At 37.7% G+C, this 72,089-nt stretch overlaps 2 protein-coding genes and 1 non-coding gene across 3 annotated transcripts in view; 2 read left to right on the forward strand and 1 right to left on the reverse strand.

Moving 5' to 3' along the window:
• The first annotated feature begins 3,172 nt into the window (after positions 1-3,172).
• On the forward strand, positions 3,173-31,371 carry LOC148718650 (uncharacterized). The gene is made up of 23 exons (XM_088740905.1): positions 3,173-3,986; positions 6,812-7,147; positions 7,867-8,267; positions 8,370-8,429; positions 8,851-9,052; positions 9,326-9,433; positions 9,571-9,640; positions 11,474-11,564; positions 11,687-11,736; positions 12,294-12,426; positions 12,520-12,623; positions 12,721-12,823; positions 12,908-13,058; positions 13,183-13,264; positions 13,722-13,788; positions 13,920-14,002; positions 15,013-15,133; positions 16,924-16,965; positions 17,165-18,149; positions 25,264-25,312; positions 27,783-27,848; positions 30,356-30,470; positions 31,065-31,371. The coding sequence occupies exons 1-19, from the start codon at positions 3,926-3,928 to the stop codon at positions 17,363-17,365; spliced, it is 2,466 nt and encodes an 821-aa protein (XP_088597031.1). The 5' UTR covers positions 3,173-3,925; the 3' UTR covers positions 17,366-18,149; positions 25,264-25,312; positions 27,783-27,848; positions 30,356-30,470; positions 31,065-31,371.
• On the reverse strand, positions 19,248-32,645 carry LOC111345200 (uncharacterized). The gene is made up of 19 exons (XM_088740906.1): positions 32,337-32,645; positions 31,367-31,518; positions 30,344-30,763; positions 30,100-30,183; positions 29,594-29,629; positions 29,249-29,305; positions 28,542-28,660; positions 28,080-28,162; positions 27,131-27,213; positions 26,355-26,441; positions 25,720-25,807; positions 25,339-25,414; positions 24,792-24,938; positions 24,535-24,660; positions 24,083-24,118; positions 23,567-23,630; positions 23,044-23,090; positions 21,629-21,671; positions 19,248-21,182 (listed from the first exon to the last, which is right to left on the reverse strand). Exons 1-19 carry the CDS (start codon positions 32,585-32,587, stop codon positions 20,938-20,940), a joined length of 2,244 nt encoding a protein of 747 aa, XP_088597032.1. The 5' UTR covers positions 32,588-32,645; the 3' UTR covers positions 19,248-20,937.
• Positions 32,646-63,841: 31,196 nt separating this feature from the next.
• LOC111320121 (adhesion G protein-coupled receptor L4) overlaps positions 63,842-72,089 on the forward strand; it is a 14,312-nt gene continuing 6,064 nt past the window's right edge. The window contains exons 1-8 of the transcript XR_015993750.1: positions 63,842-64,060; positions 65,265-65,665; positions 65,769-65,828; positions 66,270-66,474; positions 66,748-66,855; positions 66,993-67,062; positions 70,726-70,816; positions 70,933-70,982. This is a non-coding gene — a transcript (adhesion G protein-coupled receptor L4). The remainder of the gene's footprint in view (positions 64,061-65,264; positions 65,666-65,768; positions 65,829-66,269; positions 66,475-66,747; positions 66,856-66,992; positions 67,063-70,725; positions 70,817-70,932; positions 70,983-72,089) is intronic.

Below are 72,089 nucleotides of genomic sequence, written 5' to 3' on the forward strand. Positions count from 1 at the left end.
TTTGATTCTGTTCACCCTTCCTATTCCGTTTGATTACTTTTCCACTCTTCTTTCCTAAGCTGCGCTACTGCAATTAAGATAGGTATATTTTCTACGCCAGAGCTGTGAATTCTCACCTAAGTTTCCTATTTTTAATGGCCTCGAGTTTATTGCATCCGTCCTTTTAATTGGAAATTCTTTCCGTCGTAGAGACAGTTTGGAATATTTAAGTAGTTTTAACTTCAAAGAGATCTTACCGCTTTTTTTGTTTTGATGTTTAAATGTGGTAGATTTGGATAACAGTAGCACTTCACATCAGTTAGCTTATAAGCAGCTACCTTGTACAGTTTTGATGATTACATCCATGATTATAAACTTGGGTTCGCTAGAGGTCACGTCGCTTGTTTACCTGACCTAGAATAAAGTTTACTGTGGAACCAAACGCTGTCTCATACTTGACGTCCATATAAGCTCGCTCGAAGTAGTCTCCGTGTACTAGGAAATCTTGACGAGTTTCCGTTCTCGCTGCCAAGTGGTCTCTACCGAGTTAATTTCCCCCAGTTATCTCTCAGTTGTTTTACTTAGGCTGAATAGTAAGGGAATGGGAATTTTAACAATATTGTTTCAGTCTGGGAAATTGTGTCATGCATGCTTATGTAAACAACAGAATTTGATAAGAGGGAGAAATTTTTAGTCTCATGGAACGGGTTACTTAACGGGTTACTTGACTTGTTACTTAACTCTTTCAGGGAAAGCCATGCATACATCAGTGTAATTACACAGACTACTGTGGTTATTTGTTTCTTGTTTAAATTAAGAGACAATATTATGTAAGTGTGTACATTGCAAGGCTGTTTGATGTGACACCTATTGCAGCCTAAAACAGCCACAGTGATTCCCGATTTCCATTGCAGTGAACCGTTCATATAACAACACTGAAATCCCAAAAATCCAGCATTCTACTCCAAGAGCAACACTGACAAAGTGTCGATCTTTTAATATCAAAACTTGCTCAAGAAATCAAAAGTTTGCATTCAAAACACACCGCTGAGCCAGATCTTGCTGTTTGACTGCAAAGTGCTTTCTCACTTTATCCGCTAGCCCTTGTTCCTCCATTTGACGAAAGCTAGTGTCGCAAACACAACCTTTGCCTCGTTTATGACCGAAAAGAGCTCTGGGAAATTCCACCACAACTCGAGAAGGGAACACTTCACATCTCCATTTTAACAAATTATTAGAATCGTGTCGGGCCACCCAGTCCTACCAGCAAAATATCACCTCCATCGAGACTTTTGCCACACAAAACTGGCCCAAAAAGCCTTGGTAGGTCCTGGTAGTCATCCACAGATGGGCCAGAGACACGACTTCACTTGTGAACTCGCTAAGGTTGTATGAAAGAATTTTGGCGGTCCAGTCTACTTGAAACCACCTCTCACCTATGTTTTCTTTCAGGGGCTTGCCTATACCCACATTCCAGCTTAATGATGCTGTCCTGAGGGCTTCTGTAGAGGGAAAATGGCTCGAAAAACACTTATAAACAAATTTTTTAAGGGATAACTCATATAACGACAAACCAAGTGAGCTTAAGTTTTGTATGGCCATATTATGAGGTTTTTTGTCTGCTGGCAGGGGGTTAACGGAGGTTAGTTTTATAAACAATTCACTAAGAATATAACGATGTTTATAACTAGGATTAAAGTCTATTAACTTAGGCCTAATCACGCGATCCAAAAATAGACTTGCAATATTAAACACTGGCATCCATCTGTTCTTTTTAGAAACTTATGGTTAAACACTATTGGTTAACAGTCACATGAAAATTCTTCCGCCTGACGAAATTTCGTGGGCCTTCCTTTTTCCTCTGTTTTTTTTTTCAAATTACTACTGATAACTCAGCGCTCGGGCAGGATACAAATCTTGAGAACTCCTCTGAAATCTTCGCTCGACTATAACTTACTACAGCACTACTTTGCTCAATTTCTTTCTACATTTTATTTTCATCGAAGTTTTGATATTGCTTTCTTATCATGAGCTCGCCACTCAGCATCTGGTACAGGCTTGAGGGAAAAATTTGCTATTCAGACGTAAACTGATGCTTATAATAATAATATAGATTTTTAGATTTAATAATAATAAATTATTTATTCATTATAGTCAAATAAGAGTGAATCATAAGTTTCTGAAAAGAACAGATGGATGCAATATTTACTTCCGAATTTGCATCGCAAAGCTATCGTTTAGAAAACTAGTCACCTAAACCTTATTTATACCACCAACAAAATAGCTAGCTACATAGAAAATTGTCCTTTTGCAAAGCCTTGGCTTCAAATGCTACACATTTTTTTTCCATGTTTCTTTTAATGAAGAAATGTCTTATTCGAAATTGTTGCCCAACTTTTTTTTCAGTCGTGAACCCGTAGCAGAACGAAAGATGTATCATTGGAAGAAACTAAAATAACAGCCAAAACTTAGGTTTGAGTTCATGGTGCACGAAAATAATCGTAATGCTTAGATCAATTCTTTTATTATCCAACTACATTCCGTAGAGTGTAAATAACGCCATAGACAAGTACAAATATCACGCAGCATTTGTAAACCAGAGAACCGCTTAGAAAGGTTTTCTCGCGTCGTGTAAGCGAATAATAATTTAGCATATTGGATACTAAATAACGTTTTGTTGTGTAGTATCGCTGAGTATTTTTACTCGTTATTTGTATTTTGACCCGCCCTACGGGCTCGTCAAAATACGGCACAACTCGTAAAAATACTCAGCGATACTACACAACAAAACGTCTAATAAGATATCTATGTTTGCATGTTTACATACATGCCCAGGACACTAACCCATAGTCTCGATGCGTGTACATCGAAGAGGAGGGGCGGAGCGGAGGGATGGACTAGCTCTAACAAAAACGCCTGGGCATCAAACTCGTGGCGAAAAGTGTTTTTAAAGTTAATAACAGCTGTTGATTTTATTGCTGAGAGGCGCGCTTGATAGCTTTCTTCTATAATACTGGAAGTTCAGAGGTAAAATAATATAATACGCATGAACACAGCACGGTGTTCGATCAAGATGATGTTGAGATCTTGTCAGGACTCCCTGCATTCTATATGGAAGTTCATGTTTTCCACCCTTAATATTTTGTTGGTTTGCTTATTTGATTATTAATGCTGGTGCTATCTCAGAACCGGTTCAAAAGCCCTAAAGCATGTATGCATCTGACTACGTCTCAGCAGCCAATTTGTCCCTCAAACCTCATGCTCCAGGCGCAGAGTTGTTAGTTTTAATGATGCAACACTCTGGAAAATGGTAGTCTAACGGTGCGAGTAGCTGAATTTTCAAAACTTAAAGAGATTGTTGCCGATTGCTGAGTAAACAGAAGTCATCTAGAAAACTAAAGCTGAAGAAAGATTACAAAAACTTAACGTCAGGCAAGGGGCTTTTTGTAATGTGTGTTAACCAATAGCCTTTAACCAGAGGTTTCGGAAAAGAAACAGATGGCATGGGAAATTTTTTAATTATTTAAGAGTTTGCATGGCACAATTTACGTTTAGAGAAACAGTCGCTGAAATAAATGTTTTTTAGTTTAAAATAATAAAATTAAAGTTATCTTATTTCTACATGCACACAAGTATTTGCTGCTTGTGAAACTTGAAAACATTGGAAATTTTCACGCCGAAAATGTTACCTTTTTATTCATCAAGACAATGGCTAACACCTGGCGATGGGAGTCTTCGCTCTGACTGGTCCGTTATAAATAACATTTTTCCGAGTTTAGTTGGCACGGTGACAATCGTCTACCCAGAGATTTGCATCGCTCTGAACCATTTAAGAAATAGTTTGGAATTCCTTGGGAAGGAAACTGCTTAGAAGCATACGCATTTCTATCATCGACGACAAAAGATACTTAATAACAGACTGTAACCTGGAGTTAAGTTGGTCACGATGCTAACTGGAAATGTATACCCTAAAATTTGTATATCCCTGTTAACAATTTTTGCGCTGAGTAAGTACAACGTATTGTTTTTGGTTATTTCCTATTTTTCTTTTCTTTTTTCTTTTTTTACTTTTTAACGATTCTCGAAAGAAAAACGTAAAGACGAATTCCATAGATTTAACTTTCGTTTCTCTAGATCTAAGAATCTATTTTTGGTGGTATCATTTCTTGAAGCCCGTAACCAAATGAAACCGTAAAGAAAAGTCATCCAGTGCCCAGTTGTTCAAAGTGCGGACCTGACAAAGTTATGATAATGTGTTATCGCAGTAGATACAATAGGCTGCTTGCTCTTTGGGCATAAAGGGTGAAAACCACAAGCTGCTAACCGAACATGAACACTAGCGCTCGCCTTGTAAAATACGATGAATATAGAAAGTCAAAGAGCCGTGGAAAGAATATAATTTCAATTATCTGTAAAACTGAATATGTAAACGGAGGATGGCGGACATCGGACGACAGACAGTGCACAATGAAAATATAGTGTGAATAAATACATAGATAAATAGATAAAGAACAATTAATTGACGTCGTAATTTGTCAGAACATCTTCGGTCTCCTGCTAGAAACTCGTTGGAAATTTTTAAAAAAGTTTCTAAAATTGCAAAAAAGTTTCACTTTCATATTACTGAGAGGTATAAACTTCAAACGGTTTACTTGGTACCTCAAGCTGTTGACAGGCCGGTGTTGATTGAATAAACCAGGGCATGTAATACCGCACAGTGAAAGGTAACTGTTAAGCTCAGAAGCTCGAACTACTGGCATGAAATTACAGATTACCTTGCTAACTCTTCTCCTACCCTCGGAACTGAAATCTAAACACTATGCAAGAGGCTAACACCGCATCACGAAAGGAAGCGGGGTGAATGAATGAAAAACTTTATATAAGTGTTTATGTTTTTAGCTATAAGCTAATGGGGGACACTAAAAAATTTAAAAGTCAAATACATTTACATATGTAGATGATAGTTATTTACAGTAGATAATTATAAAGATTATAAAGTTATTTAGTTAAGTTTTAAATTTCAACGAGAGTTGAAAGGTCCACTTTCTTATGTTCTTGAACGAATTTAGAGTTTCTATCGTTCTTAGGTGTCTTGGTAACTTAGACCAGATGAGAGGTCCCATATATTTAATAGAATTCCTACCAAATCTTACAGTTTCGAATCTTGGCAGTTCGAAGCCACTGTTCCGTAAATTATATTGAGTGTCCTTTATATTAAATAAGTCAGAAATATTCTCAGGTACGAGACTGTACGTGCTTAACTTTAAACATCAAAGTGGCAATGTCTTGTAGGCGCCGATTGTTCAACGTCGGTAGTTTGGCGCGACTTAGCAGTTCTCGATAGGACGCTGATCTAGTTTTGTACACCGCCCTGAGTGCTCGCCCCTGAATCCGCTCAAGCTTTCTCCGATCCGATGCATTACAAAAGTACCATACTAGATGACAGTAGGTTAGATGGGGCAGAATTGAAGACCTGTAAAGTGATAGTTTAGCATTACAGGGTATCAAATTGCGTAGCCGCACTAGGACCCCTACTTTTTGACTGGCCTTAGAGCATAGATCACTGATATGACTAGTAAAACTCAATTTTTCATCGATTTGAACTCCTAAAAGCCATATTTCCCCCATTCTCTTAATAGTATGGCCATCAACAGAAAAATCTTGATCATCGTTGTCTTTGTCAACATTTCTCGGGTTGATCGTTAATAGCTGGAACTTTTCTGGGATAGTTGAGAGATAGTTGTTCTTGTACCAGGATAGAGCTTTCTCTCCATGTATCTTGATACTTTGCGCGACAACGTCATGCTTCTTCCCCGTGACATACATCTGATGGTCGTCGGCATACATGCTCAAATTAGCATTATTTATATGAAATGACCTATCATATATATATAAATTCATTTTTCTCCATACATATTATTTTTATTGAGCACCGTCTGCAGTCTTCCGCCCTCATTTTACAAAGTCCCATAATTACTCTGGGTATTGCATTATAATTTTAGCTCATACTGTGACAACATCACTTGCTTTTAGGGAATTAATTTTTTAAATTAGATTTTGTTTGATTCGTGCATTTAATTGCATCTTTTTATTCCATAAGTCCATGTTCCCAATTTCTAAATAACATCAAATACTTTTGTTCTTTACCTCGATGGCTGTTATATTTTCGTCATATTTTTTTGGCTGAGTATTTTAGGTACTTAGTAATACCATATAATCCTTTATTACCACAAGGCTTCACTGTAAGCCTGAAATTTTCCAACTTGAACTGTCACATTAATTTATACGCGCCCAAAGGACAAGGGAATGGTTTAAGCCAACCTAGTGCAACGCGCCTCGTTAGTGTGGGATTAGCCCTTAATCCTCTTACCTAGCAACCGCGCTCGACTTATAAATATCCTGATGTGATTATACAACAGTTCAGTTGACCTCAGGCCTTGCTCTTGTAAGCTACTCTTCCCATTAAATGTATAGCTTTAAATATATATTTGGCCTCCACTCTTCCTTTCGCCTCCGATAATCGCACAGTTAGCTATTCGCCATCTTCATGTTATGGGAGTGATTTCTTTTGTGTTGTTCGTGTGTGTATGTGCGTGTGTGCGTGTGCGTGTGTGCGTGTGCGTGCGTGTGTGTGTGTGTGTGTGTGTGTGTGTGTATTGGTGTGTGTATTGGTGTGTATTGGTGTGTGTGTGTGTGTGTGTGTGTGTGTGTGTGTGTGCGTGTGTGTTTGTGTGTATGTTGTTCTTGTCTGTCGGTCTGTCTGTTTAAATTGTTTTGTCTTTTTTGAAGTGATTCATGATTGTGTTTTCAGCTCATTCCAATTCCTTTTCAGAGGCGTCCTCAGCAGTTAAAATGACTACCCCACCGATCTCGAGAAGATTATGGATAGAATGCACACCAGGAAGATGTCCACCGGGTAGTACTGACCTTTTTGAATGTGCTGATAATCAGTATAACAACGACCAGGATTGCACGTCGAATCATGGCACCGACCAAACCTGGAATGTGAAATGTAAAAGATCCTCACAACCTACATGTGAACTAATGTGCCAGAAATGTGATCTGGAAAGCAAGAAAAAAACAATCTATTGTGTCGGTGACATCGATACATCAAATGTTAAACATACGTTTACATGCAAAAAGAGGTGTCAAGAAAGAACAACAACTGGTAGGTTTCACAACAAAGAAAACAAGAAACCTAAATCTAAACAGTGCACAAATTTCCGCATGTTTATTAGGTTAGAAAATGATTACATCAAACTTTTGTAAGTTCCCAAGCCACGAATAACATTCTGAGAATCTAAAACCCAATTTGCCTTTGTTGGGGTCCGGAACTTAGACCAACCCTCCACCTGCTAGGTTATATAAAGCACTTTGAGAGATGCTGAAGCTTGAAAAAACTTAAAGCAAATATGGGCTGGAAACGGCATGTTCACTGAACTGTGCTAACAACTAATAGTGGCTAGAAATTGTTTTAGGTGTGTTACATTAAACGTAACTTTTATCTTGAAAATAGCGTTTAACTTAATTGTTAAAATAAATAGTAAATTTCAAAGTGATCTCGGACCAAGGAAAAAGTTATCTTGGGAAACTTTCTTTACAGTCTGAAATGCACCCAGACACAAGGACCAAACACCGTTTGTTGGCCTAATTCAAGTAGTTAGGGAATCGTTTTATCATCATACAGCTATGGCTTATAATAACTATAAATAAACAAAATAGTACGGATATATAGTTTAGCTAAATCTTTTAAGGCTGAGAAATATATGTACACTTTTTCTCATAAGTATTTCTTCTAAATACTTATCTGTCTTGAGCTTGTCTACAGACGCAGTTTAATACAACTAAGCTTTACATGATGATCTTGATTTTTTACTTTACCATCAGCATCATCGTCATCATCGTCATCTTCCATATCAGTGGCATCAGGAGTAGCAACACTTATAACAACATCATCGTCACTAGCATTATCATCGGCAGCAGTAAAACTTTCTCCAACATCATCGTCATTAATATTATCATCAGAAACAGTATTAGCACTGACAACCTCGTCGTCAATAGTTTCACCAGCTCCAACGCTGTCACTTAAAACCCCGTCGTCAATAGCATCGGTGGCCGCAGCGTTAACGTCAACATCAGTACCATTACCATCTTCAAAAATTTCATCTGGAAAATCGTTGTCACTAATACCATACTCGTCAGTGACATCATCGACAGTGTCATCACTCCTTATGCCTCAACCATCATCAACATCATCGTCATCACTGTCAAAGAAAATTCAGAAGCTGGTAATTTTTTCTTATCTTTGTATTGTACATGTAATTAAACTTTTTCCGTTTTTCAAGGATTTTTGTGGTTCATGAACCTCGCTGCAACTTTCTTCATCTTAGGCAAATGATACTATTTCAGAGTTCGACAGCCTAAATATTACCAGCAACAATTCCTTGCAGGTATGTGGTTTCAACGATTAAATTTAAAATCCATCTTTTAATCTAAATGTATAACGAAAGAGCAGCTACAATCTTCGTGTCAATTCGTGGCAAAAAATATCCATGCCAAGACGATATCTCTTCTACCTATGGTTTCAAAGTAATTAGTACCCAGACTATTTTTGTCAGTGATCTTTTCCTTTTTTTCTTTTAATGGTAAAAGCCTTACAGGACCATTTGAAACTTATATATAGACGAAGATTTGATCAAACGAGAATGTCATATGCGGTATGATTGTTTTTTCAAAAGTTGTTGCTGTTAAATCGCACGCGCACGTAAATGCTGCCCTTGCCAAGTGTCACAGTGAATTAATTTACATCTTAATATGATTAACCTGGGTAACGTTAAAAACCTGAATAATGTGTATTATATGGACCAACAGGAAGCTGCTAATTTGTTTGAAAACTTCACCACTAATTATCAAAACATGACACTTGGAGGACAGCCTGGAGTAGAAAAGCTCAGAACGGAGTCCATTTTTAAGGTGGCAGTTGCCTTCGAGAAAATTGTTCTTAGTTATGGCAAATATCACTTACGTGGAACAAACCGTTCAAAAAGGATCAGTTACTCTTACCGCAACATGTGTGAGTACATACATGGTTGTATTTTCAGATTTGTGATAATGACCATTTATCCAGTAACTGATTGAGCGATTGAGAGAGTGAATAACTGGGTAACTTACTAGTCGACTGACTGACTGGCTGGCTGACAAAGTCACTAATCGTCTCTCTGATTTGCTGAGGGATTGAACAACCAACTGATTTGTTGGCGCAAATATAACTGAATGAATTTTGTTAATTTCGCAAATCTGTCTAATACTGTTATATTAACATAATTTTTTTCCGTTCTTTCGATAGTACTTGTTATTAAAAAAGATTACAAACAAACTGCAAGTGACTTCCACTCAGGGAATCACGAATGGCAAGCCTATATTAATATTTCCTCTGGAAATTTTGTGGACAACGGTTTGTATACACCGACGATATATTTTATCGTAAGTAATTCGTCGCTTTTACATACCATCCTTAATAAAACACAATCTTTTGAAATTTCCATTTGCCGACATCTAAGCTACGCATAAGCTCGCTTTGCTCTCTTTTAGGATCAGTAATATTTGTGTGTGTATACAAGAATCTACATGATTTAATCCAAACAAATTCTGAGAAAACAAGGTATGTGAATGGCTTATATAATTTATATAATGTAATCTAACCTTATCTAGTTAGTACATTTGAGAATATTCAAGGATTCGTTTCAGTTTTTTCCTGAAAAGAGAAGAATTTTTTAAGCCTCACAAAAATAGTTTCAAAGGGTAATTAGTGTCTAGTCGTACACCCCTCTGTCCGTGTTATCAAAAAACCCCATCGATGAAAAATTGAAAAGGTAGAAACGTTCAATGGTCAGTGGACCCCACCATTAAAGCTTACTCAGCCTTACGGATTTCTCCCGTCCTTAAGCGAGGGACAACCAAGAGTGAACGAGGTAAGGAAAACTGCATACTCACTTAACGTCAGAATCGAGGTAAGTTCAGTGAAAAGAACCAATATGGGCGTTGAGATCTTACCAAAGTATCAGCATCCTAGTTAGAATTTCCCAAATTTGGGAAGTTTTAACTGAGATATATATCGCCTCCCGGTTAGCTCAATGGATAGAGCGCTGGACTGATGTGCGGGAGGTCGAGGGTTCGAGCTCCGCCCGGACCAACACTCAAGGTCTTAAAATAATTGAGAAGAATATGCTACCTTTCTATAACATCAAGAATTGGTTAGATATTCTAGTCTTCTCGGATAAGGACGAATAAATGGAGGTCCCGTCTCCTGCAGGGTTAGGGGTAGGAGACGTTAATTTCCCACGCACTAGATTACTGTGTGATGGATGTCCTCCTCTGGGGTGGGATGGGTGGGTTGTTGTCTTGCGTTTCATACATGAGTCTCTGGCTTCGGTAATATTGGTAATCATGCCCCACGTAAAGACATTAAACTTAGATTACTATTACTTACTTTGATATCTAGAATATTTCATGGATCTTAAGAGCGTGTCTCTGTAATTTCCGACTGCTCGAAATTAGTTAAAAAATAAATCTTCCCTTAAACTTTGCATGTGGATAAGGAAACCATTGCCTATCATCGGAACAAAAGTGGTTTCCCTCAGATTTCAAAAGTTTTTTATTTTTAACAATTTTCCGCACGTAGTTCAAATCGTGAAATTGACATCATTTGTGTACACAAAATGAGCAATCTTTATTAGGATCTCACGCTGTCAAAAATGATTTAATACGCGACATATTCTGGAATACAACAGTTTAATACATCAACTTTCCAAGTGTTATCGTAAAGGTAGAGTATCTGGATAAATGTATACACTGTCGTTACGTCAAATATGCCACTACTTGACTAGGCCGAAAAGTGGTACTTTTTAAATTGCGATTTCTCCGTACTGGAACAAGAGTAGGTATCAGGAGTTACACACACTCAACAACCGTACACGGGAACACTATATTCTGTAAAAAAATATCCATGGCTATTATAATAGGACAATAAAACCTGACTTACAGACGTTCTACAGTATTAGTAGGTACACAGAGCTGTTCATTTGCGATTATTTTGTGATTCATTGTGGATAATTACGAATGCAAATTACCGAAAGCAGCGCCGTACAGGTCTGTGAAAATAATATATTTCTACTTCACTTTATTTTTTCCTGCGATAATAGCCATGGATATTGTTACAGAATATAGTGTTCTCATGCACGATTGCTGAGTGTGTGTAACTCCTGCTCATTTTGGGGACACAAATGATGTCAATTTCACAATTTGACCTATGTGCGGAAAATTGTTAAAAAATGAAAAAACTTTTGAAATCTGAGGGAAACCACTTTTGTTCCGATGATAGGCAATGGTTTCCTTATCCACATGCAAATTTTAAGGGAAGATTCATTTAAAAGTGAGCGTTTTTCTTCACTTTTCAAGCAATATCTCAGATGCTTTTGTTTTTCTGGTTACTTAGGCGTGTGTTAACGAGGATTATAATGGCAGCTATGGATCCCAAACCAGCAAAGTTACAAGAGAATGTAATCTTGAAGTTTAGGAACTTGAAGGTGACAAAAAAGCAAAGTCCTATTCATTCGAATCAGTTCAGATCAGTTTCAGTTTCAGTTACTTTATCATCAGTCTCACTTGAACGAGATACATCTTAGTTCTGCTTCTTTCTTCCTTTCAGATAGACACTAGAGAGAAGCATTGCGTGTCCTGGAGGGGCCTCAGGAATAGGTAAAACGGGACAACAACTAACTTCAACACTACCAACAACAATATCACCCAAAAAGCCTTCCAATTGTTGCTTGCTTTTTTTCTGAATTTAATTGATTTAGAATTGAAAGGAGGACTGAATACCATTGATCACTCCTTTGTGTTACATTCCAACTGGTAATAGAAGTCTTGATAAGAAGTATGGTCTAACGTCTCGACGACCTGGGCAGAAGTCTGACCGATAAGTGTTTACAAGATATCAATGAAGAGATTGTGTTATAAAAATTTGCTCTCGTTTTCCTTCGCTTATAGCTTCAAAATACCTATGACTCTGAGTGATAGAAACAAAACCCATCGAAGTCAAAAGCCAAACGCGACACGAAAAAGATGCACTGGGCTCTGTCGTGAGCAAGCAAATTGATGATGCTTACCGCCTCTGACTTCAGTCTAAGATATTCAACCAGCTTAATTAATTTAATAATCCCAGTAAGGGAAATAAAAAAACTATTAAAGCTTTCATTATATAGACTGTGTATTACATGACTATTATCGGTTCAAAATTCTCGTTCTTTTTTCAGTCAAGATGGATTTTCGAAAGATGGTTGTCATTTAATTACATCACAAAGCAACTCAGAAGAAACAGTCTGCAACTGCAGTCATTTGACTCATTTTGCTGTCCTAGTAGACTACAGTGGTGGCAGTGTGCACGAGGTATTACGTTGTTCAATATTGCTTCTAGCATTGCTCATAAGCGCATTAAATTGATAAACATCCTATTCCGTCTGTTTCTGATTTGTTCTGCAGCTTTCCCAGAAGGAAGAAGATATTCTTGAGATTATCACTTACGTAGGATTGAGCCTTTCAATCATCGGAATGATTTTAACCATAATCATGTATTCCTTTTTCACGTGAGTAAACATCGTCTAGTTTCTTAGGCCTTTGATTGGTTGAAACTAACAAAGAGATATAGATAAATCACTTCAAGTATTTTATTTCTTAAACCAGAGATATTCATCAGCCTCTGACTCAAATAAGACTGAGTCTTGCCGCGTCGCTCGGAGCTGGTCAAATAAGCTTTCTCGCCGGAATGCACGCCATGGGTAACCCTGTGAGTATGGTTTTTGTGTTTGTTTCTGGTCTCGAAATTTCTATAAAGAAAATAGAAGAAAAACTCTTTTTACCTTTTCTGCAGGTCGTTTGCATAACAGCAGCAGTTCTTACGCAGTATTTCTTGATGGCTGCTTTCTGCTGGATGCTGGTGGAAGGAATCTACTTTTACTTGTTTATTGTAAAAGTTTACAACATCAGCAATAAGATGATCGTATATCACGTCGTGGCATGGGGTATTTTTCTTCAATCAATAATTACTACCTATTGTTTTCAGTAATGATCTGCCCTATTTCGAATCAGTTTATTAATAATATGATTTCATGCGAAGTTTGACCTCCTCCGTTTCTTTGTGTGCAGGTTTCCCCATCACCATGGTCAGCATTTCTCTTCGCGTCGCAATCGGAAAAGGAGAGATTCAAAGCTATACCAGCGATAAATAGTAAGAAACACAGTTTACGTTCATTGATTCCTCCCCTTTTGCTCCCTCTACATGTTTTGGTTTTTCTCTGATTTGGGTTTACTTTACTTTATATTTCCCTCATATCTTTTCTTCGTCTTGCCCACATCTTCCTTTTTTCTTATGTTTGCAATCTAGTTCATTTCTTATTTCATCCTTTCTCTTACACTCCTTTTCAGTCTTCATATATATCTATTTAAATACATTACCCTTTTTATAGCCAGCGTAGCAAACTACTTGTTTACTTTCCTCTAAACATGTTTTTGTCTTTCCCTTTTATTTTAAGCCTGTTTTACCGCCGACCTTCTATTTTTAATTTTTTTTTTAATTTTCAATTGTGAGCTGTGATTTGACCTTGATTTGACTTGCTTTTAAGATATGATGCAAGCTTTATTTCTGGATCCTTTAGCTTTGTCTTTCCTCTTTCCGTCTTCTTTAGTTGTTGGTTGTCATCAACTTATGACTTGATTTGGATATTTGTTGCATTTCTGACAGCAACTGCAGTGGTAAGTTTACTATCAAATTTTTGCAATGAAATATTAAATTTTAACTTTTCCATAAGATACTTGACCTATAACACATGCACATTGCTCTATTACGGTTTTTATCTTCTTTAATTTTTTGGTTTGGTTTTCAGCTCAGCAGTTTTATACTCGCACTTGCTATACGGGAGTTGACCATATTTCCACAAACAAGAACCACCAAGATTCAGCGAGTCCGGTACAGTCGCATTAAAATCAAGAAGAGAGAAAATCCCTTTATTTGATTCATTCTCTTGCAATCTGAGTAGTAGTGATGAGCATTGTTTGTGAGCCCTAACCCGCGGACTTACAAGGGGTTCAAAGAGAAGGGTGAAGGAGGGGGGAAGAGTTGAAGGAAGGGGGAGAGGTGAAGGAGGAAGGAGGGGTAAAGGAGAGGGAGGGGTGAAGGAGGAGGGAGGGGTAAAGGAGAGGAAGGGGTGAAGGATGGGGGAGGGGTGAGGGTGAGGGAGAGGGAGGGGTGAAGGAGGGGGAGGCGTGAAGGAGGGGGGAAGGGGTGAAGTAGGGGAAGGGGTGAAGGAGGTGGGTGAAGGAGGGGGAGGGGTGAAGGAGGCGGAGGGGTTAAGGAGGGGGAGGGGTGAAAGTGAGGGGAGGGGTGAAGGAGGGGGTAGGGGTTAAGGAGGGGGAGGGAGTGGTGGATACGATTCTGCCCTCTGGTTTTTTTCCTTTCACAAAAATATATCGAGAAGATTTTATCTGGGCAACTTTCCACTTCAGTAGCTAGTAGTTTACCTTAGAAAATGACAAAGAGATGTTGGCTACGGGTTCTAGGTTAAAAGGGAGTTACGGTAAACCAATTATCTACTTTCTGATTCTTATTTTCTATTTTCGTGTCAAGCTTGACTGTAACTGTTCCCATGACAAGCCAAGAACAGTGGAAAAAGTGAAAAATCTAACGCAAAACTCCTCCATGTTAGAGGAGGTCACCCTCCTCTCCCCCCCCCCCCCCACCCCCTCATGCATGTTGCGCCATTTGCAGTTGACATAACCTATGTTCAATTCAAGGTAAAAAATTTTCAAAATAAGGCAACGTAAGTTTTACAATCACCTCCTCCACCCCATCCCCCTTGTACAGTTGGGTATTCGCTTGAATGTATGTGCGAGGGTTAAGAAGGTATCTATTTGCTTGATTTCCTGTAAGAGCCAAAGTTATCTGACATCTAGAATTAACTATCATTTGTCTTCCTTTAGACATGGAATCAGAATATGCGTGGTGATGATTCCCCTTCTGGGTATCACTTGGTCGTTTGGTCTTCTATCGCCACTACACAAGACTTTTACCTACATTTTCACCATTCTCAACTCTACGCAGGTTTGTTGTGCATTTCTTCGATAAATTAGGGTGGCATTGCAACTAAAAATTGACAGGCTTAAAAAGAGACAAAAATCAATAAATCCATTTATCAATCAATCCTACTATCAAGATAATTTGGATATATCAACAAAGTTGAAATGGTAAATTGGCCACCGTAACGATTACAAAAGCTGACGTTTCGAGCCCCTCGTCGGAACGAATAGAGGAATTGTGGGTTGTATGTGCTTTTAAAGGCAGAAAATGGAGCTTCGTTATTGGTGAGAACATGGCAACGAGAAAAAAACGAATAAATTAGTGGAATGAAAAGCGGTCGCTGATCCCTGCAGGATTTAGACTGCCAGTTTGAAAGATTTTTTGTTCAAGAGTTTTACGGCTTTCCGTGCTGCCTAAGTGTAAGGAAAGACCGCAGATTGCCATATGTTGCTTAGAATGATTAGGTAAATTAAAATGTCTAGCGACTGGTTTCGATGTGTCCTTGTCATTCCTTTCCACGCCACGAAGGTGTTCTCGGAATCGGTCACCTAATCTTCTGCCTGTTTCGCCGATGTATATCTTTTTGCAATAAGTGCAAGTTATGCAATAGATTACAGTGGCGGAGGTGCACGTGAAGTGATCGGTGATCTTAATGGATCGTTTGGGTCCCGATATTTTATCAGTGTTGTGAATGAAAGGACACGTTTTGCATCGTGCACGAGTGCATTTAAAAGTGCCTGGTTGCTCATTAATCTGAAAAGAACTTCTACCCAAAAAATTGCTTATGTTTTTGTCGCGTTTGAATGAAATGAACGGAGGCTGCGAAAAGATAGTGCTTGTCTCTGTATCGTTTTGAAGTAATTTAGAGTTTTTAAGAATGATAGATTTAACTGAGTGGTTGTGAGGGTTAAACGTGAGAGTGAATGGAATGCGGTCGGAATCTTCCTTTTGTGACGTTTGTAGTGCTGAATGTCGATCAATAAGTTGGGCGCGGTGGTAACCCGCTTGAACGACAGAAACAGGGTAACCACGTTTATCGAAAAACTGGCACATTGACTCTGATTTGTGGTGGAAATCAGAGTCATCACTACATAAACGACGAGGTCTTAGAAACTTAGAAAAAGGAATGGAATTCTTAACGTGGGATGGATGCGAAGACGAATATAACAAGTAATTACGCGAGTCTGTAGGTTTGTAACACACACTAATGCCGAAACAGTTGCCTTCAATTGAAACTTTGATTTCTAAAAAGGATAAAGAATTGTCAGAAATTTCCCAGGTATATTTCAGAGCCGGGTGAAAAGAATTGACTGCGGTTATGAATTGAGTCAGCTCCTCTCTGGTAGAGGAGGTAGCGCCGATACAGTCGTCGATGTAGCGACCGTAGAGTTCAGGTTTGGAGCCGTTGTAGTGGCTGAAAGTTTGGTGTTCGACAAAACCTACAAAAAGATTGGCATAGCTATGTCCCGTTTTGGTCAGATATCTTCTATCAAGATATCTGACCGTCAATTATTTAGTCAGTCCATGGTTATCTCCAACCATCAATCAACCATTCAGTCATTTGGTCAATTTGATAGCAATTCAGCAGTTCAGCTAATGGGTTATTCCTTGGATTCCTTAATCCATGAAAGAAAATTTTCTCTACTTCGTCATATCATTTTGTTCCTTTACAAGCCTGATTAATTTTTCTAAGACTCAGGACAGTCTGATATGTTAAGATCATTTGAGTTAATTAGAGCTCCGTTAAGCTAAGATCTCTCTACGTAGCTTTATTTATACATGACTTGCTATCCATAATTACACTTTTATTAAAGGGTGTCCTGATTTTCATCCTGCACTGTGTGCGAAGTAGTCAGGTAAGAGCAATAATTGAAAGTAATAATAATGATAATAATGATGATGATAATGATGATGATGATGATCATCATCGTCATCATCATAATAACAATAATTATAATAATAAATAGTGTAAATCATGAATTCTACACAATTGGATGACGATTTTAAAGAGAGAAACTGACTCATGTCACGTTATGTTTACTTGTTAATTCACAGATTATGAAGCGCCTAAAAGGAAAAATGATCCCGAAGCAAATTGGTCAGATCAGAGCTCGTTTGAGAGGGAGAATGAACGTTGTTTCCCCATCTCCGAACAACAAAAACTCAGCCAGAAAGAATGCAAAGATCCCTGCGTTTGCCGGTGATGAAGTGTTGGCAATTAAATTGCACTCTCCCACAAAATATGAGTTGAAATAGGAATATATATATATAAGTAAATAGATTCGATAGGCGGCGGGTGATAGCTAAGCGACGATAATTCCTCAGTCGCAATTGATCCGTTTCAATTCGTCTTTCTGCTCGGTTAGTGGACAGTTCGTTAATTCAGAAATTAGGTTGTTCGTGGAGCGGTGGAGGCCGTTGACGTTTTTTAAGAATAATCTAATGAATCAGCCCTCCGCAGTCTTACTCAAATTGAGTTAGAGGATTCAGTTCGAGTCAATAGAGCAGTTCATATCTCGATAAGTCTTACAGTTTATGAAACCGTAGCAAAATTCATCAATCATTTATTTCGTTTAATGAAAGATAAAATTTTAGGATCATTCACGGTTTCCGGGAAACGAGCCCAAAAGCACCTGATCAAAAACGACCACGATTCCTCGTTTTGCCAAGCTTCGACATACGAGCCTCGATTATCCAATCGAGCCTCGATTTTGCAATCGTGCCTCGATTTTGCAATCGTGCCTCGATTTTCCAATCGAGCCTCGATTTTCCAATCGAGCCTCGATTTTCCAATCGAGCCTCGATTTTCCAATCGTGCCTCGATTTTCCAATCGAGCCTCGATTTTCTAATCGAGGCTCAATACGGGAGGGAGCCTGGGGTGAGCGAGAGTGGTCATGTTCTAGCAAACTTGTCGTCGCAAACTCAGGACTTTTTTGAAATTTTAAAAAGAACGCGAGAGAATATTTTTACACTTTTTAAAGAATATTTTTACACTTTACAAAGAATATTTTTTACAGAGATGGAGGAAATGGTCCTAAGGTAAGCATTGGTTTCTTCTGGTACATTGTTTTACCGGAGGGTGTTTGTTCCTACTTGCTGCTTCATAGTTTTCGGTTACGTAAGCTCGATAGATTTTCGCGTTCCTATTTTAATTGGTCATTTTTAGCCTAAAAAGGAACATAACTCTTAGGAAATGTTAAAATGGTTTGGACAAAAAAGACTGAGTAGAGGATGAGTAAAACTAACATTCCGGCACCAGAATTCAAGACAGTCACGCGTATGCATAGCTACCAGCTGACATTCATATTAGTGGGAATGGAAAAAAACAAAAGCAAAATTTTCTCATCTTGCAAACAAATGGTAAGAAGAATAATGTTAACTATACTTATGTCCATTTTCCAAGACCATAATAGCTCAGCAGCATTTCATGGAACATGTGAAAGTGTGGTGGGATACTATAATTTTTTTGAAGCTAAATTTGTTATCCAATTTTGTGTTTCACTCATTCTATTCAGATAATTTTGTGAAACACAATCATACTGTGATATTTTTTATAGCAGAGGAATCTATTTTAAATCAAAATTGACTAAATGTTCACAAATGAATGAACGTTGGAGGTTTTTAAAGAAACTGTGGTGCTGTGTCAGTGGGGGTAGATTAATTAAGATGAAATTGTAAACTGGCCACCCTGAAGATTCAAAAAGCTGACGTTTTGAGCATTAACCCTTTGTCAGAGTTAAGGGCCAATACTTGAAACTTCAGCTTTTTGACTCTCTACAGTACAGTGGCTAATTTATAATTTCAACTTAGTTGATATAACCAAATTAAATGTTGACTAGTAAGATTAACATGGACTTGACAATTAAGTTAAAAGAAATTAATTCTTATGAATTAATTTGATAGTTCAGAACAAATAAGATTCCTAAAATGTTAAATATTAACTTTGTAATAGATCCACCAAACTAATCAACTGTAAAAGCTATGACACAACTGCAACAGTTCACTTTTAACAAAATAATCAAGTGCTTGTTGAGCTGACCTTAATTTTCATATAGCCTGACCTAGCGCACTTTATTGACTGAAAAAAAAAACCTTAATCCTTATCTGCGATCATGACTAAAAAAAAAAAGCAAGACATTTTTGATATTAGTAACTGAATTGAATATTTTAATACCTATTAATTTAATAAATACAAGTTGATTTTACCATAGTAAATAATAAACTTAACATCAAATCTGCCATGTTTGTTGTTTAAGTTGAACCTGCTCTACATGAAATAAAATATCAAAATATCCACGGGTAAATTAAAATAAAGGTGTGACTAACTAGGGACATTTTTTTGGTTTGCATGCTTATGGATCATCTTCAAAATATGAACGAGTTTTAACTTCTTGCCACAATTTTTTATATATACATATATATGTATGTACTGTATAATGTAATTTTAACTTTGCCTACTCTTCAGTGCAAGGCAAGAATTAAGCCAAGGGGTCCCTACTCTAGATATTAAATCACTGTGCTCTCACCCAAGGAAGCCAATTTCACACCTTTCAGTAAAGTAAACATGGTTGTGGTTAAGGTTTATAGTTTCATAGAAGCCTAAATTTTTGCACTCTTTTAGAAGTCTTCTATATTGCATGTGCAACATCAACTATTAAATTCAAATCATAACTAGTTCCAGTATTCGATCTAGTTCATGTTTTTGTTTCATTTATTTGGAATATTCTATTCTGACACTAAATGAAATGGTTGTGGACTCCTACTGATGTAAAAACAGACTAAAAAACAAAGAAACAAACAAAAAGCAAGTTACCTCATACAGGTATATATTAAGTACTTCCAAAGCAGCTGGCAATAATTAAAGAAAACCAAAAAAAAAAAAAAACATGTGCTTACTATCCTTAGATGAGGGCACAATATTAAGATGACTAGCATTTCAGATTACGTGGGTATGAGTACAATTTTAGTATGAGCCTACTTAGACATTTTGCATATGTTGATTTACTGATCGTTTGATGCTTCATTTGTTGTCTTTGTTCTTGTGTTTATGTTTTGTTATGAAACAAGGACAAAAGCTTAGTGTTTTTCAAGCAAAAGAGAATGGCAGTTGAACCCGGAAACATGATTTGAAGTTCAATCAGTTACTTGGGGTCAGAAAGCATGAAATGAAAAATATATTTTGCTGTTTTTTGACATCGTATATTCAAGATTGGTCTGTAATTTTTTAAAATAAGGATTCCACTTTATGATGAATTGTTTACCACAATAAACAACTAAAACCTTGAAAAGCATAAAGACTCTGACATACTGGTGATGGTTTGAATGATGTCAGTTCTTGGAAGTTTGAAGATCATAGTTTGACCCAGACCATTTGTTTTTCAAATGACCCAATATAAAATGTCATGCAATACATATGACCCACTTTGACTAAATTCTAAACTGAACACTTTTAGTTCCTTATAACACCAACCATATTTACATTAGGCACTGAAGTTTTGGGCTCTACACTTGTTGTTTATCATCAAAACAAAGAACATTTTTAACTTGTTGCTTTATAGCAGCCTCTATTGAAGAAATTTTGAAGGACTCTAGCCAGCCTCTACCATTTTTGATGACCATGAAAATATGTGAAATATATGGGAAAGTGAAATTTTATTGCATTGTCCCAAGTTGTGTTTCTGGAAGTCTTTTAAATTACCCTAAGCAGTTTGATTGTGCATTTTTATATTTGGATCTGCTCTACATGAAATAAAATATGAAAACATCCACAGGTAAACAGAAAGAAAGGTGTGGCTGACAAGGGTCCTTTTAAAGTCTTTTTAAACTTTTAACATTCTGGGTGATTTTCCACCATTGGCTTTTTTCTTTTTGAGGTTGTTCTCCTGTCCTTCTTTTTCCTTTTCCTTTCATGTTTAACATGTTCCTTCCCCTCTTCATCTTTATGTTCCCTCTTTTTCTCTTCTTCTGTGTGCTCCCTCACTTCGTCTTCTTTCTTTTGCTCCTTTTTCTCTTCTACTTTCTTCTCCTCCTTGTTGATGTCTACACAACTTTCCTCTATTTCTTGTCCTTCTTCTGGGGAAAAAGTTATAATTTTAGACATTGTAGGCTGACCAGTAATTTTCTTTTTCTTGCTGTTGACTCACAATCATATATTTCTCTGATAATTATATTGTCCCAGTTTGGAGGGAAATGCTTTATAGATTGCCAGGTTAAGTAGGGGCCTTAGTTAAAAGGGTCAGTAGGAAATTTCCATAATCCATGGTCTCCAGGTCAAGAATATACATTTCCATGTTCTTTCAATATCTTCTAATAGAGTCTAATCATTTTGTTCAACCTTCTGATTAAATTCTTTTGTAGCTCTAATGACATCCTTATGCCATGTTATCCTCTAAAATGCAGTAGGATGCCAGTGGATCAACTATCATCAGAGATGGCCACTTTTACCAACATTAAAATCAGTATCCTTACTGGTTGGTAAAATACTGGTTATTTTACTTATTAGATAATATGCTTCTCACCTGCTTGTGCAAAAATAATTCCAGATGTACCTGGTAGTGGTTCCTGAAACAAGATAAAAAGTAAAGGGAAGTATGCCATCCACAAGAGTCACGTGTAACTTACTTTTAACAACAAGGGACAATGGCAAAAACCAAGATGCCACTGCCTCAATCTCTTACTTTCCTTTATAACCATGACTATTATAACGTAGATATAGTATTATAAAATTAAATAGTCACTAATGAAATGTACATGAACTAATCTAATTACATGACCTCATATTTCAATGGCAAATTAAAAAAGGGCATTCAATACCTTTACTAAACACACTTGGAAAATGATGTTACTAACATGATCTCTATTTACTTAGTTATTTAGGTTGATAAGTTGTTTAGATTATAGCATGACCCTTATTTAAAACTATAGTGATAATAGATACTGTCAGTTGTTCCACCTTGCTGTTGTTAATATTATTTGGTCAGGTGTTGATGTTAGTGTTATGCAGGAGGAAGCCATGACAGTTCATTTTGTTCAGTTGTATGTATATTGACATATCTTAAATTATTTTGGTTAAAATGAGAACTAGATCACATGAAGATCATTAAGTAAGTCTGCACAAAATAATGCTTCTCGCAAAGAACCTTGTCCCAAGGGACCCGTCAGTCTGCCCCAAGTGTTGCGGCTCACGAAGAACCTCGTCCCAAGGGACCTTTAAGTCTGCCCCAAGTGTCGCGGCTCACGAAGAACCTCGTCCCAAGGGAACTTTCAGTCTGCCCCAAGTGTCGCGGCTCACGGAGAACCTCGTCCCAAGGGACCAGTCAGTCTGCCCCAAGTGTCGCGGCTCACGAAGAACCTCGTCCCAAGGGACCTTTCAGTCTGCCCCAAGTGTCGCGGCTCACGAAGAACCTCGTCCCAAGGGACCCGTCAGTCTGCCCCAAGTGTCGCGGCTCACGAAGAACCTCGTCCCAAGGGACCCGTCAGTCTGCCCCAAGTGTCGCGGCTCACGAAGAACCTCGTCCCAAGGGACCCGTCAGTCTGCCCCAAGTGTCGCGGCTCACGAAGAACCTCGTCCCAAGGGACCTTTCAGTCTGCCCCAAGTGTCGCGGCTCACGAAGAACCTCGTCCCAAGAGACCTGTCAGTCTGCCCCAAGTGTCGCGGCTCACGAAGAACCTCGTCCCAAGGGACCTTTCAGTCTGCCCCTAGTGTCGCGGCTCACGAAGAACCTTGTCCCAAGGGACCCGTCAGTCTGCCTAAGTGTCACGGCCCACAAAGAACCTCGTCCCAAGGGACATGCGAGTTTTTTAAGTTTAAGTCAACTTTTTTTGGTCAATGATCTATGGAACATACAATGCAATATGTTATGGTAGGGTTTTCATAATGTAGCATACTACCAATAATTTTACGTGACATTTTAATGTGCACTACTTCCCTTACCTCATTTGTTTTGCTTGTGTTCGAATCTTCATCTGTCAGGAGGAGAACTAGTCTCAGTATGTAAAAATACACAATTTAATATACCTATATTTTACTATAATTGCTCAAGCAATACAGGTGATGATGATTTATCCAGTAAATTACAGAATTGTATGGCGACTCTCATTGTTTATCAGGTAACAAATATGAAATTAATAAGCCCTCAACACATAACTTAACATATGACCAGTGTTGATTTTTGGCATTAAGGCAATTTCTTCTGAAATTTTTTAAAGAAAGATGTTATCTCTGTTTTTAGGAACATCATGTAGTCCTAATGTTTGTCCTTATTTTCTGCTTATTATCACTGAGCAAGGCAGATTGCCTGTAATTTTCTTGTTGGGTTGCATTACCTTTGCTAAGACTGGGTCTGCTTTTCATGCATGTTCAGTATCATTTGAAGGTACTTCATTTTTATTCTTTACATTGTTTTTTTCATTTTTTGGTAATTACTAGTTTAATACATAATATTTGTATTCCTCACCTAGTATTGTGGATGAAGGGTCACCCTCCAACTGCAAATCGGGAATATTTCCTTGGAATGTCACCTGCAGGCAAAATGAGGAAAGCCATCATGTGACCCAGAATTAACATTTCTTATTTCCTTACCATTAACAATTTCAAAATTTATGCTTAACTCTATGAATAAAGCTCAGGTCATAACCCAAACTTTCAACCTGGGTATACAAAATGAATAGTCAAAAAAGATGATTTTGTCTTTTAATAATAATCAAACTGAAAAATTAGGCTGTGTGGAGAAAGAAACGGTTTATACTAAAGACTGGCTATGGTGATAAGAGCTTTCCAGTTTACTTCTTCAATAATACACATTCTTTTTTTCTGTTTTGATCACTTGTGCCATTTTGCTTCATGTCACACACTCATAGGCAGATAATTTGCAGCAAATTGACCAGTCCGAGCATACACTTTACTTAATATGTGGTGTTGTATCATACATTCAAAGATAAGTTGTTACTATGTGTATTCACTTTTTTCTAACCTCTGATCCCAGAAGGGATTTAATCTCTGCCTCATCCTGGATTAAAAAAAAAAAAACAAGTTAACAGAATCAAAGATAAGGTTTAATACATAAATTCCACAGTATTTACCAGGGTAGCTGTTTGAACACTTTACAACTGTGACTTTCAAACCTCATGCAGGCACATTGGTGAATATGCAAGCAAAAATCCCCTCAAAATTCGTAATTGTATTATGTATCTCATAATGATTAATTTTGTGTGCTAAGAAATACCAGGAGATAGCATATCATTTGCCATATTTTTTCCACCACCTCTAAAAATCAGGATTAAAAGGGTATTTTGAACAAATTTGAATTCACCAAAGGCATTCCATTTGCCTTCTTGAAATAACACAAGTATATTTTAGACTCCAACTCCAGATTTCTAGTACTGTAGTTGTTATTTGTTTTATGCAATATTATTATTTACTTACTCTCTCATGAATATGAAGCACCTCTGGTCTCTCCAAGAGGTCTCCATGTTTTACCACTTCCCTACCTCTTTGGATAGAGAAGTGTAATGGGAGAGCATTGTTGGAGCCTGCCCAGTCATATACTTCCTATATCATTTAAACAGGAAAAAGGTTAGATTTCTTTTTATAAAAAGCTATCTGCCAATCACTGTATGTCTACATAATTTTACCAAAGTGCTATTTACAGTTTAATAATTTGTATCATTGTTCATATGTACCTGGAAGAAGGCACCTTTGATGAACTGGCGCTCTTCCTTGCCGTTTGAGTGGCGGAGGATGATTTTCACTTTCTCTTTTTTTTCTTCCCGACTGACATCTGTAACTCTGGCTTGTCGGGCTTTCCTTATCTTGCTTGATTCTTTAATCTTACAGAATAAATACATGACAACCTCAGTAATATTTCATTGATAATGTAGAAAAAAGATCTTGAAATTTCTGCTGCTAAGTCTTAAAAGAGAAAGTGGTAATTATAGCAGTTTTTTTGGTAACAAGTATTATTTATGTTGAATCACTTCATTTCACTCATTTCCTTTCCTGTTTGGGGATATGTCTCTGAAACTTGGGCCATACTTTGATGGCTGGTGCTTGTTTTGGCTCCTGAAGTCTTAAAGGAAGCCTTCTAAAAATAATCCTCATTTCATTGCCTGACTTTCTCCTAATGTGTTCTTTATTTTTGTTTATTTCCAACAGGTAATCATGCGACGATTGACATAATTGATATTGGCATTATTTGTGCTATGTAAGTATTTGGGAAAAGCTATTTACCTTGTCATCCTCTATTGCCTTTTGCAATGCACTCTCCTGCTCCTTCTTAGGTGAACGATCCTGCTCTAACCTCTCCCTATTGGAAACAATGAATAACTTATGGTGAATCTCACCAGTGTTCACTTTGATTTGCTGCATCTGTCTGGATAATCAAAACATATTAACCACATAATTTGCATACACCTAGGGTTTTTTAATGTTTGTTAATTGCGAACAAGACATTGTTTGAAACAGCTTAGTATCTGATGTATGAATAACACATCAGACTTGAGCTATATGAGTTTATGAAAATTTTCTGTAAGATCATAAGGTTGTCAATGGGTAACAAGCTGGAAATAATTATTTCTACCTTTATCTTATCGAATATTAAAGATCTCTTACCATTCCCTTGTGAATGCATCCACAGCATCTGCTGCCCTTTTTACTGCATCCACCACATCTTCCTTTGTTGCCAATTTTAGGTTGTCTCCTTGTTATAAGAATCCAAAATACAACAATTTTGTTTCCAGCCATCTTTAAGTCAAATCAGATCAATATTAACCTATGATGTTCAATTTTTAAAAAGGGGCCAAAAAGACATATTAAAACAATTTACCAAAAAGTGGCAACATTTATGCAAGGTCAAACTGGTATGTAGGTAGTATACTGGTGCCTGATGATGGCTTGGGATATTGTACATGACTGCAAGTCAACCTTAAAATTAAAGAGTACATTATCTTTAAATTAATATAAGACTTAAGGTAAGGGAAGCGCTTTTAAAGCAATGGGAGTTTTTCCTCAATCTTCCTTATGTTTATTGTCTGTTTTGACTTGTGCCTACACATAGTGATGACATTAAAATTGAATGAGTACAGACTGACTTGCAGGCATGGGATCCTTTTCAAACATTCCAAACTGAACGTTATTTGTCAAGAAAAGCTTATTACTATTATCAATATAAAATTCCTTTCATTAACATTTACCAACCTTTTCAACAAATTGTATTTTGAGGCTATTTACATTCTTAAAATGCTCACCACAAAAACGCTCTATGAGGATAGGCTGAGAAGTTGTGGGTGCCATTATGAGTAAATCGGACCCAGCACTTCCAAATTTTCTTTTCAATGTCATAAAAAATAACATAAAATGGTAAGAAGAGTTTGAGAACATTGAAAATTATGGGCATTATTGCATCTATTATTGGTGCGTAGAGGTTGTTATGGGGCACTAAATATAGCATAAGGAAACACAACATAGACTAGAAGATAACAGGATATTTTGATATGCTCAGTACTACAGAAAGTAAAACACCCTATTATAAGTACATCCTGGAAGGGAACAGGAGATGTCAACATCCCTTAATAATGAAGAAACATATCTATGCACACACTCTTTACAGTACACAATATCAGTACTTCAGATGTATCCATTTTTAAATATTAGTAAAGTGTGAGAATTACATTACAATCTTGATGTTTAGCCATTAAGACTTAGGAAACTTTTTTAACTTTGACCTTTTTGTCTCGGATCTTATACCCCATTCACACCAGAAAACTTGTTTAGTTAAACCAGGTTTAACTGAATAAAAATCAGAAGCAGAGAACTGAAAAACTAAATTTTCCACAAGATTCAAGCAATTGCTAAATTGTATTTTTAATGTGCCACATTTGAAGTCAACCAAATATTGATTTGAGCAGCTTCTATGGAGCTGTTGTGTTAAACCATGTTTAACAAAACAGCTTTAAAGCATGTTTAGGCTTTGGTGTGAATGGGGTATTAGTAAACATCCAAAACACGGATAGTAATTCAATACCTTCTCTCCCAGATCTGGATTTTTCTTTAGTTATCCAAAAGTATAAGTTTCCATGATTGACTCCATGTAGAATATTCAGAATCCTGATGATTTAAGAGAGAGATAAACATATTTGATTACTAATTAAAATTATTTACTACTTAATGTGAAATATAGCATGCATGCATCATACAGTGGATATTAAAAATCTTGAATACCCTTTGTGATGTTTGTGAGTGATGTTTAAGCGTGATGTTTGTATTTCAAATTATAATGTAATTTACGTGTGATGTGCGATCCTCGCAGTAGATAGTGCTATTTATGCAATAGCGAAAATCAGACCTGAAAAAAATCAAGCCTGTACGGGACTCGAACCACTGACCTCTGCGATACTAGTGCAGCGCTCTACCAATTGAGCTAACAAGCCAACTGGGAGCAGGCTGTTAAGTTGATTCGTAATAAACCCGTGAAAGTGATAAATGAGATGCAATGAATATATAAAGTTCATATATTTTTGAACTGCAGTATTAGATACGTGTGATGTGCGATCCTTGCAGTAGCGCTATCTACTGCGAGGATCGCACATCACACGTATCTAATACCGCAGTTCAAAAATATATGAACTTTATATATTCATTGCATCTTATAATGTAATTTATGTTTGAAAACACAGAAACCAGTCAGTTGGAGTAACCTTCTATGTACAAAAAAATTGTCATGTGGGTACACATTGCACCAGGTAAGCATGGTCACTTTTGATGTCTCCATGTGTTTTTAAGTTATATACACAGAAAAGTTTAAAGGCACAGTTCATGCATATGTCTCTCAATAAGAAAAATTAACTATTATGAACTATGATATTAACCTATTTATTTTGTCACTGTGACTTAGTGTAATCGGAAGCTGTTTCTGCAGAGTGCAGCCTGCTTTTAGAGATAAAAATAACCTTTTATTAACTATTGATAGTCACCTTATCACATCAGGTATGTTGTCACCTTCTTGTAGGATCACTGTAACCATGCTTCTCTGGTCAGACCTGGCCTGGTGACACATCTAGATACACAAATTTATAAATTAAAGTAGAGTTAGATTTAATGTTATTTCTTTTGGTGTTATGATGCAACACAGTGCATTGTTGCAATGCATGCATTAGGACTATATGTCACCTAGAGAAATTAAAGTTGACAGACAGTAACTGTAGTATACTTTTCCAAATGGGTCTGTTCCTCAGCAAGTGAAATTGACATATGACAAATGTGGCTTCACAAAAGTTTACAGGCTATTTTTATTTCAAATGTGACTGCTAATATATTTTACTTCTCATTAACTCAACACATTGACACCTAGGCATGCTAACTGTATTTATTTACAACAGTTTCCTTGAAAATTGCAAGCCATCCGGGCAAACATAACATCGCTATTTAACACAAACCTCCTCATATGTTAAGTTCAAAAAGATTGGTAGGAGAATATCCTCATGGGCTGATGCCACCTCCATCAGCACTTGTTCACAGTAAAGCACATCCCATGCTCTGTCCACACTCCATTGCACTACAAAATTATTATATTGTGGTCTACAAATAGTAGTGGTATTCAATCAAACTGTCATCCTTTAAGGACATCTGTGTCAAAATCTTCTAAGGGTTGGGTTTTTTCCAAACTCTTCTTCCATTTTCCTTCTTGAAATAACAAGTATATTTTAGACTCCAATTCCAGATTTCTAGCCCTTTTGTTATTTGTTTTATGCAATATTATTATTTACAAATAGTAACAATGTTCAATTGAACTGTCACCATTAAGGACCTGTGCCAAAATCTTCTAAGGGTTGTTGTTTTTTTTTTGTTTTGTTTCCATTCCCCAACTCTTGCTGTAGTTTGAAATATGAATCAGACAACTACATAGGGTATAAGCAAGGTTAAGCTTTCTATTTTAGGTTCAAATGCTACTTTTGGCATGAATATTGTTTTGTATCTGGTGGAAATTTATCTAATGTCATCATCCAGGGAGAGCCCTGCATGTAATTGCATTAAATTATTGACAATAATTCCAACATACCTTGATTATTCAGATCCAGAACTCCTAAGGAACTCATAAATTATTGAAAATATTATTGAATTATTGACAATATTTCCAACATACCTCGAGTATTCAGATCCAGAACTCCTAAGGAACTCATATCTTCTTCTACAACCCCAGCTTAAATGTAATGGCACAAAATTGAATGAATTTCAAGAACATTACTTATTGTGCATTACTTCATGCTACAAAACTGCACGAGTCAGTCAGTCTATCTGTCTATATCACACTGTACTCTACTCTACTATAATACTGAAGATTATCCTATTCTTCATCAACAGGAGACCCAATTGTTCATCTCTCTTATTTTTCAATTAAATTACTGAGTAAATAAAATTATGTTCAAGCTAATCCCACTTTGGCTTTTTTAAGTGTATCTGTTTTTTAATCCATTTTATAGAAACATACCTGTTTCCCACTGTTCTGTGCCAGTTAAATGACATGCTATAATAAATGTAGAAAAATATATGGTGTAAAAATTTCCTCCTTTTTGATTTAATTTCTTGATCAGTCTCACATAAATATTGTTGATTTACATCATACCTAATGTGTAAATCTGACTTGGCTTACTTTGTTAGGGCACTTTCTCAGTGTTAAGACTTAAAACACTGGCTTTTAATAGTGCTCTGTAAATTTGCCTTATAAATGGTATTACATGATACAATTTGAAATCATCTATGTAAACTATCTGCAGTTTTAAACTTGATTTCTAGTGTAATGTGCATGCTTTTTTCAGAAAATATCCTTACCCACCCCGGAGATAACTATTAGATATTCCAATCAGGATTGGGTTTTTGGTCTGCAATAGCCAAAGATCATGATTTTTTTTTTTTTGGGGGGGGGGGGGGGGGTCATAGAGGAAAAATAATAAAACCAGCATTTTGATGCTCTTTAATCATTCACCATGGTATTACCTGAGTCAACATTTACTGGGTTACTAGCTAAATAGCTCCTGTCGAGGTCACTGGTAGCCATGTCATCAAAAGCAGAAACACCATCTGTTCAAAAAAAAAAACACAACACAGTTTTGAATTGTGTCACATCATAATCATATACAGGCAGATGGGTCACCTGCTTCCAGTCAAGATGCAAATGGAAGATTGAATAAAAAACATTAACTAAGTTTATAACTAGTGTGCAAATCAATCAAACACTTGCATTCACCTGTAGGCAATGTCAAGTCCACTTGATTAACAACACCACTTGCCACCCTTGCTTCATCACTGGAAGTCCCTGGCTGGATGACTGAGTTTCTCACACTTGTTTGAGATGAGCTGGGATTTGGGTGAGTGGTTGATTGTTGAGAAAGCGAGGAAGGGTTGGAATTGAGCAGAGCAGAGGAAAGGGAGGTTTGGGATTGGTTTGTGGAGGGTGGGTTAGAATTAGGCTGAGCTAGGAAAATGGAGGGCTGGAATTGGTTGGTGGATGGTGGGTCTGAATTGGGCTGCTCAGGGTGATGGGAGGGATGGGATTGGTTTGTGGAGGGTGGGTTGGAATTGGGCTGAACAGAGGGAAGGGAAGGATGGTTGGGATTGGTAACTCCTGGTGTTGGTATGGACTCAGGGTTAGGGTTAGATCCTGAGATGAGAAATAAAACAAAGACTTTAAATCAGCCATTTGAATTACCATTAAAATAGTGGAAAGATGCAAGAATTACTAGTTTTTTATTGATAAATCTATGACAAACAAATATTGAAAATTTTTAAGAGGCAAAGATCCTTATTGCCAGTCGGCCAATCAATGGTAATGAACATTAAAAGGGTAAATATTGAAAAGTCAGAATTTAAATATCAAAGTTTTTATTTCTCAGCAGATTAATTGGGTTATGTTGTTGCTTTTGTCTTTCAAAGACCACTGGTGATTTTCTTTTTAATTGCAGCAAAAATGTATTTCCACTTCAAGGAGGCTGTTATTTCCAGAACGCTGTTATTGCAATTCTAACAGGCATTTGTGGGTACTGCAGCCATATATTTTACTCCACTACAGTTATATTCATGTCAACATGCAAATTTGCTAAAGACCAGCCTTTGCAGCACAGTTATCTTGTGGCTTTGCCAAAATTGGCTTTTACTATCTTTACTTATGGGTCACATGACACAGATGTGTATGCACTCAATGCGATCTTTTGGTGCTGACTGCAATGACACAAACCCTTGATTGATTATTAAAGTTTACACTAACCTCCATTTCTCGGGTGTTGCAAAACCATGTATATGCGCCTGGAATTGGAACTCCCCTTGCCATAAATTCTAAATATTTCCTTGGCGTCTGGTATGCCTCTGTAAACTTTTTCCATTTTGCTCCCACGGCTCGTAGACTTGTATAGACGAATTCTATGGAAAGGAAAGTTCAACATCGACTCTACGTACAGTTTACAGTGGCTATATGAAATAACATTTGAATTCACTAAATAGTAAATAAAGTATGGGGCAAATCTAAATAGAGATGATCAATAATAAGTTTCTAGACTTGTTTGGCATGTAATATTCCAGTCCATATTCCCCTCTACTCCTTTACCCACTCCCCCTGCCTCAATGATTAGCCTCCTGTCAATCTGGAAATTCTAGTTGAGATTCCTGCTTTCCTTAATTAAATAATTTTACCAATTGCCTGTTTTCACTGTGTAACCATTGCACAGGTAAAGTCAAGAATAGAAGAGATAAAAAAAGTTAAATATCGAAATTGTCTCGGTAAGATTGAGATCTGTGCGTAGTTTAGAGCGATAAGTATTCTGATCAAACTGAAAATCCGTTTAAATGTAAGTCTTCGAGTAACGACTGATGATTCCTTTCTTTTTTAATTTTGATGACGTTGCGTGAAATGACTCTAAATGGGGTGGATCAGGCTAAATTTCGGCCCAACCTTACACGTGTTATAAAAGGTGCTGTTTTTATATATTACGTGCACATTTAACTCCATTGCAGGCCTTACATTCGTAGCAAGTTCACTGCTCATACTTTGGTTTTAATGAATGATCCGAAGCAAATAGCTAAAGGATAAGTGGTAAATTTTGAATCCTTTGTCGCGTGGCTAAAATTTGAATTGTTTTGCTCTACCTGGGTTTTACGTGACCACACACTTCTGAGTTTACATTCAGTATTCAATGCAAACAACCTGCATGCGGGATAAAGTGCTTTTGTACTTAACCTACCTATCCAAGTCAACAGCCGCAAGTCCAGCAAAATTTTCCTTGACCAGCTCTTTTATCTTTGCACTCGAATAGTTGCCTCCAATTTGAATGTCTTTCACTCTACCCTCGCGATTCAGCAGTACCCACGGATTTCCACGCGGTGTACACTTCGCCTTTCCCTTCAGCCATACGAACACTTTACTCGTTGACTTTCCTATCGGCTGAGGTGACCCGCAATCGCTTCCAGAGCTGGAATCGCCTGAATCTCCCATGTTCGAATATCCTTGGTCAATTCAGTCAAGTGATTTATTGGTGAAATCCAAACGAACAGGCCCTTTTTTGTTCTGCCTTAAAAGCACGAGTTCGGCACGTGAATAAGAAAACCGAAACCAATCAACTTCATTGTTGGGGGGGGCCCCAGTGGAGTAATATACCAAAAGACTATTTCCGCTATCACACATTACTTTTGTGTAAAGTAAAGGTTTTGAGCGTTCCCGAACCACTCAAGAAGTGGCGTTAGTTAGGGGTTTAGGCACAGCTCTTTATTCCTTAATTTTCGATTACGCAAAAGAAGAAAAAACCGCTGGCAGTGGTTTGGAAAAGGAAGAAGGTGGGAGGTGGAAAAATCAACCAGCCATCGCTCAATAAAATGATTAAGAAAGCTGATACCAATCAACTTCATTGTCGGAAGGGAGTCAATGAGACAGGCGTTACAAAAAAAAATGAAAATTAAAAAATTAATCACACACTCGCGATTCACGAGCTAGCCTGCTATCACAACAAATTTCAAGGAGTTTGAGTTTGGTGATTATAATTTATTAGGTAGTATAATTTTCTGAAAGTAGTTTCTGAGGCATTTGTATATTCCCCGATCCTTCAAATTCTCGAGCCTCCCGATAACTTTACCGAAAGTGGTTTCTTTACCCCAAGACGAACTGCACTGAATTCTTTGTCCGATTTTTTCGCAGCCTCTGATGACTTTGATTGATTTAACTTGCTCTTATGTTTATTAGAAGTTTAAGAAATCGGAATTCCACTGTACTCTTTATCGCCTTGTTCCTGGCCTCAAAAACTAAATTAACCTAAATTACGTAGTTACTATATTGCGAGGCTAAAACAGGCAAAAAATTACCAATCACATTATCTAGACCTCGCCATTGCCTCCACATCCTATCATCAAGGTACGACTGAAGGTCATCACGTGCTATGCCACGCCGTGCCTTAATTGGAGCCTTCAAATTGGCCCGCGCGGATTCTGCTTCTTGGGTGTGTACCCCTGCCAGAGAAAACCTAATTTTGAAAACAATTGTTTAAGTTAAAAAGGCACTGGGGACACAATACTAAAACGATGAATTGAAAAAGAATTGTCTTTATAATCGTAGATCTGCAAACACAACAAGTAATAATAAAGCTTTTAATTAAAATATGCTGCTTTGAAAAGATAACAATTACAATAGGCGCTTTAGCGGCAAGCTTTTAAATAAAAAAGAAAGGATTCTGCTAGTGCTTAGAGACTCGAGCAAAAAAAAGATGCTGATAAATATAAGGTCAGTCTTCAGTTTTCCTAAAGAAACGGAGTCCTCAAACTGAAGAGGGAAATGGGAGACTAAAATGGCACTGTAGTGACAGGATGCTAAAAAAATGAATTGAAACAGACATGTCTTTATTAACATAAGTCTCCAAACACACAAAGTAATAACAACAAAGCTTTTAATTAATTAACAATGAAAAGATAAATATTACAAAAGGCACTTTAGCGGCAAACAGAATTGAAAGTATGCCGCCAAAGTGCGAATTGATAAAGGGTTCTGGAAGAGCCTTAGGACTCAAGCCCCAAAAAAAGAAATGATGCTAAAACAAAGATTCGTTTATTTGAAGAATACTGTCTTCCAAAATAAAAGCTACAAAAGGCCCTTTAGAGGCAAAATCAATAAATTGAAAAAGGAGTCTAAAAGAGCCTTAATTAAGACTCAAGGAAAAAGAACTCAAGTGAGAAAACACACTAGGTGATAGTAACAAAGGCTTTGTGTATTAAAAAATACTGTTTTCCAACACAAATTTATCTTACAAAAGGCACTTTAGCGGCACGCTGCAAGATCAATAAATTGAAAAGGATTTTGCTACAGCCTAAATACTCAAGGGAAAAGAACAGAAGTGTGGAAACACACGAGTTGATAGTAACAAAGGCTTTTTGTTTTAAAAACTACTGTTTTCAAAAACAAATCTTACAAAAGGAACTTAGCGACACGCTGCAAAATCAATAACTCGGAAAAGGATGCTGCTATAACCTAAGGAAGTTCGCAGATCGACCTATTTCAAAGATTTGTTTATTTAAAATTACTGTCTTCTTTAGTGGCAAAATCAATAAATTGAAAAAGAATTCTGCCAGAGCCTAAAGACTCGAGGAAAAAGAACTTAAGTGAGAAAACACAATGGGTCATAGTAACAAAGGCTTTGTGCATTCAAAATACTGTTTTCCAACAAAAATTAATCATACAAAAGGCACTTTAGCGGCACGCTGCAAGATCAATACATTGAAACTGAAGGATTCTGCTAGAGCCTAAAGACTCAAGGAAAAGGAACTCAAGTGAGAAAAAACATTAGGTGATAGTGACAAAAACTTTGTGTATAAAATACTGTTTTGCGAAACAAATCTTACAAAAGGCAATTTAGCGGCATGCTGCAAGATCAATAAATTGAAAAAGGATTCTTCTAGAGCCTTAATACTCAAGAGACGAGAACACAAGTGTGAAAACACAATAGTTGATACATACCTACATACATACATAGATAATTTATTTGGTAACGCAGGTTGGTTACTGGCAGCATTAAGCTGATGTGGACCTGCGACAAATCTAGCTTCTATTTAAGTAAAGTAATTACAAAAAAAAGTAGAAAAATCCTAGCATAAATTATAATGTGAGTAGTGATTCAAACTGGTTTATAATCCTAGCATAAATTTCAATAGAGGTAGTAAGATAAAATTCCTAAAAATATTTACAATTTACCAAATCCTTGTTGCCAACTAGAGCAGTTTGATTAAAAGATATCTTTTCAATAATTGTTGAAAGAGAACGGAGTTTGTTCTTAAATCTCTTATTATCCTCTACGTTCTTAACTGAACGAGGCAAAGAATTCCACGCTATTGCAGACCTATGTCTAAAAGACAGTCTTCCAACAGAGTTTGGTAGCTCCAGAGTTAGTTTTAAATTGTCCCTCATATTTCGTATATTTGGACTTTTCCTAATAATTGTTACAACCTGCTCAGGATTGATCCCATAAAAAGCTTTGTGTGTCAGAGAAAGGAGCCTCATCTTATAGAAATAACTTATGGATTTCTAAGAAGACGGTATCACTGATTGGGAATTAGTACCTCCGTGTTGTTTGAAGATAACCTTGGCAGCCCTCAGGTGAATTTTCTCTAAAACACATAACTTTGCTTACCCCATACAAAAAATTCCATAAGTGATGCTTGGTAAAATTCCCTTAAAATATATGGACTCCAAGATATGAGAGAGAGGGCTTTTGAACTTGCGCAGTTGCTTTACCTTCTTGACCATAGATATTGATAGATCTTTGATGTGGGGTCCAAGCTTAACTTCTTGTAAATCGTAAACCCAAGATAGTATGACCTGTTGACAAAGTTAATGGCATGACAAACCAGTTTGACTGGTCTTAAAGGACCAATGAAAGCATTACGGGTAAGAAGCATAACCTCAGTTTTATCGGGATGAATTGTTAAACGTTCCTGTTACACCACTTAGCTATATCAGTTAAATAAGTTTGGATCTTAAGGCTGACATCATCAATGGAATTGCCTATACAATATAGAGTTGTGTCATCAGCAAACATTTCCATCTTTCCACAACTAGGCACTTCAGGCAGATCATCGACGTAAATACTAAAAAGCCTGGGGCCAAGTACTGTCCCTGGGGTACGCCAAACTTGACGGTCACTTCATTAGATCTTTGCCCCTTAACCTCAACAAACTGTTTTCTCTCAGATAAGTAATTTTCAATCAGATTGTTTTGGTTCCCTGATAATCTAAAGGCTTGGAGTTTGAGGGCCATCGTGTTATGACAAATGTAATCAAATGCCTTTTTAAAGTCTATAAACAGTACCCCACAGTTTTGTTTTTATCCAGTTCGTGTCTCCAAACTTCAGTCAGGTGCAGCATTAAGAGTTCTGTTGACCTGCCAGTTTTAAAAATCTACTGGCTTTTGTTGGACTTGTTAAAATGGCAGTCAATGGAATCTCCTGTTATGCCCTCGTACACTTTGCTAGGAATAAACAATAGAGAAATAGGCCTAAAGTCACCTCTTTAAGAGCTATGTAACTTTTTGGGTACAGCTTTCCCTTTACTCAGCTTCCATCGAGGAGGGTAAATTGGGAATTTTAAACTTACTTCCATCACATAAGACAGGCCAACTGCTACAGCATCTCCTTCAAGTTTGAGTCCCCTTGAGGTAATGTTGTAAGGGCCACATTCTTTTCCAGGCTTAACTCTTTTATCGATCACCCTTTTAATCTTGTGGACGTTAAGTTGTACTGGCTCAATACTAGGTGTAATTTGGTAAATGTGCTGATGTTCATTACCACTGGTATCTGTTAGAATATCATTTGCAAGCCTCTCACCAACTTTAGAGAAGAAGTCATTGAAACTGTCAGCCTTGTGTTTAAAATTTATTGTAATAATTCCATCCTCATTTTTAATTGCACTCACATTGCCTTTTGATTTGCCATGCATTTCACCGGCGTACCAACCTCCAAAAGTCACCTGAGCTCTTTGCACTTTAAAATTTAACTTTCCAATATTCAGCTTCAGCTTCTCTCGTGATCTTAGTTACAAGATTACGTTTTTTGCTATACCGTTTCCATGCATCTGTATCACTTGGGTTCCTTTGAACTTTTCTTAACAAGACATATCTCCTATTCATCTCCTTGATGATATTGCTATTCATCCACTTCAGTCCATTGGTGCGAACCTTTACTTTACAGGATTTTAAACGCTCATTCATTATGTATTTATACAAATACTCACAGGCCCAAGCAACATAACCCTCATCATCAAAAGTTCCACAAATACTCCAGGGTGATGTATCGAGGTCCTGTCTGAGATGGTCAGAGTTAAGGCTCTTAAAAGAAGTCACTTATTTAATCACAGGACTTGACTTTTGCCTTCGCAAATTCACCAAAGCATATTCAAGATGGAGATCAGAAATCCCTGGGTCATGACCGCTTGCAAGTTTCACCTTGGATTTGTTGGATGTAAAGATCAGGTCTATGGTTGTGTTTGAAGATTCCGTAATCCCACTCGGTTCTTCAATCACATTCTCTAAACCAAAATGTTTAGCCACTTTTAACAAGCGCTTCCCCATACTTGTTTTGATATTGGAGTCAAAGTCATCCATGATCATAATGTTGAATATTTTCAACCAAAGATCGTCCAAGATTGCTTGGAGCTTGTAGAAGAACTTACCGTGGGTTGGAGGACTGTAGAAGGTTCTTGTAGAAGGCACTTTAGCGACACGCGATCGGAAAAGGATGCTGCTATAACCTAAAGATTTAGGAGAAAAGAAAACAGATCTGCAAACACATTACGTTATACTAACTAATGCTATTAAAGCTAAACCCCAACGTTGTTTTTAATCTGTGCCACGAAAGAAATAATAATAATGATAGCATGAAATAGAGCTTCACGACTTCTTTTAGTTGTTAAACTATAAAATGAAACGTACTGTGTTAATGATAAACGAAGGAAAGAAAGATGAACGAAAACTGAAAGAAAGCTGAATCACTCAAATATACCTAAACTGTGGAAAAAAGAAAAAAAAAGGCGAAGTGTTAGTGACCACCCAAAAATCCAGTTTCGATGCCAGGCTATTTCTCGTTCGCATTCTTTTCGCTTTTTTTTTTTTTTTAAAAAAAGATGGAATGTCTACGAAAGGCAGACTATAATTTTTTCTTTAACTGATAAGAACTCTCATTGATCTTGTTATTTTCTTGTTTTTTTCTTTCTTGTCTTTTTCGTATGGCGCGAACCACATAATCTCTGGAATTTTAGGAAATTTGCAGTTCGACCAGAATATGGTGTTTCATTCTTTTTCTCTTTCTTACTCTCCTTCTTTCTTTCTCCCTTTTTTCTTTATTTCTTTCCTCGAAAACTTCCCCAGTTCACAAATTAAACTCGACAATTTTTCCAGAACATGACCGCTCTCGCTCACCCCAGGCTCCCTCCCAAATCGAGGCACGATTGCAAAATCGAGGCTCGATTGGAAAATCGAGGCTCGATTGGAAAATCGAGGCTCGATTGGAAAATCGAGGCTCGATTGGAAAATCGAGGCACGATTGCAAAATCGAGGCTCGATTGCAAAATCGAGGCACGATTGAAAAATCGAGGCTCGATTGGAAAAACGAGGCTCGTATGTCGAAGCTTGGCAAAACGAGGAATCGTGGTCGTTTTTGATCAGGTGCTTTTGGGCTCGTTTCCCGGAAACCGTGAATGATCCAAATTTTATTTACATCGCAGGCAGACGATTAATCTCGTGTATCCATAATATAAACCAGTTTCATGTATACAGAACGACTGTGAAAAGCTCTCTGAGACTCGATTAAAATGTTACTTAGACAGAAAGAAAACTAACGACTATCTTCAATAAACGTTTACCAGAAGCCATTTATGATACATTAAAATCATTTCTAGTCAAATGTTCTGGCATGCCTAAAGATATATTGGGAGACCTTGCAAGGAGGTATCAAATGATCGAAGCTGATTCCTCTAAAATATAATGAAAAAGAGACAGGGATAGGCGCAGTGTCTCGTGGTCGAAAGTATAGCTAGAGGTGTTCGGGTGAGGCAAGGCGGTTCTTAGGAAGAAAAAAGGCCATCTTTCTCATGCAGTGATGACAGCTGTTTAAGGACATTAGTAGGTAGCCCTTCGGATACATGCTTCATTCAAGAAAGGTGGCTAGCAGTGTCTCAAAGGAACAAACAGCTTCTAGGTTATGGCCTTCTTCAATCACGGGAATAAGTTAAACTTTGTTCTTAGTGAAATGTTTTTGTAATTCCTTGCCTTTGTCAAGCCTAAGCTGAGTCTTTTTTCTCCTAAGACCAGTTCTTTATGGGAAACCTCTGATACCTTTGCGTTTTTTATATATTTCCAGGAGAAAGCATTACGAGAAGCCATATCGTTGAACATCCGCCAAAGCCTTAGTTTGGTAACCTGAGGGAAGCCTAAATGGGGGAAGGGTCCTATGATATGCGACAAAAAGCCCCCTGCCACGTGCTTAACTATGTAGAAACTGTCAGACAGATTATATAGTATCCAGCTACTAGTAATACCTTGCATTTCTAGTGGTCTTAGCTTGCGAACTATAATGGTATGGTTCGCACAGCAAATCACATTCAAGAAAGTTTACAATTGCCTTAAAACCATCGTTGTGGGACGCCGTGGGACGGGGTCCAGGTTTCCATTTCGAGGAATGGCCATCGCATCTGTTGTCATTTGCTTGTTCCATGATAAAATTTATCGCTAGGAGGCGATTGTGTTAAATTCTGTGAAAATCGTGTCGGTCGAAATATCTCTTAGCGTTGCAAGTGTATTATAGGACCAATAAAAAATCCAGCAGTCCTGTCAAGTGCATGCATATTAGGAACACTTTAATAATGATAAACAGGAGAAATGTACGGCTTCAGTTCTTCAAATTCAGCCTCTATTTAGAACTTTCAGAGTGAATTGCTATTATTCTTGACGCTAAATATTTCAGGAGGGAGATATACAGTTTCAGGTTTTTTCCAACACTTCCCCATTACGCCAAAATGGATAAATGGTCAAGACATGGTATTTGCACATCATAATCAAGAGTACCAAGAAGTATTTTGAACGCAAAGAGGAGACGAAAATTATAAATATATCTTGTTAGACGTTTTGTTGTGTAGTATCGCCAAGTATTTTTACGAGTTGTGCCGTATTTTGACGAGCCCGTATGGTGAGTCAAACTACAAACAACGAGTAAAAATACTCAGCAATTCTACACAACAAAACGTCCAGTAAGAGATTTATTATCAAACAACCCAAATTGTTATTTCAGTGCGGGCGAATTTCGCGAATATTTCTAGAGTACAAATATCGCCGACCGTGAGAGGGGCTAAAATATTTCAACAGTCGAGGTATGGTATGAAAAAAAGTCCTCAGCTACTTTTAATTAGATACTACCAAACAGTAGTCCGTCGAGCAGGGATGGCACTTTGTTTCGGGGTGTTCATCTCTCACAGGTCTGGTCTTAGCTTGATTACCTGACCAGGTGTCAAAGTTTGCTTCAGTTACTCCCTGCTTCTTTAAGGTAGTTCAAACGATTTCATTATTTTTAAGTGATTTTCCTAATCCACCATCTCCCTGACAAATATCGTGCAAAAACTAATTCCTGGGTTTTGAGCTATTTGACATGTTACGGTTGCACAAACAATAGTCCATACTACTTTAAAGAAAGTGTGTCTTCGGATATCCTCACATTTGCGATTAAAGATATTTATTATGCAATGACACTGTAAACCCTAAATTGTGCTTCTGATTATCAAATTTATCTTTTATTATTATTGGCTTCTTTTTTTAAATGAATAAAGGCTGATAGTTTCGAAAGAAACTGTTTGGGGCTGCGTAGGTGGGAGTAACGAAATAATTTGGATATATCAACAAAGTTGAAATGGTAAATTGGCCACCGTAATGATTACAAAAGCTGACGTTTCGAGCGTTAGCCCTTCGTCGCAGCGAATAGAGGAATTGTGGGTTGTGTGTGCTTTTAAAGGCAGAAAATGGAGCTACGTTATTGGTGGGTGCATGGCAACGAGAAAAACATGAATAAATTAGTGGAATGAAAAGCGTTCATTGATCCCTGTGGGATTTAGACTGCCGGTTTGAAAGATGAGCTTTTGTTCAAGATTTTTACGGCTATCTGTGCCACCTAAGTGCAAGGAAAGACCGCAGATTGCCATATGTTGCTTAGAATGATTGGGTAAATTAAAATGTCTAGCGACTGGTTTCGATGTGTCCTTGTCATTCCTTTCCACGTCTCGAAGGTGTTCGCGGAATCGGTCACCTAGTCTTCTGCCTGTTTCGCCGATGTATATCTTTTTGCAATATTATTATTATTATTATTACAATTTAATGACACATATAACTTACTTACTTACTTACTTACTTACTTACTTACATTAATAGATAATAATACAAAAGAGTAAAAAGAAAGGTGCCATAAGGATGGTCCACAAAAGAGATAAATCCCCATGCACGGCAGACCACCTTTAACAAAAAAACAAATCCAAACTAAAATCAATCAAATCTTGCAGTCAAATAGTCCCTTACACCCCTTTTAAAACAAGAAACACTTGGAGCCTGACGGACCGATAGTGGCAGCCCATTCCACATGTGGACAATCCTATTAAAATAGCAAAACCTAAAAGTATCAGTCCTCGCGTAGTTCTTTTTTAATTTAAGTTCGTCCTTACCCCTCAACGAGTATCTTTCCGAATGTGAATAAAATTGGATATAGGAGGATATATCTATATTAATATACCCATTAAGAACTCTATAAAAAAATAGTACATCAAAAAAGAAGCGTCTGTCCTCTAGAGATAACAGGTTCAGTTTTTCTTTACGAGTGTTGTAATCATCATCAGTTTTTAGAATAAACTTGGTGGCTCTTCGCTGAATCCTTTCCAATTTATCAATGTTTCTAGCCGTGAAGGGTGACCAGACAATAGTACAGTATTCCAATTGAGACCTTACCAAGGCACAGTACAGCCTTCTTAACATGTTAACATCTTTCAGACCCTTGCATGTCCTTTTGATAAGGCCAAGAATCTTGTTAGCCTTGCTTGATATCTTGTCAACATGAGCATTCCAGGACAACTTGTTACTAGTAACTAATCCAAGATCACAGAATTCAGATGTTTCTTCCAGAGAGCTCTCATTCAGCTTAAGGTCAGAACGAAAAGGCATACTTTTTTTCGTGATGCGCATCAATTTGCATTTCTTTAAATTAAAATCCATTAGATTTCGCTGACTCCAGATGTGTAGATTATTCAGGTCAGATTGAAAATCATGTTGGTCTGATGTACAGTTTATCAGTCTTGATGTTTTACAATCATCTGCGTACAGTGCGATTGTGTTTCCAGGCATAACCACATCAGGCAAATCACTAATAAATATTACAAAAAATAATGGCCCTAGTAGGGAGCCCTGTGATACACCAGATGGGATAACAGACCAGGTAGAACTCTGTCCTTCAATAACAACCCTTTGCTCTCTGTGGGTCAAGTAATCCTCGCACCATCTTAGTAGGCTACCAGAGATGCCGAAATTACACAACTTCAGAAGAAGTATATCATGTGATACTCTGTCAAATGCCTTAGAAAAATCTAAGAACACGACATCCACCTGTAGTCCATCATCCAAGGCCTTTGTCCACTGATGGTGTGTTAATACCAACTGGGTAGCACACGAGCGACCCCTTATGAAACCATGTTGCCAATCTGTCAGGTAAGGGGCCACATGAGAATATATGGCATTATATACAATCTTCTCTTGGCATTTACTTGGAATCGATAACAGGGATATAGATCGATAATTCTCTACCACATCTTTAGCATCTGATTTAAACACAGGAGTGACATTAGCTCTTTTCCATGAAGAAGGAACTCTCCCACACCTGAACGACAAGTTAAACAGTAGAACCAATGGGTAAGATAGCTCCTCTGCACATTCCCTCAATATCCTCGCAGGAATGCCGTCTACTCCAGTTGCTTTATTAATGTCCAAGTTGCAGAGGATATTCTTAACTTCACTGTACGAGGTGAAAACATCCATCAATAAGTTAGGATTAATCACATCAACATGAGAGCTGCCAGAGTTTGATGTTTTTGTAGAGAAAACGGAGCTGAAGAATTCATTGAACAGGGAAGCTTTTTCCACAGGATCTTTGGCAGACCTGGCTTTGCCAGAGTAAGTTATTACTTCTGGTAGTCTCTTGCTCTTGGACTTAAGAGAATGAAAAGACCAAAACTTCCTTGGATTAGTCTTCAGCTTATCCGATAGAGACTTTAAGTACTGGAAATACTTAAAGGAGATAAGACGTTTGGTCTGTTTCCTAAGAAGTTTAAACTTTGTTGTCACCTCAAGAGAAGCATTGGCCCTTAAACGCTTCCACAAGACTTTCTTTTTCCTCACTAACTTTAAGACCTCTTTATCTATCCATGGAGGTCTTGGCTTGCGTCTAAGCTTCATCTTTGGTACATGTTGATTGACTGCCGCGAGAACAAGATCTTGGAAATTCGCCGTACCTGAGTCAATATCCTCACAGGATATGTAGGAATCCCATAAAATGTGAGAGAATGTATTTCTTAGACCATCAATGTCAGCTTTATCATATCGGTAAACTAATCTTTGACTGTTTTTCGGCCTGTTGAACTTTTTCTTGATCGCGAAACAGACTGGGAAATGATCTGAATCAAATCCATTTGGGTGCACAGTAGTTCCTTCGATGAGTGATTCATGATTCGTCAACACAAGGTCTAAGATGTTACCAGATGATAAGGTATTAGTGGCACTGGGACGAGTGAAATATGGGTTTGTTTGGGTGAGAAAATGGTCATCCAGGATTTCACAAAAAGTTTCAGTCAAATTGTCTAAAATAGTTGGTGATCCAGTAGACCAATCGACACAGGGAAAGTTAAAATCGACACAGGGAAAGTTAAAATAAGTGCAAGTTATGCAATAGATTACATTAGCGGAGGTGCACGTGAAGTGGTCGGTATTTATTTATTTAATCACTTTCACCAGAGTGTGGTGAGGGTCGCACAACAGAGCGAGGCTCCAAATTAAGTGCGCCCTATATCCCACCCATCCCACCCCAGGGGAGGACATCCATCACACAGTAATCTCGTGTGTGGGAAATTAACGTCTCCTACCCCAACCCTGCAGGAGACGGGACCTCCATTTATTCGTCCCTATCCGAGAAGACTAGAATATCTAACCATTTCTTGATGTTATAGAAAGGTAGCAAATTCTTCTCAATTATTTTAAGACCCTGAGTGTTGGTCCGGCCGGGGCTCGAACCCTCGACCTCCCGCACAACAGTCCAGCGCTCTATCCATTGAGCTAACCGGGAGGCGGTTCTTAATGGATCGTTTAGGTCCCGATATTTTATCAGTGTTGTGAATGAAAGGACACGTTTTGCATCGTGCACGAGCGCATTTAAAAGTGCCTGGTTGCTCATTAGTCTGAAAAGAACTTCTGACCAAAAAATTGCCTAAGTTTTTGTCGCGTTTGAATGAAATGAGCGGAGGCTGCGAAAAGATAGTGCCTGTCTCTGGATCGTTTTGAAGTAATTTAAAGTTTTTAAGAATGATGGATTTAACTGAGTGGTTGTTAGGGTGAAACGTGAGAGCGAATGGAATGCGGTCGGAATCTTCTTTATGCGACGTTTGTAGTGCTGAATGTCGATCAATAAGTTGAGTGCGGTGGTAACCCGCTTGAACGACGGAAACAGGGTAACCACGTTCATCGAAGAACTGGCACATTGACTCTGATTTGTGGTGAAAATCAGAGTCATTACTACATAAATGACGAAGTCTTAGAAACTGAGAAAAAGGAATGGAATTCTTAACGTGAGATGGATGAGAAGACGAATATAACAAGTAATTATGAGAGTCTGTAGGTTTGTAATACACACTAGTGCATAAACCGTTACCTTCAATTGAAACTTTGACGTCTAAGAAGGATAAAGAATTGTCAGAAATTTCCCAAGTATATTTCAGAGCCGGGTGAAAAGAATTGACTGCAGTTATGAATTGAGTGAGCTCCTCTCTGGTAGAGGAGGTAGCGCCGATACAGTCGTCGATGTAGCGACCGTAGAGTTCAGGTTTGGAGCCGTTGTATTGGCTGAAAAATTGGTGTTCGACAAAACCTACAAAAAGATTCGCATAGCTAGGTCCCATTTTGGTGCCCATGGCTACACCATTGGTTTGTTTGAAGAAGTTGTTTCCGAATGAAAAACAATTGAGTGTGAGCACTAGTTCGGCTAAGCGTAGTAGTGTTGCAGATTTAGGTTCCTTAACAGTACGTTGATCAAAAAAATGTTTAAGGGCCAGAAGGCCTTCGCCATTAGGAATGACAGTGTAAAGAGACGTAATGTCTTAAACGTGCAAAAATAATCTGCGGTCTTTCCTTGCACTTAGGTGGCACAGAAAGTCGTAAAAATCTTGAACAAAAGCTCATCTTTCAAACCGGCAGTCTAAATCCCACAGGGATCAATGAACGCTTTTCATTCCACTAATTTATTCATGTTTTTCTCGTTGCCATGCACCCACCAATAACGTAGCTCCATTTTCTGCCTTTAAAAGCACACACAACCCACAATTCCTCTATTCGCTCCGACGAAGGGCTAACGCTCGAAACGTCAGCTTTTCTAATCATTGCGGTGGCCAATTTACCATTTCAACTTTGTTGATATATCCAAATTCTTTTTTTAAAACAGATCTATAAGCATCGTTTGAACTCGATGACTGATACAAAACTTCAAAATGGAAATCCAAATATCTTAAAAGTATGATATGATAGATGTGCTAGATTAACATTTTTAGACATTAGCTCGCCGTAAAAAAAAAGAAAAGAAAAGAAAACGAAACCAAAACAAACCAAAAAAAGGAAAAACAAATAAATAAGAAATGATGAATATCTTATTAGACGTTTTGTTGTGTAGTATCGCTGAGTATTTTTAGTCGTTATTTGTATTTTGACGAGCCCTACGGGCTCGTCAAAATACGGCACAACTCGTAAAAATACTCAGCGATACTACACAACAAAACGTCTAATAAGTTATTTATCATCCAACACGCCAAATTGTTATTTCAGTGCGGGCGAATTTCGCGGATGTTCGTTTACGAGGAGTGCGTGACAGAAGTATGCGAAGCGAAACGGAATTGGCGCGTTGTCGTGTTAATGTTTCTATTTTCTTCAATAAATAAGGAAATTTCCTGGTTGTCTAACTGTTTTTCTTCGTTTGATTCATCTGATAAACTTGGATCTATATTTGCCAGCCATTCCGACTCTTTGTCGTCAGAAATATGATTCAAATTGTCCAGGCTTCAATTTAATTCTTCGCTTGCGCGATGCGAGAAAACCTGTCTAACCGGTTCTATGGAGTACAAATACCGCGTGATATTTGTACTCGTCTATGGCGTTATTTATACTCTACGGACTGTAGTTGGATAATAAAGTAACATATTTTATACGTGTCAATTTGGTTACAAACACAAGCAATAAAGAAAAAAAGTGATTCACTCACTTGTGTGCTTAGCCGGAGGTGGCGTTCCTTTTCATTTCAAATGTTATGACCCCTTCCGAAAAAACGAATGGTCCTTTAATTCTATTTCAGTATCGAAGTCATTTACCTGTATGGTCTTGTAAGAGGACATTATTTCATCGCGACAATACATAACACTCCACGTAAGTCCTCAGCTTATGAGTAATAATTAAGGAATTTTGGATATCCACCGGCATTTTAGTTATATTTGACGCTTAGCCTGTTCGTGGTCTTCTTCCTTGCTTTGCTAAAACATGATGATAACCACGTAATACTTTCAACTTTATTCCATCCCCTTGAAGATCGTGATTTCTTCCTGCCCATTGATTTACTCACTTGTCAACTTTCTCAGCGATCACTGCAACATTAAGTACACTGTTTCTCAAATTTTAGTGATGACGATCCTTCATTTGAGAATAATCGTAGTAATGATCATAAGATGAAAAAGAGATGGACAATTTCAAGGCCCGGGTCTTTGGGGGAAGACGTACGTTTGCACAAAAAACCAGAAATAGTATCTTTGAATGTTGCGTATTCACTGGTCACCCCTCACTTTTGCTATGAAAGACATTTCTTAGACATGCACTGTACAACCAAGGACCCTACATTCCCTTAATTGTGAAGCTAATGATCAAATTTGTCATTCATTATTATTGGATCCTTTCATTTCCACAGATTTATAAGGACCGTCCAAACTCGAAGATTGTCAGGAAACTTCAATCTTGGAAGTCTTTTTCCGTTGTAAAGCGCAGTATTTTGATTAAGTATGATATGTGACTAAAAAGGGAATACAAGTGTAATGAGCATAATAGAAATCGTGGATGAACTCCTCAGACAACCAAATTTAGAAACACTCGATTGATGATAACAGAAAAAGTGAAGTACACTACAATACAGTCACTCTTCAATGGCGAGGCACGGAAAGCGAGTTTTCTCCATTACACTTTTTGTTGTTTTAATTCTTAGTTTCAACACTCACGTAGCTCTTATGCGATTTATTTCCGTAAATGTTGACTTCACCGCCAATGAAAGTCCATGTCAGTTATCGGAATTTATCTCCGCAATATAATGAAGAGTTTCAAGAAGTTTTTGACGGAAGGGTCGAACGTCTGAGAGTATGAATATCATTATCCATTTTGGACGTGACATAATGACGGGATCTTCTGTAAGCAGATTAAATCGATATGAAAAGTCAATTCATTATCATAACAGGAAATGCTTTCATTTTATCTGCTATAGTTGTTTTATAAGTACGAGTGTGATAATATCTATAAACAGTAAAATCGTTATTATAAGAGTAGAGTAGACATCTATATTTATAAAGGATAGCCCCTTCAGTGTAGTAAGCACTGGTATCAACGGGGGTCCTGTTACCCACCCATCCCATACCCACCCATTCCACCCCAGGGGAGGACATCCATCACACAGTAATCTCGTGCGTGGGAAATTAACGTCTCCTGCCCCTAACCCTGCAGGAGACGGGACCTCCATTCATACGTCCTTATCTCGAGAAGACTAGAATATCTAACCATTTCTTGATGTTATAGAAAGGTAGCATATTCTTCTGAATTATTTTAAGACCCTAAGTGTTGGTCCGGCCGGGGCTCGAACCCTTGACCCACCGCAGAACAGTCCAGCGCTCTATCCATTGAGCTAAATATTATTTAAAATTTATTTTAGGTTTTAAATGCATTGTTTGGCTGACCTACAACTCACTAGAGGTTCATAACTATAATGTTGTCATGATGAAGCCTCAAAAGCCAGAGCATTGAGGCCAGCAGGAGCCGGCGAGGAAATATTCATCAAAAATCACTTCTTTTTCCCTTTTTTTTTTTTTTTTTTTTTTTTTCTGGAAAGAAAATGTTGTGTTTCTAGAAGCTACCTCGTTGTGTGATTTAAAAAAGAATTTAATGAAACTATTGTAAGGAAATTTAATTCAATTTTCTTCCCAATTGTATGTAAATCTTTAGATTAGCTACTTATTATATTCTAGTTTTATGCTCATGTCCATTTTACTATTATTGTAAGTAATTTATTTAACATTGTGGCTAAAAAGCCCCTATCGGGGAGCTTCAATAAATGTATGTATGTATGTATGTATGTATGTATGTATGTATGTATGTATGTATGTATGTATGTAAGCCATTGAGTGATGTCACCCACTGGTTATTTTTGGTTATTTTTGCGGGTGAATAGACATGAAGTCTAAACACTGCAGTATTGGGTTCTTTAGTGTATTGTTGGCCTAGCTCTTGTGCACAGTGACAGTGGGGGGGGGGGGGGGGAGGGGAAGGGTCTCGTCTCTCTTCGTTCCCTTTTGCGACTCTTTTATTCAATAAATACAATAAACCTAGTATCCAATTTAGCCGCTAAACGCCTAGTATATTAATTAAAGCCAGCGGAAGTTCAAGAGGTTCCCTTTAGAGGTTTATTTTGAGCTGAAAGAAACACATTATTTTTTAAGAAAAGAATACAAAACACTTCTATTTTCGATTGTTATATTTTCATTTTAATGCAGGATTGTTTTCAAATCTTTTCAAATCTGTGACGTCAATGTTTTATGTCGAGAAAGTTTTGCTTATGCTCAACATGTGCAGCTCAAATATCAGAAAATACTAGGGTTTTAATTAGTAATTTGACACACAGAAGACGTTAGCATCAACGTTGAACTAGCGCATTTTTAAATTGCTGAAAACCTATGAAAGATTCCAATCAAACTGTATACCGGCCAAGCCCTGAATGTGCGCAAAAATCGATCTAAGGAATAACATAAATGTTTCGACAGAAAATGTAATTAAGTATCATTTTGTGGTCTTAAATACTTCCTGTTTAGCGCGCTTTTGAAGAATTTTCTACGATGTTGATTCGGCTGCAAAAGATCTGTATTCTGTTTCAGTTCGACGTCATATCAATGTCACTGTAAACATTTCAAGAAAATCTAATCTCAACGCTTGCATCCGTTCTTGTGTCACACAGTTAAAGAAATTTCGACAGTGTGGCTTATTAAATAAAATGTTGTGTTCTAACAGTTTCCCGTAACGCCAAAATGAACAAATGGTGAAGACATTAGATTTGTGCATCATAATCAAGAGTACCAAGAAGTGTTTTGAACGCCTCAGGGCACACAGAGGAGACAACAATTATAAATAACAGTGAAAAATCTAGATACGTAGATCTATCGGTAAAATTAGATCATGCGCGAGCTTGCATAAACGACTGAATCTGATAAAAGAAAGAAAAAAACGCTTCGCATGCATGCGTCAATGAAGGAAATAAATATTTCTTCATGGAAAGTGTTGACGTACTATATTTACGCACGAGTTTATTTTCAAACCAAACGAGTGCGTAAATATCGTACCAAAACACTTCCCATTATGAAGTTTGTCTACTATATACAAATTAAGATTTGCTTACAGTTTTCTTCATCGCAGACCAAAATGCAGTAAATTGAAGAGCCAAGGTGTGTTTTTCAATGCATCTCTGTTTGAAAAATACAAGAAGCTTTTTTTCGAAGAGGAAACTCATCTCATCATCGCTTTGGGCTTTTGCTGCATTAGGTCTATTACCTTTGCCTCCTTTAAAGTTGCTTTTTTTTTGCGCGTTCAAAAGCAACGTCTTTGATGACACTGACGGAATGTTTGCATTCTTTCAAAGCTCGATTAAAATTAAAAAGCAGACCTCTAATACCTAAAGGGTCATCAAAGGCTACCGAGTAATTTCTGGATCTTTTTCGCACCAGAAGTAGTTTTTGGTTTAATATCTCTTCGCTGTCGGTTACCTCAGGTTACACTAAAATGTCTGACTTACATAACAAATTTAGATATTGATGAAAAATAACTCTCTATTCCTTGATAAAGTAGTCTCAGAACACGATCACGCAATATGGAAATCAATCACTCATAAAAGGGTACAAAATGCATCGTGCGCCAAAGCGCATGGGTCAGAGCGATAGGAAGACTTTGTCATGAGCTAGTTTCTCTTTATTGTTATGTATGGATCGACTCTTGCTATAGCCTTAGCATTTATCTTTACTGATTATGAAGATGAGAAGAACATAGCAGTCTCGAAAGAATCTAGGCGCGATATTGACCCGGAATTTGAAAATGTTTCAAGGTACTTAATTTAAAAGAAAAGTTCCCTCTAAAACTCGATTCTTTAATCGCCACCAGATAAGAACAGTGGTAAAAGAGAGATAAAATTCAATTTAAACATCTTAAAACAGGCAAAACCCTTTCTGCCCGATCGATTTGACATCAGCCGGAGTGAAAAAAGGAGTTCTGAGAAGCTACACAATAACTTGGGAATTAAAATAATTTAACTTCATCAACAACTTAGCCATACTCAGGATCTTAAATAGAAAAAAAAAAAAATAGTTTATATACTAAAAAGGAGCAATTCATGCTTGTCTTCAATCCATACAATCATTTTGAGAATTAGACAACTATATAAACCGCACAGAGAGGAAGGTTAGTACCGTTGCGGGTTACTTTTCTCACAAGCTCTGTCTTTTCTCTTTTTCATCATCAGTAAACAGCTGGCTTCGCTACTTTTCGAGTTCGCAACTTTCGAATGCGATACACTTTGATAATTTTATCTATGGACTAAACTAAGCTTTTACTTTTTAAAACATATACAGTCTCCCATTACTTTTGTCGGTAATATTTGAATTCATATAAATCTCGTTTATTCTTTAAGTTAACATTTCAGTCTAGAACGCAAGAATAATAGTTAATTAAACGAAGCTCCACTGACATTGTTTACGTTCTAGAGGCTAGGTGTCAATAGATTGTAATTTTGCATTAGTTCTATCTTTAAGGAAAGTTTTGAAATAGTCTTCCCTATAATTTGTCATTCTTTGTGTGGTAAAAAAATTGGTTATAGCGAGCTCGGATATGTGAACTCCGTCGAAGATTCCTCTCATGCAGTACGCCCCTATCCTTTACGCAGAAGAAACCAAGGCACCTCAAGCAGATGATACCCATAAGTTAGGTACGAATAAAGTCCTCATTTCTCAGCTGCATGTACAAAATTGTAGTCAAATGAACAGGGGCGGCGCAAGGTGCTCCCTTTTCACAGTTTTAGTCTGGGTTTGATAACCTTACCTGCTCTCACATCTTGTTGCAGTTTGTACTCCAAAGGATTTCATACTGGCTTAACGGTAAGTGATGCTCTGCTTTAAGTGATCCGTTGAAAATTGTTTATATCAGATATGTAACCAAAATAGGAATACAATCGTAATGGGTATAAATACATATCGTGGACGATCCGCTGAGATAACCAAATTTAGAAAGATTCTGATGATAATAGAAAAAGAGAAGTACACTGCGGTCACTCTCTAATGCTGGGGCACTATGAACACATTTGAGAATCGAGTTTTCACCAGAACAGTCTAGTAGATTTTAATTTTTTGTTCCAACGCTCACGTAGCTCTTATGCCATGTATGTTCGTAGATGTCGAGTTCAGGTCAATGAAATACCATGTCAATTAAAGTTTATCTTCCTTACGCTAAGATAAAAGAAGAGTTGAAAGAAATTTATCTCCGCGATGTAATCAAGAGTTTCGAGAAGTGGTTTGATCGATGGAACGAACGCCTGAGAGTATGAATAACATCATCCATTTTGGAAGTGACGTAATGATGGGATCTTCTGTAAGCAGATTAAATCCCGCTATGAAAAGTTAATTCATTATCGTGCTAAGAGTTGTTTTTTCTTAAAATCATCGCCGGCTTACATTTTATCTGCTATCATTGTGATCATAAGTATGACTATTATAATTTCTATAGACAGTAACATCGTTATTATAGCTATTAAAATTTGTTTAGGTTCAAAATGTATTGTTTGGCTGACCAATAGTTTACTAAAGGGCTTAACAACCAGAACATTAATAATAATAATAATAATTTACATTTCTAAAGCGCTAAAATTATAAAATATTCTAAAGCGCTTTACAACATTATTAACTACAAATATTAAAATGATAAACGACAAAATATCAAAACAAACTGTAAGCCAGCTTGAATAGATGTGTCTTAAGCTTTGACTTAAAAATCGTTACACTTGGACTGTTTCGAATTTCAAGCGGCAGTTCGTTCCACAAAAAAGGTCCAGAACGGGCAAAGGCACGATCACCAAAGGTCTTAAAGTTAGTTCTTGGGACCTTAAGGAGACCCTGATCGCAGGAACGTAGCTGATGACCCTTGACACTGTGTGGCTGCAGATATTCTTTTATGTATAGTGGGCCTTGGTTATTTAAAGCTTTATAAATTAAAAGTAACAACTTAAAATGGACGCGATAAGCCATAGGAAGCCAGTGAAGATTATATAAGGCGGACGAGATGTGGTGAAACTTGGGAATCCTAAAAATTAGTCGAGCAGCGGCGTTAAGCACCTTCTGAAGACGCTCTGTCTGGTACTTGGGTACGGCAAATAAAAGGGAGTTGCAATAGTCTAAATGCGAAGTCACAAATGCGTGAACAAGAGTCTTCGTGGACTCAGGACTGAGGAATTTCCTAATTTGGCGAATTTTATACAATCCATGAAAAGCTTTGCTGCAGATCTTACCAATGTGAATGGACATGGACATATTGGAGTCAAACCAGGAACCCAGGTTTCGAACACTGTTGAGAGGCTGAATGGTAGAATTACCGACTGCGATGGAATCAATTGCGATTTTTGATAATTGATGGCGGGAACCAACAACTAAGAATTCGGTTTTAGAATCGTTAATTAACAGGCGATTATAAATCAACCATGAGCGGACATCCGAAATGCAGGCTTCAAGAGCAGCTATGGCGTGGTCTTGCGAAGATATGTCATTGGGTCTAAACGACAGATAAAGTTGTGTATCATCGGCATATCCGTGAGCAGAGGGGAGATGGTTAGCGATCACGTGATATAGTCGAGATATGTATAATATGAATAAAATAGGACCCATACAGCTGCCTTGTGGGACACCGCAGTTCAAATGAAAATCATCTGATGTTCGATCGTTTATGAGAACACGTTGTTTTCGGCCAGACAGATAAGACGCAAACCATTTATGGGCAGAGCCAATGATTCCAAAATCGCTTTCAAGAACATTAAGGAGAATCTGATGATCGATTGTATCAAAAGCAGCGCTTAGATCCAGTAGCACAAGAAGTGTAATTTCCTGATGGTCCATTGACATAAGAATATCACTTTGAACCTTAAGCAAGGCAGTTTCGGTAGAGTGAAATCTTCTAAACCCTGATTGTAACTTCGGCAGAGGAGCATTGTATTCACAGTGCTTAAACAATTGAGAAAGCACCGCCTTTTCGACGATCTTGGAGATGAATGTTAGATTGCTTACCGGACGGAAGTTTTTATAAGTTAACTCTAGACCGGGTTTCTTTAATAGAGGTTTCACAATTGCAGTTTTCCAATCATCGGGAACATAGGCGTGGCGAATAGACAAATTTACCATGCGAGTAATGGAGGGCGCAAGGACGTCAAGACAAGACTTCACAAGCCATGTAGGGATTGGATCCAGGGAGCATGAAGCAGTAGACGATGTACTGATTATATTGCAAACATCTTCCACTGATAACGGCGAAAAACTGTCAAGTTCTACAGCTGGAGCAGCAGTATCAGAATAAGGAGGATTAACTTCAATATCACTGATGGAATCTTTGATGAGTTCAATTTTTTTAACAAAGAATTCCCCAAATTTATTCGCAAGTAGAACTGGGTCATCATGAGGTGGTAGATCATTAACATTAGGACCCTTACAAAGGAATGAAACCAATTTGAACAACTTCCCGGAGTCACCAGCGCACTGATCAATTAAATCTGAGTAATAAGAAGCTCGAGTAGACTTGAGAAGAGCAGAATATCTATTACAGATTTTACGATAAGCAAGCCAATCTGAAGAAAGACCACTTTTAAGAGCTTTCCGCTCAGCCTTGCGACGAATACGTTTAAACTGGAGAACATCAGCGTTAAACCAAGGGATCTTTGCACGAGTAACAAGAGTTTTTGTCTTTATGGGAGCATGTTTATCCAGGATTTCTGTTAAAGTCGAGGAGTACTGCTTGGATAAATCGCCAAGGTTGCTCCAGTGTGTGTCACTGCAAAGTACAGACGAGGTGATGTCCGATTTAAATGCATCAATGTCAATCTTCTTTAACCTGCGATATGACACAGACTTGGTAGAGATTGATGAACTTGGGAAGCGAATAAAACACTCAACAAAAAAATGATCCGAGATGGGTAAGGTGACGTTAATGGGACCCAAAATTAAGTCACTGGTGGATCGAGTGATGATAAGGTCCAAAATATGCCCAGAAATATGCGTGGACATCGTTACGTGTTGTGAGAGGCTGAAGGTTTCCAGCAACTCTTTAAATCTTATAGCACAATTGCTATGCACCAAATCCATGTGAAAGTTGAAATCCCCAGCGATAATAAGAGGTTCAGGACACATGACAATGTTTTCAAGATACGACGAAAACTCATCAAGAAATACCGACGCAGAAGAGTTGGGAGGGCGGTAAACAGCAACAATACGGATAGAGCGATTTGTTGTCTTCAAAATCCATTCGGAAAATTCAAAAGAATTATGTTCCTTCCCGTCCAGAAGTGTGGCATCAAAAGAGTCGCGGAATAAAATGCCTGTACCACCGCCGGATCGATTTGATTGCCGTGGAAAACTCTTGAATAAACAGCCATGACGAGAAAGATCAGCAATGCAGACAGAATCTAAATCGTTTAACCAAGTTTCAGTAAAAATACAGATACCGATATCATTGCCAACAGCATGGTCAATGATTGTTTCCACTTTGTTCCTGATAGAGCGAGCATTACAGATTGCAAAGCGAAGATTATTTGAAGAAAGACTCGATGACAGCAATGATCTCAGAGGCTTCAAAACGGACGGATTGACACCATTAGAGGTGACAAGTTGAATATTTAATGATCTACAATCCCGGCGTGAAGAAGAAATCGGAAGAATATTATGAACAGCATGTTTCCTAGCTTTATCAGCCTTTCCAGCGCGACATCCTCGGTACTTAAAAATACCAAGGGCTTGAAGTAGACATAATGAAGATTGATACAAATAGCTTGGACCGGAAGAGCGCAAGCGAAGAAGATCAGTTCTGGAGTAAAACTTTGTAGCAATTTGGGCTTGACTTGATGGCTTATCGGCAAGCGAAATAGCAGAAGGTGGCGGGTTAGCGCGACCAGTAGAATGATGAGTAAGTGGGCCAGGATTCCTTTCAACGTCCTGACAAATAGTAAGGTCAAGGGACGGCAATAAGAAGCAAACGTAACCGTGTTTGTGCCAGGAAGAAATTGGTCGTAGACGAAGCCCAAATGAACTTAGTCTTCGAAAGTGAAAGGAAGGTCGATCCAGTCCAGCCGCTTGAAATGAAACAGGAGCTGTGTTCAAAGTGCGACCATCGTGTAACCAAACTGATAAAAAAATTGACTGAAATCCGAGTAAAATTAAAAATTTTCGCAGAACATCAAACGTGGCAGCCATACTTCGGCGCGCATACATTAGTAATATTGAGGCCAGCAGAAGCTGACAAGGGAATATTCTTTAAAAGTCTCATCTTTTTACCTTTTTTTTTGTTATCAAAATATTGTGTTTCATGAAGCCATTGAGTGCTATCATCCATCAATGGTTAATTTTGGGTATTTTGAAGGTGAATAGACATATAAGAAAAAAGAAAACCGACTCTTCAATGGCGACTAAGGAATAAAAGCCACTGTTGTAGGAATAGATTAATTACAGAATGTAATGTTAATGATGGGTCATCTTCCGTATTTCATCTTGTCTTGCATATATTGTTAACCACAAAAATAGGAAAAATATGTTTGCCTAAAAATTTAAATAACAATCATATTTGTTGCAAATGGATATATTTTTAGAAATTGTGGGACAAATACACCGAAACCTTCAGGGAACATAAAATCCTTACCTCTCGTGTTTCTCATGCCATCAACCGCTGGGAAAACTAAGAACTTAGACTATCAGATGAAATTTTAACCTGTCAATGAACGCTAAAGCGAATATTTGCACATGATTTTAAGAGTATGTAGTTTTTTCACTGGCAGGTCGGTGTTTTTAGGGCTGAATACGTAAGGTAACAGTATTGTTTTAGTCTTGGTATAAATCATATTGTGGAAGCTTATGTAATAAACAGAATTTGATAAGAGGACGGACAATTTTGGTCTCATGGAACGGGTTACTTGAGAATATAACTGTGGTAAGTTTAATATTTCACCTAAAAATGTTTTATTGTGGCTGGGATATAAATCTCCAGAGAGCAATGAACTCTCTTTTTCATCACGTGGAGTATATATGGTAAGTTTATTAGCTCAGCGAAAGCTCCAGAGGTCTACACTATCTATTGATATTCAAACGAAAATCCCTTCGTGACCGGGTATTTTTAATCTGAAATAAGTACGTTCTATTTCAAGAAAGGAATACGCAACACATTGCCAGAGATTTGGGACAATACGGCGGAGGCGGTTCTCGTGTTACAACCAAAATGGCGCCGAAACAGTATAAGAAAGTATATGGGAAAAGATTGTTTTTTCAAAATAGCTGTCTAAGAATGGGATATTCTTTCGTTGCGTACTTGGAAATGCAGCCTGCATCGGTTAAAGCGTCCATCGCTACGAAAAAGGAACACTCAAATTCGAGTCTACCTTTTCCCAAGGTATACGAGTAAACTCAATTCTGACTCCATTTTCCCATACAAACTCTTAAAACCTGCTTCAACTAGGTGTTACAATTCTTTTGTCGTGGGAACAACCTTGTGAAGATTCGCAACTGCGTAGTTCGATATGCATTCTGCAGAAGTTTGCTCAACTAAATCGCTCATAAACGGTCGAATATGCGGCTGACCCACAAATTTTTTCCTCGAACCGGGAAACTCTTCGTATTTTTATTGAGCTAAAAAGCCAAATACACATGTTTAAATGCCCCAATTTTAGGAAGGAAGAACACGAAAGACACAAATCCCTGTAACCACATAATTTGGCCGCCATTTTCCTTGTTTTAGCGTCTCCTTTGGCTTTCTGGGATAGAAAGGTACCAGGCCTTTCTCACGTGGGGTTTTACGGAAATAGAAAGTTACGTGTTCACTTCACTTCCATCGCTGCCATATTGAACTGTCTGTAATACGATATACCGCTGACATTTCGTAACGGGCTCGAAATGTCCCCGATTTCTGGTGATGCTTCTACCGTTCGATTCTTATATTTCCATTTTTACAGATTGGATTGTTTTCATATTGTTTAGACTCTGTCGCGTCAATCTTTGATATCAAGAAAGTTTTGCTTCTGCTGAGGTATTTTTTGTCAAATTCTGTCAAGCTAACCCAAATATCAGCAAATACTTTGGGTTTAGTAATTTGACCTTCACACTCAGTAGACATTCGTAATAGATAAAAACTAACGCATCTATGGCTGGCTAAAGACCCATAGAATATTCGAATAAGAATGAACAACAGCCAAGGCATGGACATTTTCAGAAATCGATCGAAAGAATGGTGGAACACTTTTCGACAGGGAACGAAAACGATCGTCTTTTTGCAATGTGAAATACTTCCTTGTTTTGCGCGATTTTGAACAATTCCTTTTGATATTAGTCGGGCTGCAAGAGATCTGAATTGTGTTTCAGTTTGATATCATATCATGAATAGTCTGGGAAGAAAAACAATTGATAGCAGGCGGGTCTTGTAATCCAAGCTGGAGTATTGACAAAGGTAACCACTTCAGTAAAAATAACGAAAGTTCACTTCCTAGAAAAAAGATCCATATATCATAACTGCTTCATTTGAAGCTTTTCGTCAGAAGGGTCACGCCTCCGAGTATTGGACTGCATGTTACTTCAAAACATAAAAATATACAAAATGAGACCTTTCTCAGCCGTAATAATCGAAAATCCATAAATTACCAATAATCTCGATCCCGTTAGCGTTCACTTGTAGATCAGAAAAAAAAAGTAGTGTTCGGCTAATCTAGATATGTTGTTTAAAAAGGAATTGTTTTTAAAAAGCACATATCCACTTGTCTATCTCCAAAATATGCCCACCTGCATTGAAGCTATGGCTGGCTAGTGTACGGTCAAGGTAATTAGACTCTGGAACATGACCACGGCGGAAAACAATTATAAAATCAACCAATTGACAAGAATCCCATTTCACAGAACTGGATGTTTTTCTGAACCAGATGCCTTAATCATGAAATGAATTTGACAGCACTCGCGCTTCATGTGATCCACTAGTTTGTGTTATGATAGTGAATAAAAAAGTGTTATTAATTGAATATGTTAATCTTTATACATTTACGTGCACTGTACACCCAAAGACCCTACAATGTGCTTTTGATTATCAAAATTTGTCTTTCATTACTATTGGTTCCTTTTATTTCAACAGGCTCATGAGGACCATCCGAACTTGAAGACTAACAAGAAACTTAGCTTCGAGCATGACAATCCAATCTCTGCAGTAATACATGGTTATGATAAAGTAATATTTTAGACGCTAACTCGAACGTAAAACTCCGAAATAGTTAGTTTTAATATTCATAATCTTTTCATCAATGGAACTTTGGTTTAAAAAAGCAATAAACAAGAAATTTGTTTCACTAATTCTTGTGTAAGCCTTCGGTCAGCATTGCCGGAATACAAAATATTGGATATCCACGGTCTTGTTAGGCGCAAATTTCATTAGGCAATCCCCAGCCTGTGAAAAGTTATTCCAGTGTCTGTTCATTCACTATTCGTCGGGAGCAAGGAAATTTTCCTTTCCCTACTCCAAATGTTTTCTTCAGGATGTCAGCCAATTAAGCTAACCTAAGGATTATTCAACACAAAAACAAAATGTCTTGATCCTTCCCGATCGCGATAAACCAAGATTTATTTCTTCCGTGGTGTTGAAGTCATTTGCCTGCTCAGTCCTGCTAGATATCAGTACTTGACTACGGTACTCAGTGAAGTTAATTCAACGAACAGTAAGCGCCCTGCCTGACACATGTCGACACAATCTCTACGTAAAAAATAATTCTCAGTCTTTTTTGCTTTGCAAATTATGATATCTTCATGTTACTTTTAGTACCTGTATTTTGTTGTATTTATTCGTTGTTTTGGGAAGTTTAGCGTTCACAATTCATGCGAGTTTCTTTCACTGCGATGTTTTAAAAAAGATAAAAAGCCACAAGTGATTTTTTAAAAGCCAAGTTAAATTGGAAAGCTGCATCTCGGTACTTTTCTTGTTCAACTCTAGTGAAATTTTAGGCAAATATAAGTGTTGATGGTCTTTCTGGCAAAATTAGTTGTTGTGGTAGTTGGCAGCTGGGTTTAAACTCGTAATTTTAATTCCTTTTCATACGGCAATTTCCACACCAACCTTGCATCGATAAGCGGAAACGTTTGATTACTTTTCCACACTTATTTCCTAAGCTGCGCTACTGCAACTAAGATAGGTATATTTTCTACGCCAGAGCTGTGAATTATCACCTAAGTTTCCTATTTTTAATGGCCTCGAGTTTATTGCATCCGTCCTTTTAATTGGAAACTCTTTCCGTCGTAGAGAAAGTTCAGAATATTTAAGTAGTTTTGTTTAACTTCAAAGAGATCTTACCGCTTTTTTTGTTTTGATGTTTAAATGTGGTAGATTTGGATAACAATAGCACTTCACATCAGTTAGCTTATAAGCAGCTACCTTGTACAGTTTTGATGATTACATCCATGATTATAAACTTGGGTCGCTAGAGGTCACGTTACTTGTTTACCTGACCTAGAATAAAGTTTACTGTGGAACCAAACGCTTTTTCATACTTGACGTCCATATAAGCTCGCTCGAAGTAGATCTCCATGTACCAGGAAATCTTGACGAGTTTCCGTTCTCGCTGCCAAGTGGTCTCTACCGAGTTAATTTCCCCCAGTTATTGTTGTGCCGTCCGCGAAGGTTCAGTTTTTCCAGTTACGCACGCCGGGAAAACCTATCGTCACAATTAAAAATCTCTCAGTTTTTTTACTTAGGCTGAATAGTAAGGGAATGGGAATTTTAACAATATTGTTTCAGTCTGGGAAATTGTGTCATGCATGCTTATGTAAACAACAGAATTTGATAAGAGGGGAAAATTTTTAGTCACATGGAACGGGTTACTTGACGGGTTACTTGACTTGTTACTTAACTCTTTCAGGGCAAGCCATGCATACATCAGTGTAATTACACAGACTACTGTTGTTATTTGTTTCTTGTTGAAATTAAGAGACAACATTATGTAAGTGTGTACATATGAAGGCTGTTTGATTTGACACCTATTGCAGCCTAAAACAGCCACAGTGATTCCCGATTTCCATTGCAGTGAACCGTTCATATAACAACACTGAAATCCCAAAAATCCAGAATTCTACTCCAAGAGCAACTCTGAAAAAGTGTCGATCTTTTGATATCAAAACTTGCTCAAGAAATCAAAAGTTTACATTCAAAATACACCTCTGAGCCAGATCTTGCTGTTTGACTGCAAAATGCTTTCTCACTTTATCCGCTAGCCCTTGTTCCTCCATTTGACGAAGGCTAGTGTCGCAAACACAACCTTTGCCTCGTTTATGACCGAAAAGAACTCTGGGAAACTCCACCACAACTCGAGAAGGAAACACTTCACATCTCCATTTTAACAAATTATTAGAATCGTGTCGGGCCACCCAGTCCTACCAGCAAAATATCACCTCCATCGAGACTTTTGCCACTCAAAACTGGCCCAAAAAGCCTTGGTAGGTACTGATAGTCATCCACAGATGGGCCAGAGACACGACTTCACTTGTGAACTCGCCAAGGTTGTATGAAAGCATTTTGGCGGTCCAGTCTACATGAAACCACCTCTCACCTCTGTTTTCTTTCAGGGGCTTGCCTATACCCACATTCCAGCTTAATGATGCTGTCCTGAGGGCTTCTGTAGAGGGAAAATGGCTCGAAAAACACTTATAAACAAATTTTTTAAGGGATACTTCATATAACCACAAACCAAGTGAGCTTAAGTTTTGTATGGCCATGTTATGAGGTTTTTTGTCTGCTGGCAGGGGGTTAACGGAGGTTAGTTTTATAAACAATTCACTAAGAATATAACGATGTTTATAACTAGGATTAAAGTCTATTAACTTAGGTCTAATCACGCAATCCATAAATAGACTTGCAATAATAAACACTGGCATCCATCTGTTCTTTTTAGAAACTTATGGTTAAACACTATTGATTAACAGTCACATGAAAATTCTTCCGCCTGCCGAAATTTCGTGGGCCTTCCTTTTTCCTCTGTTTTGTTTTTCAAATTACTACTGATAACTCAGCGCTCGGGCAGGATACAAATCCTGAGAACTCCTCTGAAATCTTCGCTCGACTATAACTTACTACAGCACTACTTTGCTCAATTTCTTTTTACATTTTATTTTCATCGAAGTTTTGATATTGCTTTCTTATCATGAGCTCACCACTCAGCATCTGGTACAGGCTTGAGGGAAAAATTTGCAATTCAGACGTAAACTGATGCTAATTTATTCATTATAGTCAAATAAGAGTGAATCATAAGTTTCTGAAAAGAACAGATGGATGCAATATTTACTTCTGAATTTGCATCGCACAGCTATCGTTTAGAAAAATAGTCACCTAAACCTTATTTATAGCACCAACAATATAGCTAGCTACATAGAAAATTGTCCTTTTGCAAAGCCTTGCCTTCAAATGCGACCCATTTTTTTGCCATGTTTTCTTTTAACGAAGAAATGGCTTATTCGAAATTGTTGCCCAACTTTTTTTCAGTCGTGAAATCGTAGCAGAACGAAAGATGTATCATTGGAAGAAACTAAAATAACAGCCAAAACTTAGGTTTGGGTTCATGGTGCACGAAAATAATCGTAATGCTTAGGTCAAATCTTTTATTATCCAACTACATTCCGTAGAGTGTAAATAACGCCATAGACAAGTACAAATATCACGCAGCATTTGTACACCAGAGAACCGCTTAGAAAGGTTTTCTCGCGTCATGTAAGCGAAGAATAATTTAGCATATTGGATAATAAACAACGGTTTGTTGTGTAGTATCGATAGGTAGTTTTACTCGTTATTTGTATTTTGACCCGCCCTACGGGCTCGTCAAAATAGGGCACAACTCGTAAAAATGCTCAGCGATACTACACAACAAAACGTCTAAGATATATGTATTTGCATGTTTACATACATGCCCAGGAAACTAACCCATAGTCTCGATGCGTGTGCATCGGAGTGGAGTGATGGGTTAGCTCCAACAAAAACGCCTGGGCATCAAACTCGTGCCGAAAAGTGTTTATTATGTTAATAACAACAGTTGATTTTATTGCTGAGAGGGGCGCTTGATAGCTTTCTTTTATGATACCGGAGGTTCAGAGGTAAAATAATATAATACGCATGAACGCAGCCCGGTTTTCGATCAAGATGATGGTGAGACCTTGTCAGGACTCCCTGCATTCTATATGGAAGTTCATGTTTTCCACCCTGAATAATTTGTTGGTTTGCTTATTTGATTGTTAATGCCGGTGCTATCTCCAGAACCGGTTCAAAAGCCCTAGACCATATATGCATCTGATTACGCCTCAGTAGCCAATTAGTTTCCCTCAAACCTCATGCTCCAGGCGCAGAGTTGTTAGTTTTAATGATGCAACACTCTGGAAAATGGTAGTCTAACGGCGCGAGTAGCTGAATTTTCAAAACTTGAAGAGATTGCTGCCGATTGTTGAGTAAACAGAAGTCATCTAGAAGACTAAAGCTGAAGAAAGATTACAGAAACTTTACCTCAGGCAAGAGGCTTTTTTTAATGTGTGTTAACCAATAGCCCTTAACCAGAAGTTTCGGAAAAGAAACAGATGGCATGGGAAATTTTTTAATTATTTAAGAGTTTGCAGGGCACAATTTCCGTTTAGAGAAACCGTCGCTGAAATAAATGTTTTTAGTTTAAAGTAATAAAATGAAAGTTATCTTATTTCTACATGCACACAAGCATTTGCTGCTTGTGAAACTTGAAAACATCGGACATTTTCACGCCAAAAATGTTACATTTTTATTCATCAAGACAATGGTTAACACCTGGCGATGAGAGTCTTCGCTCTGACTGGTCCGTTATAAAAAACATTTTTCCGAGTTTTGTTGGTACTGTGATAATCGTCGACCCAGAGACTTGCATCACTCTGAACCATTTAAGAAACAGTTTGAAATTCCTTGGGAAGGAAACTGCTCAGAAGCAGACGCATTTCTATCATCGACGACAAAAGATACTTAATAACAGACTGTAACCTGGACTTAAGTTGGTCACGATGCTAACTGGAAATGTATACCCTGAAATTTGTATATCCCTGTTAACAATTTTTGCGCTGAGTAAGTACAACGTATTGTTTTTGTTTATTTCCTATTTTTCTTTTCTTTTTTCTCTTTTTACTTTTTAACGATTCTCGAAAGAAAAACGTAAAGACGAATTCCATAGATTTAACTTTCGATTCTCTAGATCTAAGAATCTATTTTTGGTTGTATCATTTCTTGAAGCCCGTAACCAAATGCAACCGTAAAGAATAGTCATCCAGTGCCCAGTTGTTCAAAGTGCGGAAATGACAAAGTTATGATAATGTGTTACCGCAGTAGATACAAAAGGCTGCTTGCTCTTTGGGCTTAAAGGGTGAATTCCAAGGGCTGCTAACCAAACATGAACACTAGCGCTCGCCTTGTAAAATACGATGAATATAGAAAGTTAAAGAGCTGTGGAAAGAATATAATTTCAATTATCTGTAAAACTGAAGATGTAAACGGAGGGTGGCGGACATCGGGCGACAGACAGTGCACAATGAAAATATAGTGTGAATAAATACATAGATAAATAGATAAAGAGCAATTAATTGACGTCGTAATTTGTCAGAACATCTTCGGTCTCCTGCTAGAAACTCGTTGGAAATTATTCGAAAAGTTTCCAAAATTGCAAAAAAGTTTCACTTTCTAATTACTGAGAGGTATAAACTTCAAACGGTTTACCTGGTACCTCAAGCTGTTGACAGGTCGGTGTTGATTGAATAAACCAGGGCATGTAATACCGCTCCGTGAAAGGTAACTGTTAAGCCCAGAAGCTCGAACTACTGCTATGAAATTGAAGATTACCTTGCTAACTCTTCTCCTACCCTCTGAACTGAAATCTAAACAGTATGCAAGAGGCTAACACCGCATCACGAAAGGAAGCGGGATCTTCCCCTACCCCCCAGGTCCAAGGCCACAACACATGGTCACTTGTAGGGGGCGGGGGTGGGGGAAAAGAGATTCAAATTCATTTTTCTCCATACATATTATTTTTATTGAGCACCGTCTGCAGTCTTCCGCCTTCATTTTATAGAGTCCCATAATTACTCTGGGTATTGCAGCATAATTTTAGCTCATTCTGTGATAACATCACTTGCTTTTAGGGAATTAATTTTTTAAATTAGATTTTGTTCAATTCGTGTATTTAATTGCATCTTTTTATTCCATATGTCCATGTTCCCAATTTCTAAATAACATTAAATACTTTTGTTCTTTATCTCGATGGCTGTTATATTTTTAGTAGCAACACTTATAACAACATCATCATCATTAGCATTATCATCGGCAGCAGAAAAACTTTCTCCAACATCATCGTCATCAATATTATCATTGGTACAAAAATTATCTTCAGCATCATCGTCACAAATGGTATCATCAGAAACAGCATTAGCACTGGCAACCTCGTCGTCAATAGTTTCACCAGCTCCAACGCTGTCACTTAAAACCCCGTCGTCAATAGCATCACTGGCCGCAGCGTTAGCGTCAACATCAGTACCATTACCATCTTCAAAGATTTCATCTGGAAAATCGTTGTCACTAATACCATACTTGTCAGTAACATCATCGACAGTGTCATCACTCCTTATGCCTCAACCATCATCAACATCATTGTCATCACTGTCAAAGAAAATTCAGGAGCTGGTAATTTTTCCTTATCTCTGTATTGTACATGCAATAAAACTTGTTTCCGTTTTTCAAGGCTTTTTGTGGTTCATAAACCTCGCTGCAATTTTCTTCATCTTAGGCAAATGATACTATTTCAGAGTTCGACAGCCTAAATATTACCAGCAACAATTCCTTGCAGGTATGTGGTTTCAACGATTAAATTTAAAATCCATCTTTTAATCTAAATGTATAACGAAAGAGCAGCTACAATCTTCGTGTCAATGTTTGAAGGTGGTATAAGACATGAGACGTAAGCGCAAAAAATATCCATGAAAAGACGATATCTCTTCTACCCATGGCTTCAAAGTAATTAGTACCCAGACTATTTTTGTCAGTGATCTCTTCCGTTTTTTCTTTTAATGGTAAAAGCCTTACAGGACCATTTGAAACTTATATATAGACGAAGGTTAGAGAATGTCCTATGTGGTATTACTTTTTTTCTAGTAATTGTTGCTGTTAAATAGCAAGCGCCCGTATATGCTGCCCTTGCCAAGTATCGCAATGAATTAATTTAAATCTTATTGTGATTAACCTCGGTAACGTTAAAAACCTGAATAATGTGTATTATATGGACCAACAGGAAGCTGCTAATTTGTTTGAAGAATTCACCACTAATTATCAAAACATGACCCTTGGAGAAGGACAGCCTGGAGTAGAAAAGCTCAGAACGGAGTCCATTTTTAAGGTGGCAGTTGCCTTCGAGAAAATTGTTCTTACGTATGGCAAATACCACATACGTGGAACAAACCGTTCAAAAAGGATCAGTTACCCTCACCGCAACATGTGTGAGTACATACATGGTTGTCTTTTCAGATTTGTGGTAATGACCATTTATTCAGTAACTGATTGAGCGATTGAGAGAGTGAATAACTGGGTAACTTACTAGTCGACTGACTGACTGGCTGGCTGACAGAGTCACTGATCGTCTCTCTGATTTGCTGGGGGATCATCTAACTGATATGTTGGCGGAAATATAACTGAATGATTTTTGTTTGTTAATTTCGAAAATTTGTCTATTACTGCTATACTAACATAGTTTTTTTCCATTCTTTCGAAAGTACTTGTTATTCAAAAAGGTTACAAACAAACTGCAAGTGACTTCCACTCAGGGAATCACGAATGGCAAGCCTATATCAATATTTCTTCTGGAAATTTTGTGGACAACGGTTTGTATACACCGACGATATATTTTATCGTAAGTAATTCGTCGCTTTTACATACCATCCTTAATAAAACACAATCTTTTGAAATTTCCATTTGCCGACATCTAAGCTACGCATAAACTCGGTTTGCTCTCTTTTAGGATCAGTAATAGTTGTGTGTGTGTACAAGAATCTACATAATTTAATCCAACCACATTCTGAGAAAACAAGGTATGTTAATGGCTTATATAATTTATATAATGTAATCTAACCTTATCTAGTTAGTACATTTGAGAATATTCAAGGATTCGTTACAGTTTCTTCCTAATAAGAGAAGGATTTTTATGCCTCGCAAAAGTAGTTTCAAAGGGTAATTAGTCTCTAGTCGTACACCCCTCTGTCCGTTTTATCAAAAAACCCCATCGATGAAAAATTGAAATGGTAGAAACGTGCAATGGTCAGTGGACCCCACCATTAAAGCTTACTCAGCCTTACGGATTTCTCCCATCCTTAAGCGATGGACAACCAAGAGTAAACGAGGTAAGGAAAACTGCATACTTACCCAACGTCAGAATCGAGGTAAGTTCAGTGAAAAGAAGCAATATGGGCGTTGAGATCTTACCAAAGTATCAGCATCCTAGTTAGAATTTCCCAAATTTGGGAAGTTTTAACTGAGATATATACCGCCTACCGGTTAGCTCAATGGATAGAGCGCTGGACTGATGTGCGGGAGGTCGAGGGTTCAAGCTCTGGCCGGACCAACACTCAAGGTCTTAAAATAATTGAGAAGAATATGCTGCCTTTCTATAACATCAAGAAATGGTTGGATATTCTAGTCTTCTCGGATAGGGACGAATAAATGGAGGTCCCGTCTCCTGCAGGGTTAGGGGTAGGAGACGTTAATTTCCCACGCACTAGATTACTGTGTGATGGATGTCCTCCCCTTGTGTGGGATGGGTGGGATGGGTGGGTTGTTGTCTTGCGTTTCATACATGAGCCTCTGGCTTGGGTAATATGGGTAACCATGCCCCATGTAAAGACGTTAAACTTTGATTACTATTACTTACTTTGATATCTAAAATATTTCATGGATCTTAAGAGCGTGTGTCTGTAATTTCCGACCACTCGAAATTGGTTCAAAAATAAATCTTCCCTTAAACTTTGCATGTGGATAAGGAAACCATTGCCTATCATCGGAACAAAAGTGGTTTCCCTCAGATTTCAAAAGTTTTTTTATTTTTTAACAATTTTCCGCACGTAGGTCAAATTGTGAAATTGACATCATTTGTGTACACAAAATGAGCAATCTTTATTAGGATCTCACGCTGTCAAAAATGATTCAATACGAGACATATTCTGGAATACAACAGTTTAATACATCAAATTTCCAAGTGTGATCACAAAGGTAGAGTATCTGGATAAATGTATACACTGTCGCTACGTCAAATATGCCACTACTTGTCTAAGCCGAAAAGTGGTACTTTTTAAATTGCGATTTCTCCGTAGTGGGACAAAACTAGGTATCAGGAGTTACACACACTCAACAACCGTGCATGAGAGTACTATATTCTGTAAAAATATCCCTGGCTATTATCGCAGGAAAAAAGTAAAGCGAAGTAGAAATGTGGGATTTTCACATACTTGTACGGCGCTGCTTTCAGTAATTTGCACTCATAATTATCCACAATGAATCACAAAATAATCGCAAATGAGCAGCTTAGTGCACTTTCTAATACTATAGAATGTCAGTTAGTCGGGTTTTATTGTCCGAAGGTCTAAGGATTCCAAGGATTTCTTTCCGGGTGCGAGTCTGTAGGAATTTAGGTCATTCATTCTGAGTGACGATTCAGCGGCACCGAGAATTTGTATACTAGCACTGTAATCCTGTTCATCTTCCAACTTTAAAGCCATGCTGAGAACAGTATCCCCTAAAACACACAGCTCCATCCGAATTCAAGTTGTAGACTGTTCCAAATTTGCCGGTCATTTGTAAGAAATGGAGTAACATTCATCGTAACATTCTTCTCTTTGACAAACAGCCTGTGGCCTCGATTGCATGAGAATCTAGACAGCCGCGGGCCGGGGGTGGGGTAGGGGCAGTCATTGGAGACAACCGCATTCTGTGACCAGCTCTTCTATCCTTGCAACAAAGTCATTTTTTCTGTCCTTTGATGCGTAAGTTATGTCATAATAATCAAGAATTCTTTTGAGAATTGTATTACTCAGTTTCAGGAGTTTTCCCTCAGTAGCACATTCACAAACATTGAAAGTGTCACAGATAATGAGGTGTTTCAAACCAGTGTGCACATGGATAGAGTTTAGAAGCTCCACTTCATCTTCAAATTCTTTCCATTCAACTCCCACTTCCCCCTCTTCTTCTTATGGTGTTGAATGTTTTCGAGTGGACGCCAGCCTGGTGAAGAAGCTATCTATCTGGCTTTCTTTAAATTATTCAACACCTTCGGAAGAAGAGGAGGTAGCGGGAGTTGAATGGAAAGAATTTAAAGATGAAGTAGAGCTTCTAAACTCTATCCATGCGCACATTGTTTTGAAACACCTCGTTATCTATGACACTTTCAGTGTTTGTGATTATGCTACTGAGCGAAAACTCCTGAAACTGAATAATACAATTCTCAAGGAAATTCTTGATTATTATGACATGACTTACACATTGAAGGACAAAAAAAAAATACTTTATTGCAAAGACAGAAGAACTGGTCACAGACTGCGGTTGTCTCCAATGACTGCCCCTCTCCTCCCCCCTCCCTGCCCCCGGCCCGTGGCTGTCTAGATTCTCATGCAATCGAGGCCACAGGCTGTTTATCAAAGAGGAGAATTTCACTATGAATGTTACTCGATTTCTTATAAATGACCAGCAAATTTGGAACAGTCTACAACTTGAATTCGGATGGAGCTGTGTGTTTTAGGGGATACTGCTCTCAGCATGGCTTTAAAGTTGGAAGATGGACAGGATTACAGTGTTAGTATACAAATACTCGGTACCGCTGAATCGTCATTCAGAATGAATGACCTAAATTCCTACAGACTCGCACCCGGAAAGAAATCCTTGGAATCCTTAGACCTTCGGACAATAAAACCTGACTTACAGACATTCTACAGTATTCGTAAGTGTACTGAGCTGTTCATTTGCGATTATTTTGTGATTCATTGTGGATAATTGCGAATGCAAATTACCGAAAACAGCGCCATACAGGCAAGTGAAAACCACACATTTCTACTTCACTTTTCTTTTTCCGACGATAATAGCCATGGATATTTTTAAAGAATATAGCGTTTCTAGCACGATTGTTGAGTGTGTGTAACTCCTGATGTCTAGTTTTGACCCAATACGGAGAAATCGCAATTTAAAAAGTACCGCTTTTCGGCTTAGTCAAGTAGTGGCATACTTGACGTAACGACAGTGTATACATTTATCCAGATACTCTACCTTTGTGATCACACTTGGAAAGTTGATGTATTAAACTGTTGTATTCCAGAATATGTCTCGTATTGAATCATTTTTGACAGCGTGAGATCCTAATAAAGATTGCTCATTTTGTGTACACAAATGATGTCAATTTCACAATTTGACCTACGTGCGGAAAATTGTTAAAAAATAAAACAAATTTGAAATTTGAGGGAAACTACTTTTGTTCCGATGATAGGCAATGGTTTCCTTATCCACATGCAAAGTTTAAGGGAAGATTTATTTTTGAACCAATTCTGAGTGGTCGGAAATTACAGAGACATGCTCTTAAAAAAACTAATGTTTACGTGCCATTGGTAAATGAAAGTTGCCAGCTCATCATTGTCCACGAAATTGGCAGAAAAGTGAGCGTTTTCCTTCACTTTTCAAGCAATATCTCATATGCTTTTGTTTTTCTGGTTACTTAGGCGTGTGTTAACTAGGATTATAATGACAGCTATGGATCCCAAACCAGGAAAGTTACAAGAGAATGTAATCTTGAAGTTTAAGAACTTGAAGGTGACAAAAAGGGAAAGTCAATTTCAGTCGATTCAGTTCATATCAGTTTCAGTTACTTTATCATCAGACTCATTTGAACGAGATACAGCTTAAAACTGCTTCTTTCTTCATTCCAGATCGACACTAGAGAGAAGCATTGCGTGTTCTGGAGTGGCCTCAGCCATAGGTAAAACGGGACAACAACTAAATACAACACCACCAGCAACAATATCACCCAAAAACCTACCAATTGTTGCTTGCTTTTTTTCTGAATTTATTGAATTTTGAATTGCAAGGAGGACTGAATATCATTGATCACTCGTTTGTGTTACAGTCCAACTGGTGATAGAAGTCTTGATAAGAAGTATGGTCCAACGACTTGAGCAGAAGTCTGACCGATAAGTGTTTACAAGATATCAGTGAAGGGATTGTGTTTTGAGAGTTTTCTTTCACTTATAGCCTCAAAATACCCTTGGCTCTGAGTGATAGAAACAAAACCCATCGAAGTCAAAAGCCAAACGCGACACGAAAAAGCTGCAAATAGGCTCTGTCGTGAGCAAGTAAATCGATGATGCTTACCGCCTCTGACTTCATTCTAAGATATTCAACCAGCTTAATTAATTGAGACTAGGTTTACGCTAGAGGAAATTGTTCCGGATTCGTGATGAATCCGAAACGTTTTGGTACCGGATTGATTTTGCCGTTTACACGAAAGTGGACGAATCCGAAATAAAAACTCCTCGGTTTGGTCGTGTCTCCAAAGATTTTGAATCCGGAATTTAAAGTGGGAACTTTGAATCCGTTAACTTTTGAATCCGGAAAATTTTGTCGTGTAACCGCTTTTTTCTCGAATCCGGATATTGTTTCCGCCTGCAATCTTTTGAGTTTGCGGTGAAGCCAAAATGGAGGATCCGGTGCTAACATTGCAGGCGGTCTCCGGTTGCCTAATCTTGTTGCAGGTTCAGGCGATGAATTTTATCATGTGTACCGCAGTATTTCTGAGGAAACGCAAGTTATTATTGCAAGGAAGTTTAACGTCGGCCACACTTAATCGCCGACGACGTAGATGGCTTGGCATCTGTCCAACTCAAATTTGCCTCAGTGACATCTGGATCTACTCTAGCCTTTTTTGGGAGGCATATTTTCACTTTGTTGATCGAATGACGAAACAACACTCGGCTTGGTAACCATTCCATTCCGAATGTTCCCGGAGTTGTCATTGTGTGTAAACGGTCAGGAATCTGAATATCCTTTCAGTGTAAACGCCTACGAATCTGAATACTCCAAAATTGAT

This window comes from Stylophora pistillata, chromosome 12 (assembly GCF_964205215.1).
Source record: "Stylophora pistillata chromosome 12, jaStyPist1.2, whole genome shotgun sequence".
Classification (NCBI taxonomy): domain Eukaryota; kingdom Metazoa; phylum Cnidaria; class Anthozoa; order Scleractinia; family Pocilloporidae; genus Stylophora; species Stylophora pistillata.

Excerpts from the sequence above, each read along its gene's own strand:
- LOC111345200 (XM_088740906.1), bottom strand. The coding sequence starts at position 32,587 with ATGGGAGATTCAGGCGATTCCAGCTCTGGAAGCGATTGCGGGTCACCT. Across the intron at positions 29,306-29,593 it reads CACAGAACAGTGGGAAACAG|CTGGGGTTGTAGAAGAAGAT; the intron begins GTATGTTTCTAT and ends ATTACATTTAAG. Across the intron at positions 25,808-26,354 it reads CCTCATAGAGCGTTTTTGTG|GAGACAACCTAAAATTGGCA; the intron begins GTGAGCATTTTA and ends TCTTATAACAAG.
- LOC148718650 (XM_088740905.1), top strand. The coding sequence starts at position 3,926 with ATGCTAACTGGAAATGTATACCCTAAAATTTGTATATCCCTGTTAACA. Across the intron at positions 3,987-6,811 it reads GTTAACAATTTTTGCGCTGA|AGGCGTCCTCAGCAGTTAAA; the intron begins GTAAGTACAACG and ends ATTCCTTTTCAG. Across the intron at positions 11,737-12,293 it reads TGGAGGGGCCTCAGGAATAG|TCAAGATGGATTTTCGAAAG; the intron begins GTAAAACGGGAC and ends TTCTTTTTTCAG.